Source organism: Hemitrygon akajei, unplaced genomic scaffold (genome assembly GCF_048418815.1).
Source record: "Hemitrygon akajei unplaced genomic scaffold, sHemAka1.3 Scf000134, whole genome shotgun sequence".
Taxonomy (NCBI): Eukaryota; Metazoa; Chordata; class Chondrichthyes; order Myliobatiformes; family Dasyatidae; genus Hemitrygon; species Hemitrygon akajei.
The window spans coordinates 198,184-267,144 of record NW_027332020.1 but is presented as its reverse complement, the minus strand read 5'-3'; the positions used below and the strand labels follow the sequence as shown (position 1 = coordinate 267,144).

At 45.2% G+C, this 68,961-nt stretch overlaps 2 protein-coding genes across 2 annotated transcripts; both read right to left on the bottom strand.

Moving 5' to 3' along the window:
- Positions 1-10,883: 10,883 nt before the first annotated feature.
- LOC140723768 (NACHT, LRR and PYD domains-containing protein 3-like) lies at positions 10,884-13,285 on the bottom strand. Its single transcript, XM_073038302.1, has 3 exons — positions 12,366-13,285; positions 11,213-11,299; positions 10,884-11,058 (listed from the first exon to the last, which is right to left on the bottom strand). Exons 1-3 carry the CDS (start codon positions 13,232-13,234, stop codon positions 10,884-10,886), a joined length of 1,131 nt encoding a protein of 376 aa, XP_072894403.1. The 5' UTR covers positions 13,235-13,285.
- A 30-nt stretch (positions 13,286-13,315) lies between these two features.
- LOC140723766 (NACHT, LRR and PYD domains-containing protein 12-like) lies at positions 13,316-55,154 on the bottom strand. The gene is made up of 7 exons (XM_073038301.1): positions 55,076-55,154; positions 37,379-37,541; positions 34,658-34,753; positions 29,751-29,917; positions 20,297-20,468; positions 20,133-20,198; positions 13,316-14,115 (listed from the first exon to the last, which is right to left on the bottom strand). The coding sequence occupies exons 3-7, from the start codon at positions 34,665-34,667 to the stop codon at positions 13,316-13,318; spliced, it is 1,215 nt and encodes a 404-aa protein (XP_072894402.1). The 5' UTR covers positions 34,668-34,753; positions 37,379-37,541; positions 55,076-55,154.
- Between the last annotated feature and the right edge of the window lie 13,807 nt (positions 55,155-68,961).

Here is a 68,961-nt window from a genome sequence, read left to right as displayed (position 1 = left end):
AAGTTATCCCTCTTTCACCGCGGCTCCTGGTTATTTATGAAATATGCTAAATAAAATCCTGTGTGTGCGCGTTGGTAAATGCACCTTATTCCCGTACATTGTCTGCTGTGCGTGAGAGCTATCGAGAGAAATCTCCCACTCACGAGGGGGACAGGGGCCTGCCAAGATCATAATGCTTTCGACCGGGGGAGGGAGGAGCCAGCAAAAAAAAAAAGTGCGGTGGCGTCAGGCGGAGAAACGTAACAGTGAGTGCGAGGAGTGAGGGAGAGAGAGAGAGACGGAGAGATTAACAGACAGGCAGGGGGAGAGGTCAAGAAAAGTGGGAGATCAGAGAGTGACTGAGAGAAGGTAGAGAGAAGGGGAGAGGGCAGAGCGAGAGAGATGGTGAATGAGAGTGAGATGGGTGGTGAAGTGATGGAGAGGGACAGAGTGAGTGAAAGAAAAGGAATTGTTACTGGACGATATAGGAGAGCGAGAGAGAGAGATGTGAGGGGGGAGTGGGTAGTGAGTCTGGGGAGAGGTAAGGAAAGGAGAGAGGAAAAGAAGTTTTGGAGTGAGTGAGAGATAGAGACAATGATAGAAATAGTGGGAGTGAGAGACAGTGAGATGGAGAAGGTGTGAGTGGGAGGGGGAGAGAGAAAGCAAGAGAGTGAAACAAACAGAAAGAGAAAGAGAGACAGAGGAAAGAAAGACAGAGAGCTAGAGACAGAAAGCCGGAGAAGGAGAGACAGAAAGAGAGAAAGAGCGCGAGGGAGAGAGAAGAAGAGTGAGAGGGACTTTAGTTGGGGGTGGCAAAAGTAATAAAACGTGTGATAAAAATACGATCCAGAGTGTGAGAAAAAATGACGTTTACCTCAAATCCTGGCACTTGTGCAGCCCGGGTCACAGCCGCTGGAGTCCGTCACACTGAATGTAGCAGTGATCCAGGTCGAGGTGTTTTATTGTATCACAGAACCCACTGCGGCCTGAGCCAGTCCACGATTCTGAGACTCAAGCAGGTAGTGTAAAGTGTTCAGGAGGCGCTTTTTACCTCCTTCATTCCTCGTGTTTCCACTCCGACGTTTGACCTCCTCCTTCACCCAGTTAGTCACCTGGCAGGCTGTATCGTCAGGAAATGGGCCCAGAAACTCCTTCCAGCGCCAGGCTGACCCCCGAGGAGAGACCAGCAACAAAATGGAGAAACACCTCAAACCGCCCATCTTCCTTGCTATGTGCCACAGTGAGAAGTTTCACAAGATCCCTGCGCACTGAACTCGGGAATTGTGCGAGTGCAGCTACAAACTCTTGGATGGTGAGATGTGGGAATGTGTACACCACGCTCCGATCGGAATCCTTTCTCTCCAGTAACTCCATCAGGAACCTGGACAGGAACTGGGAAGGCGGCAGATTGTAGTTAATCAAAATCAAATCTCCGTCAGTAAACACAATCTTTCTCGCGGTCACTCCTCTGAAGGCCATCTGACCAACCCTGAGTAACACAGCATGGGGTTTCTCCACCTCGTGGCTGTGGTTTTTCAGGATGTTGTAAATATAGTAGGAGTACACTTGGGTGATGGTCTTGGGAACTTGCTGCGGGTCCCTGACTCTTTGTGTGAAGAAGGGGCCCAGTGCCAGAGCGAGGATCCATCAGTAGGAGGGGTTGTAGCTCATGTTGTACAGGATCTCGTTCTCCTCCACGTGTTTGAAAACCGCTGTTGCCACTGTCTGATCATCAAAATGCCTGACGAAATATTCCTTCCATTCCTCACCAACAAATCCCAGGATTTCAGCCCAGACGCTGATCTCCGTCTTTTCCACGAAATGTAACGCAATGGGGCGTATGGTCACCAGCACTGAACACCCTGGGAGCAGCTTGCCCTGGGTGAAACTGTACACAATGTCAGATACTTAACGCCACCACTCGGGATCTGGACACTGGTGCTTGGGTTCTGTATCTCTCCAACTGTCTGCAAAATCGATGCTGTGTTTGAATTCATCCAAACCATCGAATGTAAACAATAATCCCTCTGAGTTCTTCCAGACCTTTCTGAGCAACTTCCCAAAGTAAGGATACTGAGCCAGAATCAATTCCCTCAAGCTTATTCTACCGTTAAAGGAGTTCAGTTCTCGGAATTTGAAACTGGAATTGTTGGTATATTTTCCCTGTGGCCCAGTCGTGAACAATGTTTTGAACCATTGTTGTTTTCTCAATCCCAGCCACTCCGGCCACTGCTGCAGAACTCCCAGTATTTATTCTGGGTAAAGCTGCTCTGAAACAATTGATCAGTCTGGATTTTTTCCAGTTCCGTGCGGAGATGTTTCTGTCTCCATTTTTCTTGGACCCGGCCTCTTGCCAGCAGCTCGTGTTTCACCAGTCTCCGATCTCGAACATTAGAAATGATCGGGAGCTTAGTGTATCGATCAACCAGCTGGAAAACCTTCACCTTCTCCGTCATCAGGATTGTGTTCACTCTCAGTGTTTCAGTCTGTATCCTCAGAGTCTCCTTGTGTTTCTGTTGAACATCTTCAATAGAAACGGTGAGAAAATTATCACTGCACTAGAAAACATTGAACACTCTGATTGGAACATTGTTAAACTGACAGGAAATAACTCAGTTTCTATCGATGAGAATGCGGTCAATGACTAAGGAAATCTCACATCCCATCCTGAGCGGTGAAGGTAGATTGTGCCCCACACCCCCGGTACTCCATGATACCCTGCTCGTTCACCACGCATGTTCCTTTTGAAAATACAGCGACCATTTTCTTGGCAGCACATACAATGCTGGAAAGAACTCAGCAGTTTGTATGTGTTGTTTGCGTTTCCAGTAACTGCAGATTTCCGCATGTCTATCTATCTATCTGTCTCATTACCTATTTATCTATCTATCCATTCAACTATCTATCTACCTATCTATCATCTATTTATCCATTTAACTATTTATCCATCCATTTCTTTATCCATCTACTGCTTATCTCTTTATCCATCCGTCTATCTATCTATCCATCCATTTTATCAATCTATTAATTCAACTATCTATATATCCCGGATCCCACTCAACCCCATAGACCTGCCTTCTCACCATATCTTTGGGTGTCCTGACCGATCAGCAAACGATCAACTTCCGTCTTAAATATACCCACGGACTTGGCCTTCACCACGGTCTATGGCAGAGCATTCCACAGATTCACCACTCGTTAAAATAAAAACTTTCTTACCTCTGTTTTACCCCTCAATTTTGAGGCAGTGCCCTCCAGATCTGGATGTTCCCTATCATCGGAAACACCCTCTCCACATCCACCCTAACTAGTCCTTTGAACATTCGGCAGATCTCTGTAATCCACACGTTAAACCACCTGAAATTGCATGGGACTGCAGTTTAGTAATTGGTTTGAGATGACCGCATCATCACACACCCTTCAGTTGCGAGGACAAACCACAAAAGCCTCGGGTGATACTCAAGTGCTCATAAGGATCAGGACCTGTTGACATTGTAAAGCTTTCATGAAATCATGTCTGGCAAACATGGTTAAATCTGGAACATTCAAATCTGATTTCAGGCTGAATGCATTGTTTTACCGTACCAAATTCCTGGATTTCCTGCAGTAACTTATTCAGCTTCGGTAACCCGTCCCTCATTTTCACAAAGGATTTCCATATCACCCTCCGGGCCGGAGCTTCTTTGTCCATCACTAGACTGAGAAAGAGTTTGGATCTCTCTGCTCGGTTTCCCTTCTCCATGAGCTCGGCGACTTTCTGTAAAGGAGAGCATTAAATATATTGTGTATATTTAGAGGATCGGTTCAACGGGAGGAGGGTGTGGGGGTCAGTTTTTTTAATCAGGACTCGTGGATGCCTGGCATGCGCTGCCTGTTGTGGTTGTAGAAACAAATACATTAGAGGCTTTCACCAGACGTTTGGATAGGCGCACGTTTGTAAGGAGGTTGGAGGTATATGGACATGGTGTGGGTTGGACGGATCAGGGTTTAGGTCGGCACAGCATTGTAGGCCGAATGGGCCTCTCTTGTGCTGCACTATTCTATGTTCTATGAGCGGACTGTCGGACTGCTCTGTGAGGAAACTTTCTGCTCGGTGGCCGGACGGCTGGATAGTTCTGAGCACCGGAGAAACCACTCGTCTGCCTCAACTGTAAATCTCTGAATTCAGGCATGTCAATAAATATTGTACGTTAAGGCAACTACAAGGCAGCGGTCCGGTGGCATATTTAGGGGGGCGCGGGGCGATGCACCACTGCCACGTTTCTCCGTAACTCCCTGGCCCTTGTTCACTGCGTTGGCAGTGATGGTGACGTCAGGCAGAGGTGGTCCGTGAACACGTGAATTGTGGCTGTTACAACTCTGACGTGGTCACGCAAAGCATGACGTCATCGATGCTGGGTTCTGTGCTGCCGTCCGGGTCAGGCCTGGTTCTGTCTATCCTACGTCATGGCCGATTAATTACCCCTTTAACCTCATTCTCCTGCCTTCTCGCTGTAAGCCCTGATGCCTGAACTAATCAAGACAAATTCCACAAATGCCCCAGCTGATCAATTCTTCCTCATCTCTGATCTAAAGGGATGTCCTTACATTCTGATGCTGGCCCATCAGCGCATAAACTTTCGGAATATTGGAATAACTCCACAGTCCACACTCTCCAGTCCTTTCAATATTCCATGTTGGTGCGGACTTTCCAGCGCATCTGCAGATGTGAACTGCCCACTGTTGGGGACATTTACAAAGAGTGTTGTGTAAAAAGTGCCCAAAAGGTCATTGGAGACCAGAGTCAACCCCAACCACAATCTGTTCCAGCTAGTACCAACTGGGAAACGGTACCGCAGCAGAAAAGCTGCAGGACAACTTCTTCCACCAGGCCATCAAAATCATTTCAGTTCAATGAGATTCTCCCTCAGTCTTCCAAACTCCAGGGAACAAGGGCCCAGAGCCACAAAACGATCCTCGTCTATTAAACCTTTACTTCCATGTGTCACCTCTGTCCCCTCTCCAATGCTTGCTTATCCTTTTTAAGGGACCCTCAAAGTGCAGAATATACTCCAAATACGGCCCGAGCAATGTCTCAGCATTATATCTATGTTTGTACCTTCTCACACTCTCGAGTTAATTATATGATTACATTTGCTTTTCCTGTCACCGACTCAATCTACAAGGTAACTCTTAGGTATTCCAGCACTGAAACTCCCATTTTGAACCTCCGATTTCTGAAATTGCTCTCCGTTTGAAAAATACTCCACACCTCACTTCCCTACACCTATGCCATCTGCTCATTCCCCTCTGTCCAAACACTTCTGCTTTTTCAACTTTCGCAGCCTTTCTCTTTCATCAAACCTGGCCCCAAGTCATCCAGCTCGTTAGGATATATAACGTGAACAGAAGAGGTCCCGAAACTAAGCTTTGCTGGAAAAGCTTCCAACTAGAAAAACCTAGGGTCAATTGCTTTATTTACGCATTTGGATTTTCAGAAAGTGTTTGACAGGGAGCCGCGCACGAGGATGCTGGAAAAAAAAATAGTCCCCTTAATTCCAACAATTTGTCTCCTGTCACTCAGCCAAACTTCTGTCCATGTTGCTATGTTTTTTTTTATGTAATACCATGGGATCTTGTTTTGTTTAGCATCCTCGTTTGCCGCTCCCTCTCGTGTTTTCTGAAAATCCAAGTGTGTAACACGGCAATTGACTCCCCTTTGTCTATTGTGCGAGTTAGGTCTTAGCTCAAATAAATCTGACCGATTCACCTCAAGGAAGCCAGGCTGACTTCGGCCTGTTTTATCCCGATACTTCATTCTTAACGATGGACCCCAACATCTTCCCAGCTACTGAGGTCAGGATACCTGGCCAATAATTTCCTTTCTTCTGCTGTCGTCCTGAGTAGCACAGTATTTGCAATTTACTGGACCTCCGGAATCATTCCAAATGGAAAGATCACTGTGAATATTTCCACAGTCTACTTAGCATCAAGTTACTGCGCCCTAGGCTGCAATCCATCCGTTATAGTTCCCTCCCCCTTTGTAATAGGAACTGTGCGCAGCTCTGCCCTCTGACACTCGGATTTCCAAATATGACTGGTGTCTTCCACAGTGAGGGAACATAATTATTGAACTCTCCTGCTGTTACTTTGTCTCCAATTACTACCTCTCCAGTGATCCAATATCGACTCTCTCTTCTTTTTAGCTTCCTTACATGACAATAAAAAAAAAACGTTTGGTATCCTTTTTTAATATTATTGGCCAGAATACCTTCATATTTCATCTGTCTGGAGACTTCCACAGCATATTCTGCATTTATCTTCCATTTTACATTCTCTTGTAAGAGGACATTTAAAAAGGAAAAGAAAAAGAACAAAAAAGGCATGAGGATGTCCAAGCAGACCAGGCAAAGGAGAATCGTAAGGGCATCTACAGATTTACTGAAAGCAAAGGAATATCAAAGAGAAAAATTGGTCCTCGAAGATTAGCCTTGTCATCTCTGCATGGAGCTGATGATTTTTGTTTACTTTGGAGACTGTTGCAGAGTATACAGACTGAGGCAAAAGAACAGTGAGGCAGATTAGGTATGTCATATCTAGCCAATCCTATAGAGTTGTTGAGGAGATTTCCAGGAAAACTGAAGAAGACAGCACAGTTTGACAGAATTTCGCATGCAGAGGTTAATCAAGGTTCAGTCATTTGGCATTTAGGACAAGAAAGTTGAATTGTACTTTGGCTTTGCGTAAGAAGCCAAAGACTGTAATCGACGACTTCCTCTTTGACTGGAGTCCTAGTGTGACGCAGGGATCCGTACTGGGTTTTGTTTCCTATATTAACGATCTAGATGATAGCGTTCTAAAATGGATGAGCACAATTTCGGAGGACACCGGTACTGGGTGTGTAGTGAAGAAGGCCACAATGGTTTACAGTAAATGGTCTGAAACTACAGGTGGAATTTAATGCAGATAAGAGTGAGGTGTGGCGTTTTGGGAGGACATGGCATGGCAGGGCTAACACAATGAAATGAGAGGCCAGCAGAGTGGAGGGATCTGGAATGCAGATGATATTTCCCAGAGGGATATTTAATACAGATAATAATACAAGAGGGATCTGGGACACTGCTGATGATACCCAGAAGGATCAGGAGTACAGATAGTAATTCCCAGAGGGATCCGGAAATTCAGATGTAAGCAATTATATAACTATGTTCATATTTTGTGTTTCTGGCACGTTGGCCTTCATAAATCACAGTACTGAATACAGAAGTTGGGATGTTGTGTAGTTTTAAAAAATGTTGGCGAGGCGTAATTTGGAGTATTCTCTGCAGTTCCGCAGCTATCTCCAGAATGAGCAGGGGAAAAAGACGACGATTCCCTGCTGTCTCTATCAATCAGGAAATTGGGTAGAGAATTTGCGACGGCACGTTTCAGTTTCAGATGCTGGCGAGGACACATTTCATATACAGCTTTCAGTCTTAGTCCCCCCGATGCAAGAAATATGACACTGAGCTTGAAAGAGTGCCGAGGAGGTTTAGAGGAATTTTCTGGTACTTGAGGGACTGGGTCATAGAGAACAGCTGCCCAGTTTGAGACTGTTTACACTGGTCCTTACGAAATTGGTTTTACACTGGAGCATAAAACGTGAGAGGCATCTGTAGAGTGAACACACAGTCGTTTCCCCAGGGGAAGAGAATGACAAACTAGAGGGCATAGCATTATGGTCAGGGGAAAGGGGGATTTGAGTAGGGTCCCGAGGAGAAAGGTTGTTCATACTGAGGGTGACCAGTGTATGAAATGAGCTGGAGGGAGTGGTCAAGGCAATGTATATATCAACAGCAGTTGAAAGATAACTTGATAGACACATGGACAGGATATGTTAGAGCGTTTCGAGCCACACAGAGAGAAATGGAACTAGCGTAGATGTAATCTTGATCGGTATGGTTCAATTGTGTCGACGGCCCCATTTTGGCTTATGTGAATTCAACAGCCACGGCACAATAGTCTCTTGACTGCGGGCGTTGCACTACCGTATTATTGGATCGGGATGAAGGAACCTCACGCTGGCCTTCGCACTGGCTATGGAAGAATGACAATATACAAACTTTAGCCCTGTATCTGGAATGCGGAGTGGAGTGGAGGACAGGCGTCTTTCTCCAAAGGAAAGAGTTAAACATGGACGACACAACTTTCCAGTGGATAACATTCGACAGTCACCATGATATTTCATTGAGATAAGTATTACTGATAGCGACTCATTGCCTTACATTCGCCATACCAAAAGATTGCGCTCAGCATGTTTCGAAGGCGCAATTGATCTTGAATCTGAAGGCGCAACTCCCCGCCTCTGTGGTTGCAGTCCGAGCGTTGGATAGTTGGGAGAAATTGTTCTGCGACCAACGTCACTACTGCAGCGAACAGGACCGAGACTCTAACCAGACTGACTCCTCTCTCGCACTCTGTCTCATCAGTGGAGTGTGTGATGGGATGATGTGGAGGGAGATTCACTCTGTGTCAGATCCGGTAGGTTGTGATGGAATGATGCGGAGGGAGCTTCACATTGTGTCTGATCTGGGAGTATGTGATGGACTGATGCAGAGGCAGCTTCACTCTATTTCTGATCTGGGGAGTGTGTAATGGGATTTTGTGGAGGGAGCTATAGTCTATGTCAGATCCGGGAAATGTGTGATGGGACACTATCGAAAGAGTTTCACTCTGCTACTGCTTCTGTGAGTGAGTGATGGGATGATGCGGAACGAGTTTCACGTTGTGTCTGAACCGGGGTGTCTGAGGTGAGGCGGTGTTTTGCGAGCTTCACTCTGTGTCTGATCTTGGAGTGTGTGATGGGCTGATGTGGAGAGAGCTTCACTCCAATTCTGATCTGATGAGTGTGTAATGGGATTTAGTGGAGGGAGCTACAATCTCTGTCAGATCCGCGGAGTATGTGATGAGACTCTGCCGAAGGAGCTTCACTCTACGTCTGCCCCTGTGAGAGAGTGATGGGATGATGAGGAGGGAGCTCCGCATTGTATCTGAACCGGGGTGTCTGATATGACACGGTGTTTAGCGAGCTTCGCTCTCTGTCTGATCTTGGCAGTGTGGGATTTGAGGACGATTTAAAGGGAGCTTCACTGTTTCTACCCCATGTTGAGTTTGATGGGGCGGTGTGGAGGAAGTTTCACCCTGTTCCTGAAACGGCAAGTGTGACATTGGGTGGTGCGGAGAGAGATTCTGTCAACGTCTGCCCCTGTGAGTGTGTGATGTGACGGTGGAGGGAGCCTCACTTTGTCTCTGACAGAAGAATTTTGTATTGTGACACCGGGCGTGAGATTTTCTCAATGACTGTACTTGGGATGGCATCATGGAATGGTGTGGAGAGAATTCCCTATGTTTGTCCCTGTGGGTGTGTGATAGGATGGTGTGGAGGGAGCTTCAATCTGTTAGTGATCCGGGTTGTGTGTGATGGGAAGATATGGTAGAAGCTTCACTCTGTGTCTGACCGGCAAGAGTGCGGCATGAGCTTCGGTCTCTGTCTGCTCCTGTGAGTGAGTGATAGGATCGTGCAGAGGGAGCTTCACTGTGTGTTTGAACCTGGGCATGTGTGAAGGGACGGTGTGGAGGGAGCTTCCCTCTGTGTCCGACGCTGGGAGTGTGTTTCTCCTCTAATGAGACTCAATTCTGAGACCAAGACAGGAACTTACTGCGATTTATTGATTTCATCATGACAAATATAAATTAAAGAACATGTGAGCTTCTAACTTGCGGGAATAAATAAGCTGCTCCCGATTCGCACAGTCACACACAATTAACTGACCGGCCACAGTGAGTAACAGGTTGAATAATCAATCCCGCTTTATCACCGCCACTCTGCACCGGGGAACCGTTGATAATAAAATCACACTTCAGGGACATGTCTTGGATCGCTGCAGATCCACGGTCACTGCCGAGGGATCTGTCAAATTAACATCATTATATCGGCCAGACTGCCCAATGCACCGTCCTCAGCAAAGTGAAGAAAAGCATTCTCTCCGGATAATCCCATCCAGGGACACGGCAGTCCCAGACTGAGCCCCGGTCCCGGCCTCTTCTTGTCTGTGTAATTACCCACGGTCTCACCAGGGGCAGTCTCGAAGCCGGACATCCCGCGGAAGGAAGCAGCGCCGCCAGACAACAGGCGGAAATACGTCACTGCGAGATCGCTTCCGATGTCACAGAGCGCGAGACCGGAGCCAGTTCCGTTAGAACAGTTGTGATTTAAAACCGGCGAGCGGCCATTAAAGGTAAGGGCTGCTGTTGAATGGGGGGGGGGGGGGAGGGAGTTAAAGGGGAGGGCGGGGATGTCCACACATTCAGATGTTCACACGGCCACTGCCAGTCCGCGTCTGGGTTCCTGTAGGGATTTCAGTTCCTTCCTCCCGGCCCGACTGAAATTATTGCTCCACAGGCTGAAACAGATGGAAGAATAAAGATGAATTAAACAGATTACAGAACAGTGTCAGTAACAGGGGACCAGTGGTAATATTTCAACAACATTCACAGACAACTATCACCAGAAAATCCGCAGATCCGCTGATATTTTACCAGATTGAACATTCACACAAACACTCACCTGATCCATTCCAGACTCGGGAGGGTCTTTATGACGCGGCGGAGAGCAGAGACAGATCGGTCTGTGAGCGAGTTTGAATTCAGGCTCAGCACCGTCAGTGATTGGTTTGTACTGAGAGCGGAGACGAGATCCTTAGCACTAGAATCTGTGAGACCGACACGGTACAGCCTGGAGATGAGAGAGAGTGAGGGTGAAGGACACAGAGAGACAGGGGACGGTACAACCCACCAGAGTTTATCAGTAACTAAATTACTGATCACATTAGTGTTCACTTTCAAACACTCAGTGACTGTAAACACAATCTCCCACAGTCGGGTGCTTACCATAGTGTCTGTATTTTACACTCCGGGTTCCTCAGAGCCGCAGATACCAGTTTCACTCCTGAATCTCCCAGTTCATTTTCACTCAGGTCCAGCCCCTTCAGTGATGTGTTTGTACTGAGTGCGGAGGCGAGATCCTCGGCAACAGAATCTGTGAGACTGACTCTCTGCAGCCTGGGATTGAGAGAGAGTGAAGGTGAAGGTCACAGGGAGACGGTAGACGGTACAAATCCCCAGTGTTTATCAGTAACACAATTACTGATCACATTATTGTTCCGTATCAGTCAACCAGTGAGAGTAAACACAATCTCCCACAGTCTGGTCTTACCACAGTCTCTGTATTTTACACTCTGGGTTCTTCAGAGCCGCAGACAGCAGTTTCACTCCTGAATCTCCCAGTTCATTCCCCCCGAGTCTAAACACAAACAGAAAAATTAATGAACAAAGTGATTCAAACTGCAGGTCTGAGGGAATTTCTCTCACTCGGATATTGCAGGAAACATTAAACCCTTCAGTAAATCGCCAATCGGAGTTCCCATCACTGTCAACGTCCCTCATTACCCAGCTCCAGGGCATTCACCAAATGTCAGTAATTTAGTCTGTCGGTGTGACCCTGTAAACTCCACATATTCCGTCTCATTCCCCAATGGTGAGGCAAACGTTCCTGATGTGAGATGGTCAGGAGGGGCGTGATGAAAAGTGAGAGAATGGTTTGTGACTGGGGAAATGTCGATGGGAGATGGAGGAAGAGATCCCACCTGAGGCAAAGGGATAGGGAGAGAAAACTCCCTATCTCCCTAAAGGGGAACGGGGAACAGAGATCCAAAAGTAGGGAGGGGATTGGTATGAGAGATCCCATATCAGTATACCGATGAGAAAAGTTAATCCAATGGGATGAGATGATCCAGAAATAGATCGTACACGAGAGGTGGGTCCGAACTGAGGACCACAATGGGAAATGAGATGAAGCCATGTGGTGTGGATATCTGGTAGTGAGCAAAGTCACAAAGGTGGACTGATGGTGATAGGCACACGCGGGGAACGGCAGGGGAGGACTATCACTCAATGGTATTTCTCTCCCCACTCGGACAGTCTGCTGACGGTCTCTTGTCCCTCACCGGGAAGGGGGTGTAAATCTGTGACCCACCCGCTGCAGTCAGTGTCACTATGGGTGTCAGTAACAGTGAGAAGGAACATTGTCAATGGACGTGTCAGGGGCAGCGAGAAACACGGCCATTCCTGTGATTTACTACCATTAAGCCATTGGCCGTTGTTCACGGATCTGATGAACTCTATAACAACCCTTCACAAAGAACTCCAGAACTTTCCTGTTCTTGAGGAATTACTGACCTGGGCAATGTCTGGGCATTTTTCATAACTCTTCATAATCTGATTTACTACTGTTTTACCCAAATCCCTTTACATTGAAATAAGACTATAGAGCTGTTTCACAGTTCAGAGTGAGAGATAAATCAAATTACCCCAACTCCAGGCACTTGTGCAGTCCGGGAGCCAGCCGCTGGATTCCATCACACTGAATGTGGCAGCTCTCCAGGTCGAGGTGTTTTATTGTATCGCAGAGCCCGATGACATGAGACAGGACCGTGCAGTCAATCGGGGTCAGTGTCATTCCACGGAATGAAAGTGTTTCCACAGATCCCATTGTGGCCTGAGCCAGCCCACGATTCTGAGACTCAAACAGGTAGTGCAATGTGTTCAGGAGGCTCCTTTTACCAGCTTCACTCCTTGTGTTTCCACTCTGGCGTTTAACCTCCTCCTTCAACCAGTCAATCACCCGGCAGGTTGTTTCATGAGGAAATGGACCCAGAAACTCCTCCAGGCCCCGAGCTGTTATTGGCGAGGAGAGACCAGCAAGAAAACGGAGAAATAACTCAAATCGCCCATCTGTCGTATTGCAGGCTTCAGTGAGGGATTTCAGGATATCCCCGGGATATGGATTCATAAATATTGCGAGTGCAGCTACAAACTCTTGGATAGTGAGGTGTGGGAATGTGTACACCACACAAAGGGCAGAATCCTCTCTCTCCAAAAGCTCCTCTAGGAATCCGGACAGGAACTGGGAAGGCTGCAGATTGTAGTTGATCAGATCTCCATCTGTAAACACAATCTTCTTCTCGGACACTCCTCTGAAGGCCATCTGACCAACCCTGAGGAACACATCACGGGGGTTCTCAATCTCACGGCCGTGGTTTTTCAGGATGTTGTAAATATAGTAGGAGTACACTTGGGTGATGGTCTTGGGAACTCGCTGCGGGTCCTTGACTCTTTGTGTGAAGAAGGGGCCCAGTGCCAGAGCGAGGATCCGGCAGTAGGAGGGGTTGTAGCTCATGGTGTACAGGATCTCGTTCTCCTCCACGTGTTTGAAAACAGCTGCCGTCACCGTGTCATCTTCAAAATACCTGATGAAAAATTACTTCCATTCCTCGCCAACAAATCCCAGGATTTCATCCCAGGTACAAATCTCTGCCTTTTCCAAGAAATGTAACGCAGTGGGGCGTGTGGTCACCAGCACTGAACACCCTGGGAGCAGCTTACCCTGGATTAAACTGTACACAATGTCAGACACCTTGCACCGGAATTCAGGATCTGTATACTGTGATTCTGTGTCTCTCCGACCATCAGCAAAATTGAGTCTGTCCTCGAATTCATCCAGACCATCAAATATAAAAAGCAACACCTCTGGGTGTTTCCAGACCTCTCTCAGGCAATTCAAAAAGTAAGGATACTGATGCAGTATCAGTTCCCTCAGGTTTATTCCGCAGTTAAAGTTGTTTAAATCTCGGAATTTGAAACTGAAGACAAACTGGAACTGCTGGTATATTTTTCCCCTGGCCCAGTCGTAAACAATCTTTTGTATCATTGTTGTTTTCCCGATCCCCGCGACCCCGGCCACTGCTGCGAACTTCCCGGATTTGTTTCCACAGAAAGATCTTCCCAGTTTTTTAACAAAGTGCATCTGGAAAAACTCATCCGTCCGGATTTTGTCCAGCTCTCCGTGGAGATGTTTCTCTGTCCACTCCTCGTGGTCTCTGCCTCTTGCCAGCAGCTCATGTTCCACCAGTGCCCAGTCCTGAACAGTGGAAATGACCGTGAGCTCAGCGTATCGATCAACCAGCTGGAAAACCTTCACCTTCTCCCTCATCAGGATTGTGTTCGCTCTCAATGTTTCAGTCCGTGTCCGCAGAGTCTCCATGTGTTTCCGTCGAACATCTTCGAACGGACATAAATAAGTTATCAATGCTTAATCTGATGAACAGAACAATGAACACATTTTGCAAATTTAAAAACGTAAGGGGGTTCTTTTGTAACTGCGTATGTTAATCAAAATGGCTTCTTTGTTTTGTTAAAATTAGGAATGCTTCTTTGTTATGATAAGTGCTTTCTCTCGCAGTTTGGGTTAAATTTACTCATGACGAGAATTGTATTCGTTTTCTAACCAATTGGGATTAATGTTATTCTCTCTTCTGGGTCTGTAAGCTATTGTTGGCGGGCTTTTGGGGTGTCAGTGCGAGGGGGTCAGAGATAGATGGCGCGATGCTGTAAGCTGGGTGAGGAAAGGACCCCAAGCGGGGTTCCGAGACCAGGAGTTTCGGCGTTGAGAGGAGACAAGGACAAATGGGTTTGGTTGATCACTTCGGGTGGTGCTGAGCTGCGAGTCGAGGAGGTCTGAGGGAATCGACTGGTGGCCGGAAGACTTCGTTAATTGAGCTCCAACGGTTGTGCACGAAGTGGTTTGGACTTCGATAAGTTTGGCGCCTTTTTTATTTTTTTTCCCTTCATATATACTGTATCCTTATTAATCACTTAGTTCTAGTAATATATATAAAGTGTAATCATTTAATCGCATATGTTGTACTGTCTGTTATTTGGCGGGGTTGGGGACATCACACAACATCCACTCAAGCTGATTACCCAGTTTGGCGGGGCCGAAGGCTGCTCCCCCTAGACGGAAGCGAGCTGAGCGAGCCTGAAGTGAGCCGGGGGGGTTACAAAAAATACACTTGTTAACGACATTTTTTGGGTGAAATCGGGAAATCAGAGATAAGAGTGTCAGAAAGTGAACGATCTTGCAGAAACAATTCTGATCTGATTCAGATTCGCTATTAAAGTCTCCGCTCTCCGCTCTGTTGGTAGTTTGCAGATTCCCCGGTGTTCCAGCAAGCACCAAGTGCACACGTGATTCTGGAGAGGAGAGTGTTGTGTGGAGCGGCTGGTTTCACTGCTCAGCTTCTGCTGAAATGTGCAACACTGCAGAGGGTTACAGTGGGCGGGGGGTGGGTGGAACATACTTCTCTGTTTTGCTTTTCTCACAATAGACCTTGATACTCCGTTAGGTTTAAACTCTCGGTGCTGAGCCAAAGAAAAATAACATAATTTCTGTTTCGAATTCCAGTCTGAGCTTGGCACTGTGTAACACGCTACCACACACCTGAACAGTATCCTCTGCTCCAAGGAGCTAGTACATGAACTCAGGCAATTTGCTCCCACCCCATCTCTGCAGTCCCCTCTGTTCCGAGAATCTGGTGCGTGAACTGAGGCAATTCCTGATGTTACGTGGAAGAGCAGGAAACTGAAGAGGATGTGGGCAGTAATAGGGGACTCTATAGTCATGTGCTATTCTGTGGACACAAAAAGAAGTCACAGATGGTACTTTGCCTCCCAGGTTCCTGGGCCCGATTTTTCTGGACACATTCACAATATCCTGAAAACGGAGGGCGAGCCACCGGGAGTCGTGGTAAGTATTGGTACCACCGACCTAGCAAGGGTACAGAGCATAGATTGAGGTATCAGATAAACGTGTGGCCAAAAAATTATATTAGGGGGACGGGAGTCAGATTTCCGAATAGTTGTGAGCACTTCTGGGGCAGGTGGGAACTGTACAAAAGTGATGGGTTGCGTTTGAATACGAGGGGTGCACAATATTCTTGCTGGCAGATTTATTAGAGCTGTTGCAAGTGTTTTAAACTAATAAGGCATGGTGATGGAAACCAGTATGATAGAGCTGAGGATGTGCCGCTCGGTTTAAATGCCGACTCAGCCGAGTATTAAATTGTACCACAGAGGCAACATGCGATTTTCGTCGGTATGACGTTGTGGGCGTAACTGAGTATTGGCAGAAATAAGGGCTTGATTGGGAGACTTACATCAAAGGGTATATTTTGTATCGAAAGGACAGGCAGAAAGACTTAGGCGGTGGTGTGGTTGTATTTTCGAGATGGAATTACATCTTCAGAACGAGGGGACATAGGGTCAGAGAATGTTGAATCATTGTGGGTGCAGATAATAAATTACAAGGGTAACAAGAAACATTATGGGAATCATATATAGTCCTCAAAATAGGCGCTAAGATGTGGAATTGAGATTGTAAAGGACCTGGAAAAGGCATGTACGAGTAATAGGGGTAATGATACTTTTTTTTTACTGGGGGACTTCAATGTAGAAAGGGAATAGAAAAATTAAGCCTACTTCAGTTGTCGGGTCACAGGAAAGGGTCTGTATTGTGATTGTGCTCGAGCTTACTTGGGGAAAAACGAGCTTAGATTGAGTGTTGTGTAATAACTCAGATCTTGATTTTGTGTGGCTCGGCGAGCTGGTTTGTTAGCTTGCAGATATTTCATTAACCAGCTAGGCAATATCATCAGTGCCACTTCGAATGAAATGCTGGTGATCTCTATTGATTGCCTTTTGTTTGTTGTGTGTGTGTGTGTGTGTGTGTGTGTGTGTGTGTGTGTGTGTGTGTGTGTGTGTGTGTGTGTGTGTGTGTGTGTGTGTGTGTGTGTGTGTGTGTGTGTGTGTGTGTGTGTGTGTGTGTGTGTGTGTGTGTGTGTGTGTGTGTCTGTGTGCCTAAACGGAATCAAAAGTCAGTGGGAAGCTGGATAATGGGAAAACATTTAAAAACTAACAAAAGGCAACTAAAAAGCTATAAGAAAGGTAAAGATGAAATATGACGCTAGACTAGCCAATATGTAAAGCAGGATAGCATTTGTTTTTGTTCAGTTATATAAAGAGTAAAATAGAGTTGAGAGTTGATATTGGGCCATGGGAAATAATATTGGTGAAGTCGAAATGCGGGACAAATAATTAGCAGATGAACTTTAGAGAAATAGAAAACCTATAACATAATACAGGCCCTTCGGTCCACAATGCTCTGTCGAACACGTACTTACATTAGAAGTTACCTAACGTTATCCATAGCCTTCTATTTTTCTAAGCTCATGTACCTATCCAGGAGTCTCTTAAAAGACCCTATCGAATCCGCCTCCATCACCATCGCTGGCAGCCCATTCCACGCACTCACCAATCTCTGCATAAAAACTTACACTTGACTTCTCCTCTCCAATTCCAAGCACCTTAAATCTGCGCTCCCTCGTATCAGCCGTTTCAGCCCTGGGAAAAAGCCTCTGACTATCCAGACAATCAATGCCTCTCATCATCTTATACACCTCTATCAGATCACTTCTCATCGTACGCCGCTCCAAGGAGAAAAAAGCTGAGTTCACTCAATATGTTTTGATAAGGCATGTTCCCCAATCCAGCCAACCTCCTTGTTAATCTCCACTGCACCCTTTCTAGAGTTTCCACATCCTTCCGGTGGTGGAGTGACCAGAACTGAGCAAAGTACTCCCAGTAGGGTCTGATCAGTGTCCTATGCGGCTACTGCGTACTTTGTATATGTCTTCGCTGTGGAAGACACTATCAGTGTACCAGAGTACCGTGAGTGACAGGAAGAAGCAGTGACTGTCATCACTATTACAAAGGAAAAAGTCATCTGTGGAAACCTAAAAATTTGAAGGTGAATAAGTCAACTGGGCCAGATGGACTATATTCCAGAGTCCCGAGAGAGTTTGCTGAAGAAATAACGGATGCATTGCTCATGATCTTTCAGTACTAACTTGATTCTGATATGGCCTCGAGGAACTGGAGGATTGCAAGTGTCACTCATCTCCTTAAGACGGGAGGAAGGGAAACGTGTGGAAATTATAGGCCAGTTCGCCTAACCATAGCGGTTGGGAAAATGTTCGACTCTATTATTGATGAGAACTAATGATCAAAATAAGCCAAAGTCAGCATTGATTTTGTAAAGGAAAATCTTGTGTGACAAATCTGTTGGAGTTTATCGAAGACAAAGCAGAGGCAGTGGACTTCATTTACTTGGATTTTCGGAAAACATTTGATAAGGAACCACACAGAAGACTGCTTAACAAAATAAAATCCTATGGCATTACAAGAAAGATAACGTCATGGATAGCAGAATGGCTGACAGGTGGGACGGAGTGAGTGGGAATAAAAAGGGCCTTTTCTAGTTCGTTGCTGGTGACAACTGGAGTTCCTCAGGGGAAGAGCTGCTTTTTACATTGATTGTCAATGATTTAGATAATTAAATTGATGGCTTTGTGGCAAGGTTTGTGGAAGATATGAAGAACGCTGGAGGGGTAGTTAGTAAGTACTTGAAGAAGCAATGTGAATGGAGTGTGTGTGGCATCCGTCGGTCTCCTCGAGAGACCATGGATCTGCGCCTGGGGTTTCCAGGGCGCAGGCCTGGGCAGGGTTGTATGGGAGACCGGCAGTTGCCCAAGCTACAGGCCTTCTTCTATCCACGCCACCGAAGTTGTCCAAGAGAAGGGCACTAGGACCCGTGCAGCTTGGCACCGGTGTCGTCGCAGAGCAATGTGTTGTTAAGTGTCTTGCTCAAGGACACAAACACGCTGCCTCAGCTGAGGCTCGAACCAATGACCTTCAGGTTACTAGTCTGATGCCTTGTCCACTAGGCCACGCACCAACGTGAATGGAGTAGGACTTAGGTAAATTGTAAGAAACGTCAATAAAAAAAAGTGCATATACAATACCGCGTTGGGAAATGGCTGAAATGCATTTTGGTAAAAGTAGAAATGGGGAGAAGGTTCAAATATCACAGGTGCAGAGAAACTTAGGAGTCCTAGTGCAAGGCTCCCAGAAGGTTAATTTTCAGGTTGAATCTGTGGTAAAGAAGGCAAATGCAATGTTGCCATTTATTTGAAGGGGGAACAGAATATAAACGCAATGCCATAACGCTGAGGTTTTATGGACACTAAGCAGGCCGCACTTGGTGTACTGTCAACAGTTATGGGCTCCATATCTTTGCAATTATGTGTGTCATTGGAGAAAGTCCGGAGGAGATTCATGTGGATGATTCTGGAAATGAAGTGGTTAACATATGTGGAGAGGTTTGGCAACTTTGGGTCTGTACTCACTGGAATTTAAAATAATGCAGGGTGATCTACATGAAACCTACAGAATGTTGAAAGACCAAAATATTGTGGATGTGGTGATTTCTATGGTGGATATTTCCATAGCTAGAGGCTCCAGCCTCAAAATTGAAGGGTGATCCTTTAGAACAGAAGAAGAAGAAGGAGAAGGAGAAGAAGAAGAAGGAGAAGAAGAAGAAGGAGAAGGCGCTTAACTCCGAATGGAGTAATTGGGACGCCGTCGTGACGGCGTTGTTTTTAGCAGGCTTTCTTATTTTTACGAGACCAGGTTGCTAGCTCGACGCTCTACACAGTACGGATGGAAAGCGTGTAAGGCAAACGGCTGGATTGGAACTCGGGAGCCTTTGCTTCGAACTCCGGAGCTGATGCCCCTACAAAGATGAAATCTTTTTGCCAGCGAGTAGTGATTTTATAGAATACTCAGGCACAGACTGCGCTGGAGGCCAATTTCGTGGGTATATTTAGGTCGGAAGCCGATCGTGTCCTGACAGGTCAGAACATCAAATGATATGGTGAGAATCAGATGTATGTGTTTGAGTCGGACCCGGGATCAGCCATGATGTAATGGCGGACCAGACTCGGTGAGCTGGATGACCTAGTTCTGCTCCCATGCCTTGTGGTATTATGGAGGAATAACAGCAAATCTCATCTCATCTTCAGATCCGAGGTGTGGTATTTCCCGTACCAGTGGTGGATGTTCCAATTGGAATGGTTTGGCTTCAGCTTGGTCAGATCTCGGGATATTCGGCGCTAGGGAAAGAGGGAACGCCGAGGCTTCCTCTGACTGACGGAAAAGTCTGCTTATAAATGTCACAGAGATCTCTGGGTCGCAGCCCGAGGCCCGGAACATGCGACGTGTTGTCACACATGCAATTGGTTTCCTGTCCTCCAGCTTCAGCCAAACTCTAACAATCTCCAAAGACAAGAACTCAGAGACTCAGAATGAAATAATGACTTTGAGATTTCCATTCCATCGCTTACCTTTCAGATGCTTGGGCAGTTCAGATAAACCCCGCTCAGTGTCCATGTAGGTGAACTGGCCGTCACCTGTTCAAACAGAGTAATCTGCATGAAGTCTGTTCTGTGTAATACTGTAAATTCATCAGCATTTACATCTGTAACACACAGTGTATTGTTCACCGTACCTCGTTCCCGTATTTCATTCAGTATTCTGCTCAGCTTCGGTAAATGGTGGTGTAGTTTTACAAAGGATTCCCACATCACCCTCCGGGCCCCGGAGCCCTTCTCCATCACCAGATCCAGGAGGAGTTTGGAAGCGCCCGCTCTGTTTCCCTTCTTCGCAAGCTCAGTCACGCTCTGTAATGAAAAATGGGGAATATATTGAGGAGCGGAGGGATGGGTACAAATCTACCACGAACATGGACTGAGCAAGCATATTCTGCACGCCACATATCACTAATAGGCATTGAAGTGTTCGTATTAGGAAAGAGATTTTGAAAGAAGTGAGCGGGTTCAGTCACGAATTTGTGAACGCCTCTGTTTGCGGAGCAATTATCTGCTTGCCAAGGGTTCAGTGGAGCAGACATCACGTGAGTGAGCCAGAGATAGAGTGGGAAGTTGAGATTTTAAATCAGAGAGCGTTCAGTGAGCGGAATTGGAGCTTTTCATTAGAGTTTGGGCAATTCCTTTTCTTTCTTTTTCACAGTTAGAACAGTTGGAATGCCAGGCAGGAAAGCGGAGAACTATTCCTACAGGGTGTGTCAAGGCAAAGAGACCACCGGTATCCCTGAAAACTACACCTGCAAGAAATGAATCCAGCTGCAGCCTGAGCGAAGGAAATGGAGCTGCATCCAGATGAACCCAGGGTATTCGAGGAAACTGAGAGTTTGGCTGACAGGCTACACAGTACGTAGGTAACTGGGTGGACTGTCAGGATTTGGAAATCGGAAATGCAGACACTGCAGGACATCCCTCTATAACAGGTAACTAATAACTTACTGTTTCAGTAATACTAGCAGAGCAAAGCCACAGAGATTATGCCCCTGCCACTGAGTTGGTTTTTGTGGTTCAGAAAGGGTGAAAGCAGTGAGTTGCACAGACGGGGAATACAATGGTCAGGAGAACAGATTAGAGATTCTGTTGATGAAAACAAGATTTCTGGCGGTGTTTTGCCAAGGTCAGGGATATCTCGCTTGGAATCTGAAACAGATTCAAGGGCAGGGTGAGCAGTCAGAGGTCAGGGTTCACATCAGCACCAATAGCAGGGTAGGAAATGTGAAGAAGTCCTGGAAAGGGAGTTCATGGACGTAGGTTAAAGCGCACGATATCCAGGATGGTGTTCTCAGGATTGCCACCCTCACCACCTGCTAGTGAGGCATGAAATAAGATGATAATACAGTCTAACGTATGACTTTTGAGATGGTGCACGATGGACGCTTCAGATGTTTGAATGATTGGGCTCTCTTCCAAGGTAGTTGGGACCTGGACAGACTTGATCATTTTGCACCCCAACTGGAGGGGTACTGATACCCTTGCGGGAAGGCGTGTTAACGTTGCATAGGTGTTAAACTAAAGTTGCAGGGGGATGAAGAACCAGAGTGGATAGTGGAGCAGTTGTGTGGTTAGAGGTTGTCAGTCCTGCATTCAAAGCCAGGAATCTAAAGGAAGAGCACAGTGATCCAAATGCTCAAACATGTGTACAATTTGAATACAAGGAGTATTGTAGGAAATGCAGATCAGTTTAGAGCATCGATCAGAACATTGAATGACAATATCAATATAATTTGGTTGGAGGAGGTGCAGGACTTAGAAGCTCAGACTTCAAGGGTTCCGTTGCTTTAGACACAATTTGATAGAGCAGGAGGGATTAAAGGAGATTTGTCATAACTCGTCAGGAAGAATGTGACTGCATTGCTCAGAGAGAACAAATTGGAGAGCTCATCCACTGAGGCTATATGGGTGAAACTGGGGTTTAAGAGGATCAAATTTGTTGAGAAATCACAGGCAGTTACCAGACACATAGGGTTAGGATACTAAGCTATTGTAACTTTCCATTTATTGACCGGAACACCCATACTTTAAAGGGCTGGATAGGATATTGTTGGTCAAATGGGTTCAAGGAAGTTTCTGTGATCAATACATTGAGGTCATAAGTACAGACAGTTCATTCTGGAATTCTGATAGTGTACATGACAGGACAGATGACAGAGGTGTGCGCAGGGGAACACTTTGGATCTTGGGATCATAATGCCAGTAGTTTAAAGATAATTATGTAAAAGGGTAGATCTGACCCTCTGGTTAAGAGTCTAAATTGGAGAAAGGCCAATTTTAATTGTATCAGAAAGGATCTGATGAATGTGGATTGGGACAGGTTGTTTTCGGGCAATGCTGTGCTTGGTAAGTGTGAGGCATTCAAAACTGAAATTTTGAGACTGCAGATTTCAAATGTATAAATGACCTCAAGTGAAGAGTGTAAATGTTCCTGGCAGACGAAAAGGCAAGGGTAACATGTTTAGGGAACAACAACAACACAGACAAAATGCTGGTGGAACACAGCAGGCCAGCCAGCATCTATAAGGAGAAGCAATTTCGACGTTTCGGGCCGAGACCCTTCGAGACCCTACACAGCCTCCTGGCCTGCTGTGTTCCACCAGCATTTTGTGTGTTTTGTTGTTTGAATTTCCAGCATCAGCAGATTTTCTCGTGTTTGATGTTTAGGGAACCTTGGTTTTTGACAGATATTAAGACCCTGGTGAACACAGAGTACATAGCAAGTATTGGCAGAGAATCACAAATGAGGTACTGAATGAGTATAAATAAATCAAGAGATACTAAAGGAGAAATTCAAGAGGGTATAGGTACGGCATGTTTGCTCTAGCAGATAAGGAAAAGGGGAACACCAGATCATCAAATATATTCAGAGCATAAGTATAGCAACAGACAAAATTGGTCCTCTTGAAGTTCAGAATGGGCATTTATGCATGAAGCTGAAGTAGGTTGGAGAGATCTAAATTAGTTTTGCAGTTATATTTACTCAGGACACATACAGTGAGGCAAAACAGCAGTGACATCATGGACTGTAAATAGATTACAGAGGAAGCAGTGTTTGCTATCTAAAGGCAGATCAGGCAGGATAAATCCCCAAGGTTTTCCTTCATGCCTTCTTTGAGGCTAGTTCAAAAATCGCAGGAGCCCCAGCAAAGTTATTTAAAATAAGAGATACTAGATGATTGGAAGATAGCTAATGTTGTCCTGCTGTTCGAAAAGGCTGTACGAGTAAATCACCGAAGTAGAGGTTGGTACGTTTAACACTGGCGGTGGTAAACTTATTGACAGTTATTCTAAGGGACTGGGTAGGAGTATTTGGATGGACAAGGATTGATTAGGGGTAGTCAACACTGATTCGTGTGCGCAGATACTGTCTAACCCATCTTATAGTTTCTCGAGGAAGTTCCCAAGAAAATACAAGGCAGTGGATGTTCCCAAGAAAATACAAGGCAGTGGATGTTGTTTGCCTGGACTTCAGCAAGTCCCACATGGAAGCCTAGTCAAGAAAATTCAGTTGATTGACATTTATGGCACGCTAAGTAAATTCTTTAGATATTGGATTCATGGGAGAAGCATGGTAGTAAATGCTTGACTCTCTGGCTGGAGGTCTATGACTAATGGTGTGACGCAGGGATCAGTGCTGGGTCTGGTGTTGTTTCTCAAATATATGGACCCTCTGGAAGATAATGTGGAAAACAGGATCAGCAAACTCGTGGATGACACCAAGGCAGCGGTTAACGAAGAAGTTAATGAAAGCAGTGAGACCTGTAGCAGGAAAAAGTAGAATTAAAATAGTAGATGGTATTTAATGAGGATAAGGTGTTACGTTTTGGAGGACAAACCACAAAATAAAAGCAGATGGTGAGTGGTAAGCCATCGCAAGGTGTACTAGAACCATGGTATCAGGAAGCACAGATGCATAATCTTTTGGAAGTGTCGATGGTAGATAGGGTTGTAAAGTGAGAACATAAGGTAATAAGTAATAAGAGCAGGAGTAAGCCATCCGGCCCATCGAGCCAGCTGTGCCATTCAATAAGATCATGACTGATCTGTCCGTATTCTCCATCTACCTGCCTTTTGCCCATAATCCTTAATCCCCTTGCTATGTAAAAACCTATCTAACTGTTCCTTAAATATATTTAGTGAGGAAACCTGAAGTGCTTTCCCGGGCAGAGAATTCTACAGATTCACCACTCTCTGGGCAAAACAGTTTATGCTCATCTCCGTCCTAAATTTTCTCCCCTGAATCTTGAGACAATGTCCTCTAGTTCTAGTCTCAGCTGCCTATGGAAATAACTTTCCTACTTCTATCTCATCTATCCCTTTCAAATTCTGTATGTTTCTATAAGATCCCCTCTCATTCTTCTGAACTCCAGAGAATATATTCCCAGGCGACTCAATCTCTCCTTGTGCATTAACCCATTCATCCCTGGAATTAACCTAGTAAACCTCCTCTGCACTGCAGCATGACCTCCCTGCTCTTGAATTCAGTCCCTCTAGCAATGAAGGCCAACATTCCGATCGCCTTCTTAATAACCTGCTGAAGATGCAAGACAACTTCTGGCGATTCATGAACAAACATTCCCAGATCCCTCTGCACAACAGCATGCTGCAAACTTTCACCACTGAAATAATAATGTGGTCTTCTATTATTCCTTCCAAAGTGGATGATCTCGCATTTCCAACGTTATATTCCATCTGCCAGACCTTGACCCACTCACATAACCTATCTATAATCCCTCTGCAGACTCTCCACATGCTCTTTAGAATTTGCTTTTCCACTCAGTTTAGTGTCATCAGCAAAACTTGCTGTGATACACTTAGTCTCCTCTTCCAAATCATCAATGTAAATGGTAAACATGTGCCGGCCCAGCACCGAAACCTGCAGCACTCCATTCACCACTGACTGCCAACCAGAGAAACACACACTTGTACCAACTGCCTGTCTTCTATCGGTTTACCAATACACTATCCATGCCAATGCACTTCCTCCTACTCCATGAATCCGTATCATATTTATAAATCTCTAGTGCGGCACCTTATCGAACAACTTCTGGAAATCCAAGTATGCGACATCCAACTGCCCCCCCCCCCCATCCATTGAACTCATTATGTCCTCAAAGAACTCCGATAAGTTTGTCGAACAGGGCCTGCCCTTTCTGAATCTATGCTGCGTCTGTCTGATGGAACCACTCTTTTCTAAATGTTTCGCTACCTCTTCATTCATGACAGCTTCAAGCATTTTCCCGACTACAGCTGTTCTGCTAACTGGCGTATAGTTGTCTGTCGTTTTCCCACATCCTTTTTCTTAAAAGTGGCCTGACATTTGTTGGATTCCAAGCTGGCACCTGCCCGGAGTCTAGAGAGTTTTGATAAATTATTACCAACGCGTCTACCATAACGTCAACACCCTGGGATGCATCCCATCAGGAGCAGGGAACGTATCTACCTTCAGGCCCTCTGGTTTTCTCATTACTATCTATTTAGTGACATTCATTTTCTCGCGGTTCTCACCTCCCATTTCGTCGATAACATCCTTCTTCGGCATATTTAGTCATTTCCTCTGCCATGAAGACCGACACAAAATAGTCGTTCAATGCCTCAGCAATGTCCTTTTCATCTAATAACGATTTCCCCTTTTTGGCTTCGAAGGGACCTAGGCAGACTTTAGCTATCTTCTTCCACTTTATATATTTACAAAAAATGTTGCTAGCTATTTTTATATTTTGTGCTAATTTACTTTAGTACTCTATCTTCCCTTTCCTTATTTCTTGTTTAGTTGTTCTCTGCAACGCATAGAAAATGCTGGTGGAACATAGCAGGCCAGGCAGCATCTATAGGAAGAAGTACTGTCGACTTTCGGGCCGAGACCCTTCGTCAGTTTTTCTCTGCAGTTTTTTTTTTAAGTTTCCCCAATCCTCCGGTCTCCCACAACCCTTTGCAACTCTGTACACATGAGCTTTTAATTTGATACTGTCTTTTATTTCCTTCGTTATCCAAGGCTGACTCTCCCCATACTTACTGTCTCTACGTTTGACTGGAATTTACTTTTGTTGAGCACTGTGAAAAACCTCTCTGATATTAATCTACTGTTCCTCAACTGTCCTACCAAATAGCTTGTGCTGCCAATCCACATTAGCCAACTCCACCCTCATCTCGTTGTAGTCTCCCTTGTTCAAGCATAATACATTAGTTTTAGATCTATTTCTGAATGCGAAATTCAATTATACTACGATCACTCTTTCTAAGAGGATCACTGACTACAAGATCGTTAATCTCATCTGCCTCATTGCACAGGACTAGATCTAAAGTAGTATTTTCCCTTATATACTCACTAACATGCTGCTCAATAAAGCCATCACGGATGCATTCTGTGAAGTCCTCCTTAAGACATCCTTAACCTACCCGATTCCCCCAATCTGTGCGGAAGTTAAAAACCCCTTTCACAACTGCCGTTCCCTTCTTACAAGCCTCAGTTATTTCTTGGTTAATCGTCTCTGCTACTGCAATACTTTTATTAGGTGGCCTGTAGACAACATCCAACAGTGATATTTACAGATATATTTTTCCCTTTACTATTCTTAATCTCTACCCAGATAGACTCAATATTCTGCTCCGTAGATTTTATATCATGTCTCACATTCGCCCTTATCTCATTCTTAATCACGAGTGCAACCCCACCTCCTTTGCCTTCCTGCCTATCTTTCCATGTTACCTGATACCCTTGGATCTTTAATTCCCAGTCATCTCCGCCTTGCAGCCAGGTTTCTGTAACGGCCAATAAATCATATGCCTTGGTACACATCTGTGCCACAATTTCACTAACCTTGTCTCCAATGCTATGGGCATTTAGATAAAGTGCCCTTATATTCATTCTCCTTTTAGGATCTAGTGACCTAAGCGATTTTTGTATTTTTTTTTACTTTAATGCACTGCACTCTTACTTTTTTCTTCACTAACTGTAGCTTCAGTCTCTGCATCATTTCTTTCTTCTTTCCTGTGTGGGTTCCCAAACCCCTGCCATATTAGTTTAAAGCCTCCCCAACAGCACCAGCAAAAAAAATCTCCCTAGGACATTGATCCTGGCTCCGCCCAGATGTAGACCGTCCGGTCGGTACTGTTCCCACCTCCCTCAGAAGCGGTTCCATTGCCCCAAGAATCGGAAACCCTCCCTCCTCCAACTCCACCGGTCAAGCCACATATTAATTTTAGCTATCCTGCTATCCCAACTCTGGCTCGCACGTGGCACTGGTAAAAATCCTGAGATGATTACCTTTGAGGTCCTACTCTTTAATTTATCTCCTGGCTCCCTAACTTCAGTGTGTAGGACCGCATCCCGCTTTTGTCCTATATCTTTAGTACCTACATGCACCACGACAGCTGGCTGCTCACCGTCCACTTTCAGAGTGCCCTGCAGCCTCTCCACGACATCTCTGGCACTTGCACGCGAGAGGCAACACTCCATACAGGAGTCCCGTTTTCGGCCACTCTATTCCCCCTTACCATTGAAACCCCTACCACAACAGCTCTGCCACTCTTTTTCTTGCCCTCTTGCGTAGTCCACCCATGGTGCCATGATCCTGGCTACTGCTGCTTTCACCTGATGAGCCATCTTCCCCAACAGACTCAAAAGTGGTATACCTGCTTTGGAGGGTGATGACCGCAGGAGACTCTTGTATGACCTTCTGCTACTACTTAGGACTTAGGATTCCATATATCATATTATTGGCTGCCGAAGTTGGAATATTATGTTGAAATTGAATAAGATATTGCTGTGGTATAATTTGGAGTATTGTGTGTACCGACCTATAGGTAAAATTGAAAGAGTGCAGAATAAATTGACAAGGATGTCCCCAGGACTTGCGAACGTGAGAGATAGAGGAAGTCTGAATAGGTTAGAACATTATTACCTAGAGTGTCGGAGAATCAAGAGACATTTGTAAGAGTAAGTATGGTGGTGAAAACTCTGCATTTGCAGAATGTTGATTGCTTGCTGCTAGGGGCCCCTGTTTGGAACATTCGGTTTAGTATGTGTGTCAAAGGTGATTAACGCCTTACTTCCGCAGAGCAACGTTCTTACGAGAACTGCAGCAGCTTAGTTAAAACCGCAGGCTAAGACGTGACATACGATGTGATTACTTTCTTGTCCGTTAAACCGTTTCATCTATCTGTATAAAGGTCAACTCGCATACGCGTCTGGTCAGAGTCAGTCTCTCCACCGTGAGGGGTGACTCTCCGTGATCATCACGACAATAAAGGTTCTCGCTGCGAACTGAGCCCAGAGAGTCTCTGTCTTCTATTTTAAGTAAAGTGTTAAAACTCTGCTACAACAGAAAGAGAAGTATAAAAGTTTTTAAAATGTATAGTACTGATAAATGCAAATAAGCATTTGCTAGTGATGTTGGGTGTGAATGGAGTTGGATGTCATCGATTAAAGGTGAAAGGTGAAAGGGAATATGAGGGGTACTTCTTCACTTAGAGGTTACCACCTGAAGTTGTTGTTCTGCATTTAAGGGCAATTTGTGTAAGTACATGGATGGGAGGAGTACGACATTTCCAGACTGGTTGCAGTTCGATGGGGCTAAGCAGGTTGCTGGGTCAGTGTGGAATAGTTGGGCCGAAGTGCCCGTTGCTGTACTGTGGAGATCGGACGATAGCAGGGTATCGATTTCGGCTGCGGTAAATCCCTGGTGAACTGCAGCAATTTCACAATTCACTCTTGGGATCCGTGAGGGTCCAGTGTCAGCCGACAGCTGGGAACTGACAGTGAATCGCAGGACCTTTGTGCATGTATGTGAGGCCAAATCTAACTGGTAGCAATGTAGAGAAGGAAGTTTGAAGTGAAACAGTCAGCTGTCTGATGGAAAATGTAGTGGACAGTTACAATTAATGTATCTTTGCTAAAATTCAGTCTGGTTGGCAGCAAGTAAATGTGCCGAGGTTAGCTGTGGATATTTGGAATATTTTCAGTTACTCTAATTATGCAATTCTCAGTGCTGACATCACATGCTGTAGTAATTGCTACTTCAAACTGACACTGTCACAAGGAACTGAATGTAACTGGACAATAAGGCATGATAGGATATATGATCAAAAGAGACAGCGTCAGTAGTTCAAAGGAGAGACACTAGTCCAGTTCTGTCTGTTCAACTGATTCCGTGGGATCGAATGACAAGTGAATGCAGAGCTCAGACATGGGTGGAGAAAGACAGTACAATCATTATGGATTGTGGGATCCCAGAAGTCTTCAAGGCAACACTGTTGCATGGTCGGCCGGGTCAATCATTGGTCAAATCTTGGGAAGTTGGACAGATTAATATAAAACCTTTCTCTGATCGTTGAAACTACCCATCACATGTCACAACACTAACAATCACCCTTCAATCATTGACTGTATCCTAACCCGACTAAAAACGAATGTGTTCAGGTAATTGGAGAGACTCCTGTCACATCTTGTATCTGCCAAATAAAGGCTCAGCATGGCTGCACCCCTAGTCTGCCCTGTTGACCACACAGACCTGTTTGTTTACATCTGTTCTGCCAGGCTGTTGAACCAGCGACACTCAATCTGTTGGTGTCCTTTCCACTTACATGATACTCTCGTGCCGTGAAGCGATCCTTGCCGGTTAACATGAGGCCGAGATTCTCCACACCCTCTTCTATAGCCTGCTGCAGTCGCTCCATGTAGAATATCGTCAACCAGAACAGTTGGTGATCCTCACAGTTTGACAAGAACTTGGAGATAGCGGAATTCAGATCTGTGAACAGGCATATAGAAATTGGAACAGTACAGCACAGAACATCCCCTTCTTGACAGCCCATCTGTGTCGACCACGAGGCGAAGGTGAAACAATCCTGTCTACATGCTCATGGTCTATATACCTCCAGTCCCTGCCTGTCCATGTGCCGGTTTGACTGTGTTTGAAACACTGCAGTCGTATCTCTACCGTTAGCTCCTTGGCAGCGTGTTCCAGGCTCTGATCACTCTCAATGGAAAACGAGCATTGCAATTCTCCTTTGCACAATCCCCTCACAAAACCTCATGCCCACTGGATTTGATATGTCCTTCCTGAGTAAGTGGCCGACTGCCTATGCAATATATGCCTCTCTGCTTTATACACCCCAGTATCAAACCCTGAGAATGTAAAGAAAGAAATACAAGCTTGTCCAATGTCTCCTTATATCTGATACTCTGTAATCCATACAGCATTGTTCTGCACTTTGTCGGGAGACCCCACAACCAGAACTGGACACAATCTGCAATTGGGCCCTGATCAAAGTTTCCAACAGCTATATCAAGACTTTTCTATGTTAGTACTCAATCCTCGACCAATGCTGTAAAGCGCCATAATATTTCCAAACGGTTCCACTGAATCTGATGATTAACGCTTTGAGTATTCCAGTGATAACAGAGAGGACGTAGTCCCTAACACACTGAGTATGTGTCCATAGGCTCCCGTACCTCCTTGTTGATGGAAGGAGAAGAGTGTGACGGGAGTTCCTAATAACGGAGACTGTTTTTTTTTTAATTATTGCCTTTTGATGTCGTCCCCAATGCTGGAAAGGTGTCCTCCAAGATGGAAATGGCTGAGTTTGCGACTTTCTGCAGCTTTTCTCTGATCCTATACAGTGGCCCTTCCATAACAGATGTTGATGCAGACAATTAGTAGGCTCGCTATGATACATCTATAGAAATTTGGTTAGGTCTGGAATCCAAAGAAAAGTGGAGAGCGAAGGACTCAAACTCTCCGCTTCTTTTTGGATTCCAGACATAACCAGAACGCCCATAAAACCACTTTCTTCTGTCTAGCGGAATTGGTACTTTCTATTTTTTTTCTTTGCATTTCTTGCTTCCTCCGAACTAAACGTGTAGCCATGGGCACCCGTATGGGCCCAGCACTGGGGCTATGGCTGTCTTTTTGTTGGCTTTGTGGAACAGTCCATGTTGCAAGCGTATACTAATATCCGTCCCCCACTTATCATTCGCTACATCGACGACTGCTTTGGCGCTGCCTCCTGCACGCAAGTTGAGCTCATTGACTTCATTAACGTTGCCTCGAACTTTCATCCTGCTCTCCAATTTACCTGCTCCATTTCCGACACATCCCTCACCTTTCTGGATCTTTCTGTCTCTACCTCTGGAGACAGCTTATCCACTGATGTCTATTATAAACCTACAGACTCTCATAGCTACCTGGATTATTTCTCTTCCCACACTGTCTCTTGCAAAAATGCTATCCCCTTCTCACAATTCCTCCGTCTCCGCTGCATCTGCTCTCAGGATGAAGCTTTTCATTCCAGGACGAAGGAGATGTCTTCCGTTTTTAAAGAAAGGGGGTTCAGTTCCTCCACCATCAACTCTGCTTTCAAACGCCTCTCTCTCATTTCCCGCACATCTGTTCTCACCCCATCCTCCCGCCACCCCATTCAGGATAGGGTTCCCCTTGTCCTCATCTACCACCCCAACATCCTCCGCGTCCAACATATAATTCTCCGTAACTTCCGCCACCTCCAAAAGGAAGCATATCTTTCCCTCCGCCCGCCCCCTTCTGCTTTCCGCAGGGATCGCTCCCTACGCGGCTCCCTCGTCCATTCGTCTCCAACACCCATTCCCACCAATCTCCCTCCAGGCACTTATCCTTTTAAGCGGTACAAGTGTAACACTTGCCCTTATATTTCCTCCCGCACCTCCATTCAGTGCCCCAGACAGTCCGTCCAGGTGAGGCGACACTTCACTTGTGAGTCGGCTGGTGTGGTATACTGCGTCTGGTGCTCCCGGTGCGGCCTTCTATATATTGGTGAGACCCGACGCAGACTGGGAGACCGTTTTGCTGAAAAACTATGCTCTGTCCGCCAGAGAAAGCAGGATCTCCCAATGGCCACACATATTAATTTCACGCCCCATTCCCATTCTGGTATGTCTATCCATGGCCTACTCTGTTGTCAAGATGAATCCACACTCAGGTTGTCGGAACAACACCTTATATTCCATCTGGGTATCCTCCAACCTGACGGCATGAACACTGATTTCTCTAACTTCCGTTAATGCAGCTCCTCCCCTTCTTACCGTATTCCTTACTTATATTTACCTTTTGTTTTTGTATTTATTTTTACTTTTCCCCCTTTTCTTTGTTTCACTTTTTTCTTCTCTCTCCATCTCTCACAATCACGCCTTGCCTGCTGTCCAACTTCCTTTGGATTCACTCCCTCCTTCTTTCTCAGTACGCCTCCCGTCGCATGATCCTCCCCATTCTGCAACTTTTGATCCCGTTTGCCAATCAACTTTCCTGCTCAGCTTCTTCCCTCCCCCTGCTGTCTGCTCCTATCATTTTGGATCTCCCCCTCCCCCTCCCACTTTCAAATCTATTACTACCTCTCCTTTCAGTTCGTCCTGACGAAGGGTCTCGGCTCGAAACGTTGACTGTACTTCTTCCTATAGATGCTGCCCGGCCTGCTGCGACCCATCGGCATTTTGTGTGTCCTTGAATTTCTAGCATCTGCAGTTTTTCTCATGCGCAAAGTCAGCATGGTTTGCCTGACAAATATGTTGTAATTGTTTAAAGAAACAACACGCAGGGTGGACAAAGGAAAATCAGTGGATGCTGCTTACTTGGATTTTCAGAAGATCTTTGAGGCTGCTAAGCAATGTACGTGTCCATGGTATTATAGGAACGATATTGGCATGCACAGAGTACAGGGTGATTGTCAGGAGGCACAGAATGGGAACAAATGGAGCCTTTTCCTGTTGGCTGCCGGTGTTCCACTGGGGTCTGTGTTGGGACCTCTTCTGTTTACACATCAATGATGGAATTGTTGGCTGTGCAGCCGCGTTCACAGACATTACAAAGATAGGTAAAATGGCAGGTTGTATTGAGGAAGCAGAGGGGCAGGAGGTGGACCTACTCTGGAGAGATTAGGAGAATAGTGAGTGAACTGGCAGACAATACAGAGTTGGAAATGTGTATGGTTATGCACTTAGAAGGAGCACAAGTACAGGCGATTTTCTAAACGGGCAGAGTTTATGAAAGTTTAAATCCCCTGGTTCACCCACAGCTTTTGATTGGGTATTTATGAAATGTTCTCGAAGGAACCCACTCATCCACATTGGTCTTAATGAAGTCGGGGACAACTGTGCCGTATTCATTCAGATTCAAAGATTCCTGAATATTGTCCCGTACAGCCTCTTATTCCTCTGCCTCCCTGGAGGATACTCTTCTTGGTTCTCGCCACTTGCGCTGCATTCTTTAGTCTATGACTATACACCGGGCTGTGACTAAGTCCGTAAAGCCGGTTTCACGGACTTTCAAAACTGTTGAGACCCTTCATGAGAGCCGACCTTCCTTGGCCAGTCCTGAAGAAGGACTTTGGCCCAAAACGTAGATTCTTTGTTATTTCCATGGATGCTGCCTGACCTGCTGAATTCCTCCCGCATTGCGCATGTGTGTTTAATCTGGATTTGTAGCATCAGTAGAATTTCATGCTCATTGGTGCATTAAAGTGTGATAACACACAGTAAATTTGTAAGAGTGACTCATTTACAATGAGCTGATCCCTAAGCTATTCCACCCATTGTAAACATTCTCCAACTCAGCCACAGAAAACGGACTCCAGGAAGCTCCCCACATCTCCACTGTGCAAAAATATCAAAAACCTACAGGTAATCGCCCTTCCACAAGCCGAAATGTACTCATGTCGCTCAATCCCAGAACTCCTGAGATCGACTAGGCTTATACTCACTGGAATTTGGAAGATTGAGGGGGGATCTTATTGAAACGTATAAAATTCTAAAGTGATTGGACAGACTAGATACAGGAAGACTGTTTCCGTTGTTGGGGAAGTCCAGAACGAGGGGTCATAGTTTAAGGATAAAGGGGAAGACTTCCAGGACCGAGATGAGGAGAAACATCTTCACACAGAGAGTGGTGAATCTGTGGAATTCTCTGCCACAGGAAACAGTTGAGGCCGGTTCATTGGCTATATTTAAGAGGAAGATAGATATGGCCCTTGTGGCTAAAGGGATCAGGGGGTATGGAGTGAAAACAGGTACAGGGTTCTGAGTTGGATGATCAGCCATGATCATACTGAATGGCGATGCAGGCTCGAAAGGCCGAATGGCCTACTCCTGCACCTATGTTCTATGTTTCTATGTTTCCTGGACATGCTCCAATTATCTGGCACCAGATTTAAGAGATGAAAGTTGGAAACATCTTCCATATCAGGGCCTGTCTGGAGGTGAAACAGACCCTTTCTCTTCTCTGGACTGTAACGTCAACCACAGGACCACTGTCACATTCCTGACTGTGTTTCGCTCACAACCACTTTATTCACGACTTTCTGCTGCTTTCACTCAGGTGACGTTTTGCATGGTGAGCGGAATGATTGGACCGTTACCGGTGTTTGATGAAACTTTTCTGTGCCCTGTTTGCATTTGTTTAAGATTCATCATCTGAACTATTGTGCACCAATATAATAGATTATATAGATTCCACTGATCATACCTGTGTCCATTCTGCTTCTGACTGGTGATTGTTGATTGTCTCTTCTTGTTTACACAATGGTCCTGGTGCAGGAAAGCTCCACCTGCTGGTGATGTTCTGAATTACATGAAAAGGTCAGAAGGAGAGCGATCACTTTGTGAATATGACAGTACCTCCAGCCCCTGTATCAGAGCAGCACTTTGCTCAGGGACTAAACATTCCCAATACCATCAACTTCCACACCACATCTGTATGTCTGTCCAATAATATCTGGCGCATCCTGCTGATAGAGTCCCAGAGCTACAGAGCACAGACACAGACCCTTCAGCCCAACGAGAAAATGCTAAAAACAGTGCCCACAGAGATGGTCCTAATTTCCTGTGTCGGGCCTATTCCAACGGGGCTGAGCGGCAGTTCGGTGTGAAGGTCCTACAACCCCACTTGCTGCTCAACAGTCTGCCAGTGTTTGTCCAACAAAGTAGTGAATATCTCTGCTCGCCACCACCGTGGGCTTAGGAATTTCCATAGACGAACCACTCATGTCTCTTCCTGACTGTTAATGGGCTCCTTCCCCATCCGGCTCCTTGATCCCCCACCAGGCCAAACATCCTTTCAGACTCCATCCTGCCCACCTCCTGTCACACCACCTTTATCCTCTCAGTAAAATCCCTCCCCCTCATCTTTCTGCTGGATCACTCCCTCCGCAGGGAGCCTGCATCAAGCCAATGGACCGACGGTCTCCTCCTGCCTGTCAGAGATACATTATACTCCAGCCGCAGAAATCACTTTACAAACGCTCCCTACTTCCCGTGGAGGGAAATGGAAATAAATCAAAAAGTGCGACATTAACTTTGGGAATTGTTCCCATTCAATTGGAAGTTTCGGTGCGGGAGCGGAAGATGTATCAGCAGGGGTAACACCCACACGGCTAGTCCGCCTCGGCTATTAAGTGTAAACAGTGATTGACATCGTTTTGCACCAATGGGAAGAGTGTAACTACTCTGTTGAATCTATGGTGGGGTAGGGTGGGTCAGGTAGTTGTTACCTTAGCCAGTAAAGTTCAACCATCTCACCGCCTAGGTAACATAAGGAACTACATACTCGACGTCAGATCCTGGTGTGGGGAACCCACATATGACATCAGTCATGTGGGGGCGCAGAGTGACGTCAAGATCCCCGTGTGGGAAACCCACACGTATCATCAGGCAGGTAGGGGTGCAGAGTGAAGTCACATGCGAGTGACAGCTTGTTTTGAAAAGCTGTTCAACAGACGTTTTTAATGATTTCAGGGGAACAACAAGGGAAACCTAACAGGTGTCATCCACTGGTTCTTCAGTTCAGGCGGCGGGGAAGAAGAGGCTGATCCCAGATTTGTGTAAATCGAGCGTTTGTTGCGGTGAAAGTGGTTCCAGGACCGAGCCGGATGGCTGGAGAGTCCAGGCTGTCTGGTCTTGCAGCTCTCGTTCTAGTTTCGTGCCCGAGCCGAGACTGTGGGATCAGTTACTTGTGGTTCCCTAAGCTGGGAGGGAGAATGTGGATAAGTCTACATGTGCGGGTGTGGGGTAAATTGTGGAAAGGGTGTAGGGCCATTGGCAGGATGGAGGGAGGATGTGGAAGATGTGGATCAGTCTTAGTGTGCGGGTGTGGTGTAAAGGGTAGAAAGGGTTTGGCGCCATAGATGGGGTAGAGGGAGGTTTGGGGATATGGGTCGTCAGATGCAGTGTGACCCAGAAGATGGGTCCCAGGACAAATTAAGTCGTAAACAAGGGAGGAGTTAGTCCATTGAATCAGACAGGATACGTGACCTTTCAGGAAGCAACTATTCTTTTTTCACGGTAATTACTGTCCAATCTTCCTGTTAACATTATGTTTGTGACAGCCCCAGAGTCTGAGAACAGCTGAATGACAGGAAACAGAAGGTGATACTGAGAGACTCTTTCTTGGAATCGAGGCCAGTGCCTAGTGATGTTCCCCGTGTTTACACCTATTGTTACTTGTCACCTATATCAATAACCTAGTGATGGAACATAGAAATCTGCAGCACATTACAGGTCCTTCAGCTCACAATGTTCTGCCGACCATGTAACCTATTCTAGAAACTGTGTAGAATTATCCAAATGTATAAAATTATTTTTCTAAGCTCCATGTACCCATCTAAGACTCTTTTAAAAGACCCTATTGTATCCGTCTCCGCTACAGTCGTCGGCGTTGCATTCCACACACACCCCTACTCCCCTGAAATCCCCTCTCCATCTAATCCCAAGCACTTTAAAACTATGCCCCCTCATATTAGTCATTTCAGCCCTGGGAAAATATCTCTGGCTATCCGCACGATCAATGCCTCTCATCATCTTATCCACCTTTATCAGCTCAGCTCCAATCCTCTATCGCTCCAAGGAGAAAAGGTCAAGCAAGTTTGTAGCAAGTTCAAACAATTATTTTATTTGAAAGATATTATTTATGAACTCTCCACTTTGTTTCCATCTCCCCACTCAGAAATGAACAAATCCTATTTCACAAGATGCAAGTCCTTGAAATGAGCAAACACTGGGAGCATGAGTGTGACTTTAAAGAGCTGGAATACGGACAGCACATCATCAGACCTGTAGTGATTGTAACTGGATCTGACAGAGGCATAACTGGTATTTCTGGGCAGATTTGGTCTCACTCCAACTATTTCCTACCCTCCTTTGTGTAGGTATGTAGTATGTAAAGACCAGTGCTTGAGTAACTGAGACTCACTAGTCTTTCTCCTGACGAAATCAAAGGAAACCCTGAGTCAGACGCGTTCTCTTCAGCTGATGCTCTCAGCCCTGGTTCACCTGCTGCTGTTCTTTTATTTTCAGTTGTGGTTCGCTTCCAGTTGTGGGGTTTTCTTCCAATAAATCTCTCAACACAGGTCAAACTTTAACCAGAGAGATAATAAACCACGTTACCAATACAAAGGAGAACATTTCTGCTCAATGTTCCAAAAAAACTGAAATTTAAACATTTAAGATAAATATAATGATCGTAGTGAACAAATCTGTAATTGTCCCTGGCACGGTACTAAAGCTGGTATGGGTGATGAAGGAGTCATCATTCAGTCATGGTGGGACATGAGCCAAAAGAACAGAATTACTGATTTAGTCCATCGAGTCTGCTCTACAATTCAATCCATGGCTGAGTTTTATTCCAACACCATATTCCTCCTGTAACCCCGAAGCTACCTTCAAATCACAAATATATTAACCTCTGCCATAAATATGCCTAAATGGCAGCCTCAGCCACACTCTGTGACACCAAATTACATTTATCTGCCACCCTTTAATTAAGATATTCTCCTCATCTCAATTTTAAAGGTAAGCTTCCTTATACTGAGAATGTGATGTGAGACCCAAGACTCTCGGTCTAATGAAAGCATACTCTTCATTTTCACCTGATAATCCTCTGACTGAGCCAGATATTAGGCTGGAAAACATGGGCGTGGATCTCCAGCAGGCATGAATACGTTTCGCATTGTCTCCAGCATCTAAACTGAACACATTTTATCATTCTCTTATTGTTAAACGAGATTTTGCCCAGCACAGTTGGCCGTCACATTTCCTGTAGGCTAACAGGAACGAAACGTGTTTAATATAAAATTGAAAGTAAATTGCTGGTAACTCCATACATCAGATCGTATCTGTGAAAAGAAAAACTGGTGAAGACCCAGCATCAGAACTGGGACTGTTCAAGATGCTGCCCGATCAGCTGAACACGTCCAGCATTTTCTCTTTTTACTTTAAAAGATGCACAACTATTAACTGTTTACAAGATGTTTGTGATGGCCTGGAAAAAGTTGCACAAATGTTATGCCCACATTCATTAGCTTTCTCCTCATTCCAACACAGGGTCGATGCAACCGATACGGTCAATGCTCACATCTTCCTCCCCACCCCACTATTAATCTGTTACATCTGCTCCCAGAGAAATTAACTCTCCAAAAATGACCAAAACAGTACATAACAGACTCAACTTTAAATGGAGTGTCACCTGTTGACAAAGATTAACACAGAGGCCATTTGGTAACTTTGAAACTAAAATTGTGGTTACTGTCTTTATCCTTCCTCATTCTGCATTAAATAAATCCTCTGGTAGTTACAAGTAATAAACACCGATTACGGAAGTAACTTAGTGAGGCAAAATACATCACGATGAAGACAATGGCGGAGAAATATTGTTGATAGCTAATTATGGGTGGGCACAGGTTGGACAGAAATTGTATAAGATGTTTGATAGATATCATTGAGTTGGTGGGACACAGACTGGACAAAGGTTGAAAAAGTTTGTTAGGCTATCACTGCAGTGATATAATCACTACAGCAGGAAACAACTGTGGCGTCTTCTAGAGGGAGGAAATTGTCAGGCATTTTGAAATTATTCTGACTTAACACAGACAAGCAAGGAAACATCAGAAGTGGTATGTTTGAAATGAGCAACCAATATGAGAGAATGTGCGTGGCTTCACAGAGCTGATGCTGGCAGCAGATCTGGGATGATTGCAACTGGCATAACTGGTACTTCTAGATTTATTCAGTCTCACTCCAGGTATTTTCTATTTTCCTTGCTACAGAAATGTAATGTCTAAAGGACCAGTGCTAGCGTAAATGAGACTCACCAAACTTTCTCTTGACTGAATGAATGGAAACTCGGAGTCAGAAGCCTGACATTGGATACACAAGAACACATGCACAAAATGCTGGAGGAACTGATCAGGCCAGGCAGCATCTGTTTGTCGACTCTACTCTCTTCCATAGATGCTACCTTGCCTGCTGAGTTCCTCCAGAATTTAGTGTGTTGCTTGGATTTCCAGCATTTGAAAATGTTCTCTTGTTTGTGATGGGATACAAAGAAGTCATCGTTCAGTCATGATATAAGATACAAGTATACATAGGAGTAGAATCATGTGATTCGGTCAATCTATTCTGCTTCATAATCAATCATGGAGGATTTTTTTCCAACACCGTATTCTTGCTTCCCTGTTATAATACTCAACCTATTTAGCAATCCAGAATATAAATATACCCAACGATATCCTCCACCACCCTCTGTGGTAACAAATTCCACATCTCACCCAACATTTTTCTGAAGTAATTTCTCACATCTCAGATTTAAAGTGATGCTTCTTTATTCTAAGGCAGTAGTTTCAGATCCCAGACTCCGTGGCTAGTCAAGACACACTCTCCATTCTCACTGCATCCAGACTTGCTATTATTCAATTGGTGTAAATAATCACCCCTCACCAAACACTCCACCCCACAAGCCTCAAACACCATACCTCTGAAATCCAATGAACACAGTCCCAGAGCCATCAAATGCTCCTCATGAATAATGCTTACCATTCCTCAAATTATTCTGGTGAACCTTGTTAGCAACAGCTGTACTGAATACATTTCCGGGAAAAAACATGACAATTGTTACCAGGATAATGGAGTGGGAAAAGCTATGGTTTCTTTACTCTTCTATCAACTCTGACAAAACGAGCGCTGGTACACTGGTCCATTCGCAGGAGATTTCAAATGTTCTAGGGTGAATGTAATAAAGAGAAACTGGAATCACTAGAAACGCTGAACAGGTAAGGGACAGCTGTGGGGAGAGGAAAAAAGTCAGCGATTCGTTTTCCTGACCTTTCGTCAGAATGGATTCAAACATCATCCAGTTTTTAATGGGAAATCTTGGATTTTTCTCCATGGGGCGGTGCGGACTGAGGGAAGATCTGATACAGGTTTTTCAGATTATGAAAGACATCACCAGAGTAGACAGGGAGTATCATTTTGCTGGTTAGAAATGTCTAATACCAGAGGACATGAAATGAAGGTATGAAGGAGTAGATGCAAAGGAAATTTGAGGGTAAGTTGTTCTACTCAGAGAGGTGTGGATTCCTGGAATGCGCTGTCTGTTAGGGTGGTGGAAGCAAATACGCTGGAGGCTTTTAAAATAAATTTAGATAGACACAGGGGTGCGAGGAAGATTGTGAGTATACGGACATTGTGTAGGTAGGAGTCATTAGCTTTTTTTTGGGGAGGTTGATTTACTTTTCAGCTGGTTTGCACATCATTGTAGCTGAATGGTCTGTTCCTGTGATGTACTGTTCAACGTTCTGTTCTATCTTCAGCATCTTGAATTTCTGTTTGACTCCCACTGGCAGGTAGACAGGTGACAGTGGGGGGGGGGGGAATTTCCAAATGTGAATTGAATTCTGAAACCCCAGTCTTTTTCTACTGGTGCAAACATAAAACAGTGCATTTAATCACAGCCTCTCCCTGTGATGGAAGGATTGGGAACTTATTCTCTGCTTTACTTCCAAAGGAACCAAACATCTGAGCACAGAACAGAAATACTCGCTCAGTAGCTCATAAACCCGGACAACTTGACACCTGATTCATTTTATCTGGGTCAAAACATGTGTGGTATCCCAGGAACCAACTTCAGAGGGTCACAGCCCACACCGAGAGCCTCACACATCTTTTCCACATCTCACACTGGGTGTTCCTACATCCCACACTGAGAGATTCGCGCTACCAATATCCAGTCACCGGAGACGTCTGCTTCATTATGGAAGGAGGAACGTCCAGCCGCATCTGTAAAAGCACCAACGTAGACCGAAGCCCAAACTCTGACAGTTTCATATTCTTGGAGCCAAATCCCAAGATTGTATAGCAAGCATCAAAACGTACACACCCAGATCAAACCATGACAGAAATGGAGCCTGATGATCTTTTGTCTGGACGGAGCGCAGTTGGGAAACATGGGCATTTGGTCACAAAGAGGGTGCTGATACACTTCAAATTGTCTCCCAGTTACATTGAGTACATTTGTTCATTATTTTATTGTTGAGTGCGGTGTAGCCCAGGTCAATTAGCAGCCACTTTCCCCGTCGTGTAACAGGAACAAAATGTGTTAAATATAACTTTGAAAATATAGCACTGGAAACTCAGTAGAGGAGATTTTTTTATATTTTATTGATGCAGAAACAATGGACTGGCTGCAAGATGATTGATACCCTGAAAGGAATTGCATAAATACAATCCCTACAATACATTCCATCTCGTACAGTAAATGCTCAAAGAATCCTCTTATCTCAGTCCACTCTCTCTCCACTGAGAGTCAGCAACCAGAGAGCGAGAAACATGTTCAACATCCTTCCAAATTCCAGTGCTTGTTTTTACCCTTTCGAGGTGCATTCAGTAAACCTCATGGTAATTCCAGCTCTACTGAACTCTCAGCAGTGCAGATGCTGGTCCGAAATAAAAACACATTGTTGGATACGACACGTCTGCAACAAATGTCGATTATGTGTAGAAGTTTCAATTCAGATTCATAGAACAATGACAGGACAAACACAAGCCTGTTAGCCCATCCGGTCCGTGCCGTGTCCAGTGTGGTCCTATCGCCCTGCACTCAGACCATAGCCCTCTAGATCTCGCTCATCCATATACCCAACCAAACATCTCTCAGATCCTACTATTGAACCTTCATCTATTACCTCTGCTGAGAGTTGTTTCCGCATTCGCACACCCTCTGAGTGAAGTAGTTCCCCCTCAGATTCCCCGTAAATGTACGATCCCCCTAGATCGATGATCTGATCCAACCTGAGGGGAAAATGCCCACCCGCATTTACCCTATTTATACCATCATATATTGCAGGGGTTCTCAACCAGGGGTCACTGGACCCTCCCTTTAATTGTAGGGCAAATGGCATAGAAAAATTGAAAAACTTCTAGTGTACCCCCTCATTCCCCTGCATTCCAGGTAATCAAGTTCTATCCAGTTCTACCTGTCACTATAATTATTTCCTGAGTTACCAGCAATGTCCGTGTAATTTTCCCTGTACACTTCCACGCCTATCGATATCTTTCCTCCAAGCAGCTGAAAAGAACTACACACAGTTCTGCATATTTGGGAATCACGGTGTCTTTTACAACTTTATCATTATTATCCCAACCCCCTGTTATGGTCCGGTCCTGAGCCGCGTTCCGGGTCTTGATCCGGTCCGCGTACTCCGGACTCCGGGTCTTGCAGCCGTCCCTCCTGTCACCTTTAAGCCAAACAGGATCACCTTGGCTTAAGAAGGTGCACCTGTTGCCTATCAGCTGGCAGGGGGATATAAGGGACTCTGAGACCGAGCCGAGTTGGGGTGGTCGTCTTACTCTGACCTGTTTTGTCCTGTTCACTGGTTGTCGTGTACGAGCTCGTTTGCCATGTTCCGAGGTGTTTCGTCCGATCGGCTCTGTTCGCTCCGGACGTCCCGGCTTGCAGGGCTCATGTCTTCAACCTCAAGTTCCGTGAATCAGCCTTGGAGTCACCCCGGACCAAGTTCCCCTCGGATACCTTGCCTCCGTCAGGTAGCAGGCCGGACTGCCTTTGCCCGGCGGAGGGGTTCTTTCCCCTTCCTACACCTCACCTCTGATGGGTTGTGTCCGCTACCTGCCAAGGGGTCCTTCGTTTTGCCCGGGCCTTCGTGTTCCCGTCTGGGAGGCGAACCTGCCCAGAAGTATGCGGCCCACCCTGAGGTCTCTGCCCTTTCCTACCCCTTGCCCTCTACGGATTGTGCCCGCACCTGCCCAGGTGTTCCGCGTCCTGCCCGGGCCTCCGTGTTCCGGCCAGGGAGGCGGCCCTGCCCAGGAATTATGCGGCCGCCCAGGGGGCTCTCCAGCCTTGCCACGGAACTCAAAGACCCGGCCTAGCCACGGAACTCACTCCAAGACCCGGCCTAGCCACGGAACTCACTCCAAGACCCGGCCTAGCCACGGAACTCCAAGACCCGGCCTAGCCACGGAACTCCAAGACCCGGCCTAGCCACGGAAAACTCCAAGCACCCTGCCAAGCCACGGTCTCCGGGATCCAGCCTAGCCACGAACTCTCTCTGAACCCCAGGATTACCTGGCAGGCCCTTTCTCTTTCGCACGCCCTGGTCTCCCCATCTGGTTCTATCCTTTAGTTATTCCTGTCCCGCCACTTGTACATCAGTGCCTGCGTCCTGCACTTGGTTCCAGCCTCCTGTCCCCAAGTGACACCCCTCTTAATAGCCTATGTTATAAAGGTCAATATGCCCAAATCTCCCTTTACGGCCCTGGTGCTACCTTGAAGGAATTGTGGATCTGTAACACGCATGCCAGGACAATCTGGCTCAAAACAGTTACTTTCTCCAAACAGTAAGCCTGATCAACACCTGCACTCACTAACCCACTCTCCACACCACACCTACTACTAATTTAACATTTCTTGTTAGTTCTGGGCACTCCTGTGCCTAACGTCACTTTATGGACACAGAATCAATGTCAGTCTCATATGTCCAGACACTCCTGTGTCTAACGTCACTGTAGGGATATACGATCAATATTTTTAAGTTGTCATACTTAATGTATATTTTGTTTATTCTTGTGATCGCTATAATTTTGTTTTTTTAAAAAATTCTGTTGCTTTGGATCCTTTTTTGTTCTCATTTGCACTTACACTTCTCATTTACACTCTTAATATTATGATACCCAACAATGTCATCTTCTTTCTCCCCTGGAATAAAGATCCAGCTCGACAAACCTCTTCCTATGACTCGGCTCTGGAGTCCAGGCAACATCTTCAGATTTCTCGTCAGCAACCTCTCCAGAATGATAATGACTTTTCTACAGTAGGGTGAACACAACTGTACATAATACTGTGTAGCCGCACCAACAATACAATACCCATAATCCAGAACTCAGTGCTCTAACTGAAGAAGGCCAGCATGATTAAAGCCTTCTTCTTCAACCTCTATACTTGCACGCCCACTTTCAGTGAACTGTACACGTGTACTCCAAGATCGCTCTGTTCCTCAACACTCGATGCCCTCCCATTCACTATTACAGTCCGACCTAGTTTGACTGTCCAAAATGAACCACCTCTCACTTGTCTAAGTTGAAAACCATTTGCCATTCCTCAGCCCATCTCTATAACTGACCAAGATGTCTTTGAAATTCATTGTCACCTGTTGCCTTATCAACCAGTCTCCCGAATTTACTCTCCCTGTATTACCATGACTGTGTGGTCACCCACAGCACCAATCTGATAATTCAATTTGTCGACGACACTGCATTGATTTGTCTCCTCTCAAACAGTACTGGGGTGGCCTACAAGGAAGAAGTCATCTCCCTGACACAGTGGTGGCAAAATAACAACCTGTCCCTCAATGTCGCAAAAACAAAGGAGCTGATTGTGGATTACAGGAGGAATGGAGACGGGCTAACCCCTATTGAAATCAGTGGATCAGGGGCTGAGAGGGCAAACAGCTTTAAGTTCGTCGGCATCCACATCACCGAGGACATCACGTGGACTGTTCACAGCAGTTGTATGATGAAAAAGGCACAAGCGCCTCTTTTACCTCAGACGGTTGAGTAAGTTCAGAATTGGCCCCCAAATCCTAATAACTTTCTATAGAAGCACAATCGAGAGCATTCTGTCTGGCTGCATTACTGCCTGGCATGGGACCTCCCATGATTCAGGACATTTACAAGGACAGGTGTGTAGAAAGCGCCCTGAGGATCATTGGAGACCAGTGTCATCACAATCACAATCTATTCCAGCTGCTACCATCCGCGAGACAGCACAACAACATAAAAGCCAGGACAAACAAGTTCCTAGACAGCTTCCTCCATCAGGTCATCAGACTAATTAACTCACGCTGATTTGAGTTAACTCTATATCACATGATCTATTCAATGTATTATAAATTAATATACATTACTTTGATTACACATTGACACATTTGGACCGAGACGTAACGTAAAGACTTTTACTCCTGGTGTATGTGAAAGATGTAAGAAATCAATTCAGTTTAATTCAATTCAAACTTATTAATCGTGACATGTACGTTCATATACAAATCAATGGCATGAATAAAGAATGATAGAGGTCTCGACACTGGCACACACATCGCCCTCATCACAAGCCTCTATTTGCAAAAGTCATCTTCAATAATCTCCCTCTGCTTCTTGTTCTCGAGCCCGGTGTGAATCCACCGCGCCAGCTCATCGTGAATCCCACGTGACCGAACCTTCCAGATCAGCTGCCATGCGGGATCTTGTTAGAGACTGTACCAAAGTCCATCTTGACAACATCACTCCCCAACTTCACCTAACTCCCTAGTTAACTCTTAAATAATCTCCCAAATACTTGACAGAAAGTATGTCCCATTGGGCAGTGTAGGTAGTGATTTCCCCATAACCAATGCCCAAATATCAGCTTCACTGCAGGCTGAGAAAATTCCGATCCCAGCTGTCGAATTACCAACCAGGATTGAAGCCCTGGAAACTGCCATTTCCATATCCTCAGAGTCACATGCGCAATATTATAACCAATACAAAGACGCTTTGGTGCCGGCGATTTGCCTTCGTGTTCCTGCCATTTCCGATTCACAAACTAAGGTGGAACTGGAACCTAATGACCCTCTGCCGGGGCCGATGCTATGTAGAGGATGCGGTTACACTTCAGCCTCTCCCCAGCAGCTAAACCAAGCACATCTGATCATAATCACTTGCTGTGTAGGATCTTGCCCAGCACAGTTGGTTGCCATATTTCCTGCAGTGTAGCAGGAACAAAACGTAAAAGTATAAAGTAGAAAATGTTGGGAACTCAGTACATCAGACTACATCTCTGAAAGGAGAAATGGTGGAAGACCCAGTTCCAGAACTGAGACTGTCCGAGATGTTGCCGATCTGCTGAGCATCTCCGGTATTTTCTCCTCCTTAACTTAAATTTCCTGCAATAGTATTTTTCCCTCTTTACTTTAATGCACGGATAATAACTGATTGCTACCCTAAACTGTAAATGCCACCCCAGCCCAAGCAATTTGTTAGTTCGGAGTTCATTCTGAACCTTGTGTAATACATAACACACAGTTAATACTCACAGCATCCCTTCCTTCCACTGTCGTTCTGTTACATTTGCTCCTGTGGACACTGTGTCTACGCTGAGAGGCGGTGACCACAGAACACTAAAATGGGCAACACTTGCTGCAGCTCCGATGGGCTGTTACCCTGGAAACACAGGAAGTGGCTCACCGAAAATAACCGAAAAACATCAGATGCTATGAGTTCCATTTTGACAAAGATTAACACTGCAGCCATTTTGTAAAGGGGAAACTAAACAGGGTTGTTTTCATCCTGCCGTGTGCTGTGTTCAGTTACACCACTGGTAGTCCTAGCTGTCAAAAGACCAGTCCCGGAAAAGATGCAAAACAAAACATCAGAATGAAGACAAAGTTTGAAAGAGAGTTTGCTGAAATATATTATTGCAGCAATGTGATACAGGCTGGTCAGTTTGAACAAGGTGGTTGATATATATCATTGAGGTGATGGGATACAGGCTGGACAGAGGTTGAACACGATGGGCAGGGGATGAGCAGATGGAGCCAGATGGGAGAAGGGAATGAAGGACGATCCTTGATAGCCCTCCAGCAATACACAGATCCTGAAATAATAGTAAGCACTAGTAGATAACAGATTCCAATATAACAAAGCCAGAATAAATAATAAGAACTTTGGTATATGCACTCTTCTTCTCTACAAGCTTTTTCAATACACCACAGAAATTATCCCATCTTCATACTTTACATCTTCATACGGTTACTGCTCTTCCTTTAACTGAATGAAATAGTGGAGAACTGTGGGCACAGCTGAGTACAACATAGAAACTAACGTCCCCTCCATGGAATCTATCTATACTTCCCCAGTGCCTCAATAAAGCAGACAACATAATGAAAGATCCCCACAACTCTGAACATTCTCACTTCTCACCCTCCCATAGGGGCGAAGATAAAATAAAACAGACATGCCACCGGGTCAAGGACGGTGTCCATTCTGCTGTTAGAAGCGAACAGCGTGACGAGTGGACTCCTGACCTCACAGTCTAAATCGATGTGACCTTGCACCACATATCTACCTGCACTGCACTTTCTCTGTACCCAGAAGGATTCGTTACACTCTGGTATTGTTTTATCTCAATGTACTGCTGCAATGTATTATCTGTGTGGATAACACTAAAGACACGATTTTCACTCTAACTCTGTACATTTTAAACAAAATAAAGCTTCCCCATTTCAATCGTGTGGAAATATAGACATCCTGGGTTGCTCATTTGGAAATTCCAGAGTGAGTGTACACATTTCCGAGAATCCCAGATAAATGAACAAGACTTAATTCTCACATTAATAGGGCCAGATATCGGGGACACTGTCAGCATTTCGGCAAGTCGGAGACATGGAAATAAGATGGAAATAAAGTTCCCAGTCTCCCGAAAGGACGTGAGAGATCTGGATCTCACTGTCCTGTCCGAACGGGGGAAATTAAAACTACTCATATACGTGGAACAGTGTCCCGAGGGTGCGATTACTCTGTTTAACCCCTGTGTCTGCAAGAACACAACGGGCCGAACGGCCGCTTCCAGCGTGCTGGGAGCATGTAAAACAGTTATTGATCCAGGTGGAGTTTGGATCCTATACCGGGCCGTGTGATGGAGGTAGATTTTCCCAGGTGCATCTTAATGGATGGGTTCAGTCTCGGCATCACCACCTCATCGAGATGCGGAAAAACGTTTTCACCCAGAGAGTGGTGGATATGTGAAGTGTTCTACCCCAAAAGGCCGTGGAGGCCAAGTCTCTGGATGCATTCAAGAGAGAGTTAGATAGAGCTCTTATAGATAGCGGGGTCAAGGGATATGGGGAGAGGGCAGGAACGAAGTACTGATTGTGTATGATCAGCCATGATCACAGTGAATGGGGGTGCTGGCTAGCAGGGCCGAATGACCTACTCCTGCACCTACGGTCTATTGTGTATTGTCTATTATCCCGCTCCTGGGACCAGACCAGGGACTGAGCGGCGGCTCATCTCAGGCGGTTCGGTGTGAACCCGGACCGACCGCGACAGGTTGTATCCAAGAAGTGGGAAGAGGCCGCCAGGTCGAGGACTCTTTGCCCAACATCAGGTTCCCCACACCCGGGATCGGGTTCAGTACTCACCGATGGGAAATTACCGGTCGCGTTCACCCCGAGTGACGGGCCTCAACACTGACCGATGAGAACCCGACCAACTTGTCCCGCAGACAGCGATCAGCCCACCTGCTCACAGCCGACGATACGTTTCAGCAGCGAACAGAAAGAAAACCACCGCCATTCCAGAGACTGTGAGAGCGGGGGCTAGCCGCGGAAGCAGATGCTGCTGATCTGCGTTGAAATGGGAGCGAGAAACTGGATCTGGTGACGTGTGGATGGTCTCCCACCTGAACCGGTGACGCTGCTCCTCGCCCCTCACATACTGCCCGACCAACCTGCCGCACTTTTGCAAGTTACTTCATACGTTTTATATATATATATTCCCTCCCCCCCCCCGCCCCCCCCCCCGTATCCTCGGCGTCCCCATCGCTCCACCTCTCGGTTCGATTACGGGTTTGATTCCTATCCCAGTCCGATACACAAGTCAGACCCGAAAAGATTTCATGCAAATCAGTTCTGTGTTTATAAATACTAATTTCTATTCAGATTCCCCCGAGGACTCATAGGACAGGAAAACTGAAAAGTTAAATGAGAAGCAGCAGGAGGTGAGCATTCAGCCCGTCAAACCATCAACAAGATGGCGGCGGCTCTCTCATCTCAGCCATATGTTTCTGCCTGATCCGCATTTCCTCGCACCATTCGGTCTCCACACATCTGCCGACCTCTGTTTTATGTAAAGACGATCACGGATCATCATCGTCCTCCAAGAATCAGACTTGTAAATCTCTAACACATATAGTCTCTAACCTCTTTGTTAATCCTTCATGGAATAAAATTCTATTTCTGCAGCCCCGTGTTGCCCCAACCACTCACCACCACCGTCTGTCACTATTTCCAACTTACCACCTCCCCCTCACCCGGATCCACCTCTTACTCTCCAGCTCTTGCACCGTCCCACCCCGCAACTCTTTTCTCTGACTATTTCCTGGAGGGTCTCAGCCCGAAATGTTGACGGTCCATTTCCCTACACAGATGCTGCCCGACCTACTGAGTTCCTCTGGCAAGTTGTGCTTTGGTCTATATAACCCGTGTTAGTCTGGGGATCAGGAGTTTACACCACATCCAAGATACAATCTGAACAAGGCACAAGTAACTAGTATGGTAAGTACCTCACTTAAAGACGTGAAAGCTTGCAAATGCTGGAAATCCAAAGCAACATCATAAAATGCTGGAGGAAATCACTAAATCTGGCTGTATCTACGGAAAAGAGTAAACAGGCGACATTTTGGACAAAGAGCCTTCTTCACTACGGAGGAGGGAGGGGGAAGATATGTGAATAAAAAGGTCGGGGAGGAGGAAGAGGCAAGCTGGAAGGTGACAGGTGAAGTCAAGCGTTGGACGGGTCAAGGGCTGAGAAGAAAAAATCGGAAAGCTGTCAATAGGAGAAAGGGAAGAAGGGGACACAGGGGAAGTAATAGGTTGGTGAGGAGAAATTAAATTTCAGAGTGGGGAATTGAGAAGTTTGTGGGGGTGGGGTATTTATTTACTGGAAGGAGAATTCAATATTCATACAATCAGGTTGGAGGGTAACCAGATGGAATACAAGGTGCTGCTCTTCCACCCAGAGGGTGGTCTCATCTTGGCACAAGAGAAAGCCATTGGTCGAGACGTATCGGAATGGGAATCAGAATTAAAATGTTTGGCCACTGCGATGTCCCTCTTGTGCCAAATGATAAAGAGATACTCGACAAAACGGTATGTGGGTCCCACCAATGTAAATGAGACCTCAGCGGTAGCACGGGATACAAGAAGTGACCCCAGCAGATCCGTAGGTGAAGTGTTGCCGCATCTGGAAGGACTGTTTCGGGCTCCGAATACAGGTGAGGGAGGAGGTGTACAGGTAGGTATAACACTTAGGCCACTTGCACGTCAAGTGACTTCCGGGAGATTAGTGAGGAGGAATGAAAGGACAAGGTAATTGAGGAGGGAGAGATCCCTGTTAAAAGAAGAGGGCGGGGTGGGAGCGAGGAAGGTAAAGATACTTTTAGTTGTAAGACTTTGGATATGGTGGAAGTGGCAGAGGCTGAAGGGGAGGTAGATAAGGACAAGAGGAACTCTATTATTCTCTGCTTCCTGTCATTGAGCCCGGTGTGAATCCACCTTGCAAGCTCCCCGTGAATCCCACGTGACCAAAACTTCCAGATCAGCTGCCATGCGGGATCGTTGGGCTTTACCAAAGTCCTTATACAGAACATCACTTCCCATCTTCACCTATCTCCATAGTTATTCTTCACACATCTCCAGAAAACGTGAGAAGTATGATGTCCCAACGGGTGGTGTAGTCGCTAACCATCTGAGACTTCAGCCTCACTGCAGACTGAGGAAATTCCGATCCCAGACTGAAGCACGTACAGTGTCAGTTGCATATTCTGAGAGACTCCATCCTAATATGACACACAAACGCTTTGAACTCGGCGATTTGTCGTGGTGTTCCTGCCACTTTAGATTTACAAACTAAGGTGGAACTGGAACCTAATGACCCTGTGCTGTGCCGGGTCATTCGGGTGACTAAGGTGGAACTGGAACCTAATGACCCTGTGCTGTGCCGGGTCATTCGGGTGACTAAGGTGGAACTGGAACCTAATGACCCTGTGCTGAGCCGGGTCATTCGGGTGACTAAGGTGGAACTGGAACCTAATGACCCTGTGCTGCGCCGGGTCATTCGGGTGATTAACCAGGCTATCGCTTGAGAGAGGACACGGATGCAACTTCTGTTTGTCTCCAGCAGCTCAACTGAGCACATTTGATCAATATCTTATTACTGGGAGGGATCCTGCCCTACATGATTGGCTGCATGTTTCCTTCAGTAGCAGAAATGTAAAATTATAAAATAGAAAATGCTGGTAATTCAGTACATCAGGCTACATCCATGAAAGGAGAAAAGGTGGAAGTTTCAGAAATGGAACCGTCCAAGATGCTGCCGGTCTGCTGACCGTTTCCACTATTCTCTTTTCTCTTACTTTAAACGTTCAGGCAAAAACAGTTTGTATTTATTTTTATTGCACAGATAGTAGCTGATTTCAAAATTTTTCGAACAACCCAAAATGTCATCCCCACCCCTCCAATTGGTCAGTTCTCTGTTTATTCCGACCCCGGTGTAATACATCCCGTACAGTCAGTGCTCACAGCATACTTCCTTCATACTGTCATTCTGTTGCATTTGCTCCTGGGGCAACTGTCTCTACCCTGAGAGGCCGTGACCACAGAGCGATAAAATGTGCCACACCTGTTGCAGCTCTGGCGGGCCGTTACCATGGAAACAGAGGAAGTGGGTCAGCAAAAGTTACTGAGAAAGGAAATAACAAACTCAATAAAACATGCTATGTTTCATTATGAGAACGATCAACACTGCAGCTATTTCATAACGGTGAAACTAAAATTGTAATGCCTGCTTTTACTCTGCCTCGTGCTGTACTCAATTCGACCCCTGGTCGTCCTAGCTAACAAAAGAAAAAAAAAACAACAAAAAACACAAAATAGAAAACAAATAAAACAACTATTCCTAGAAAATTCAATGAAGGAAACGGTGAAAGAGATCACTTCACGATGAAGATGTAGGTCAGAAGACAGTTTGCTGATACTTATGACAAAGCTACAACAAACAATAAGAAATTCGGCATGATCTTTGAATTTGAAATTTGAAATTTGGCTTATTACCAAGCATCAATTCGTCAAGGAAGATATCCCATAGGGATACTTCCCGCCTTCATACGGATACTGCTCTGCCCATGACAAGTTGAAACAGCAGAGAACTGTGGACACTGCTGAGCACAACATAGAAACAGGCCGCCTCTCCATAGACTGTGCCTACATTTCCCGCTGCAATGCAGGCAGTATAGTTTAAGTTTCCCACAAACCCAGACATGATCACCTCTCACCCTCCCACCTGATCGAAGACTTTTTTTAAAAAACGGAAAACATGCCACTAGGCTCAAACGTGGCTTCCATTTTGCTGTTACGGTAGCATGCAAAGGTTTGGGCACCCCTGATCAAAATTTTTGTTACTGTGAATAAAGTGAGTAGAAGATGAACTGATCTCCAAAAATCAAAACGTTAAAGATGAAACATTCTTTTCAACATTTTAAGAAAGATTATTGTAGTATATTTGTTTTGTACAATTTTAAAATGAAAAAAGGAAAGTAGCAACATGCAAAAGTTTGGGCACCCCATGGGATTTGAGCTCTCAGATAGCTTTTACCAAGATTTCAGAACTTAACAAACTTTTTAAGGCTATGGCTTGTTCACAGTCATGGTTAGGAAAGGCCACACATTTCAAAGTTTTATAAATACCCTGACTCCCCAAAACTTGTCTCAACAATCAGCAGCATGGGCCCGTCTAAGCAGCTGCCCAGCACTCTGAAAAGTAAAATAAATGATGCCCGCAAAGCAGGAGAAGGCTATAAGACAGCAAAGCGTTTTCAGGTAGCCGTTGCCTCAATTCGTAATGTAAGTAAGAAATGGCAGTAAATGGCAGTAAACGGTGGAGGTGAAGTTGAGATCTGGAAGACCAAGAAAACTTTCCCAGAGATCTGCTCGTGGGATTGCTAGAAAGGCAAATCAAAAGCCCCGTTTGACTGCAAGAGTTCTTCAGGAAGATTTAACAGACTCTGGAGTGGAGGCACACTGTTCCACTGTGCAGTGACACCTGCACAAATATGACCTTCATGGAAGAGTCATCAGAAGAAAACATTTCCTGCGTCCTCACCACAAAATTCAGCGTCAGAAGTTTGCAAAGGAACATCTAAACAAGCATAATGCCTTTCGGAAACCTGTGGACTGATGAAGTTAAAATAGAATGTTTTGGCCGCAATGAACTAATGTATGTTTGGAGAAAAAAAAGCGCAGATTTTCATGAAAAGAACACCTTTCCAACTGTTAAGCACTGGGGTGGATCGATCATGCATTGGTTTTGTGATGCAGCCAGTGGCATGGGGAACATTTCACTCGAGAAGGATGAATTCAATTAAATACTACCAAATTCTGGAAGCAAACATCGCACCATCTGAAAAAAAGTTGAAGATGAGAAGAGTATGTTTTCTACAACAGGATAATGATCCTAAACACACCTCAACATCAAGAGGCGCAAGCTAAAGGTTTTGCCATGGCCCTTACTGTCCCCCAACCTAAATATCATCGAAAATCTGTGGATAGACCTCAAAAGACAGTGCATACAAGACGACCCAAGAATCTCACAGAACTAGAAGTCTTTTAGAAGGACGAATGGGCGAAAAGCCACCAAACAAGAATTGAGAGACTCTTAGCTGACTAGAGAAAGCGTTTACAAGCTGTGATACTTGCCAAGGGGGTTGTTACTGACCATCCAGGGTTCCCAAACTGTTGCCTCGGGCCCTTTTCCTTTTTTGTTATTTTGAAACTGTAAAATATGGAAATAATAATGTAATATTGCTTAAATATTAAAGAAATGTGTCATCTTGAACTTCATGCGTTTTGGAATCAGGTCATCTTTTACTCGCTTAGCTATTCACAGTAACAGGAATTTTGACCAGGAGTGCCCAAACTTTTGCATGCCGCTCTATATCAAATTGAATGTCTCCAGTATAAGACACAGCTTAATAATCTGGACTCTGGACCTCACTATCTAACTCCATGAGATAATAATTTTTATATTCTGCTATTGTTTTACCTTCTCTCACCTCAATGTACTGTTGTAATATGTTGATCTCGATGGATGGTATGCAAGACAAGTTTTTCAATGTACCTCCGTAAGTGACAATAATAAACGACTCCCACTTTCATTGTGCTGAAATATGAGACAGACTGAGCTTCTGCTCTGGAACATCTGGAGGGAGACTTGCCGAATGTGTACAAACCTCTGAGGAACACGCATATATGGAATACGCTTAATTCTCGCATTAATAGGGTCATATACCCGGAAACACTGGCTGCACTTCGGCAAGACGTAACAAGGGAATGGAATTAGGAAAAAAATGTCCGGACAAAATAAGGGGACGTCAGAAATGTGGATCTCACTGCTTTGTCTGAACAGGAGTAAGGTTAAACTGCTCATACACATGGGGTAGTACCTCAAAGGTGGGACTACTGCCTCTAGCCTTCTGTGTCTGCAAGAACACAGCATAATCGAATGGCCAATTATCGATCCAGGTGACGTTTGGATCCGCTACCGGGCCGGGTGATGGAGGTAAAGTTCACCAGCAACAACTCCACAGATGGGAGCAGTCCCGACACCCTGCCTCATCCCGCTCCTGGGACTAGAGCAGCAGAGTTGAGGGTAGGCTCATTTCAGGCGTTCGGTGTGAAGGTCCAAAACCCGAATCGACCCCGGCATGTTTTGTCCAGCAACCTGTTCTGGTGAGTTAACGGGTCTCTTTACATTTCATCAGGCTTCCCCGCTCAGGACAGTCCTCAATACTCACCGAAAGGAGCTTTTCCTGCAGACCGTAAATCTTCCCCCCGCTGCCCGCCGGCGATCAGCATCAACACGCAACGGAAAAGGACACACCAGCTATCCAGAGACTGAGCATGCGCAATATGAGCTCCCCCTCCAGAGCTGAGGTGGGCGGGGTGGGCGGAAACCAACCCGCAGATGCTGCAGCTCCACAGTAGAGAGGCTCACATGACCGATTTGTGACTCCCCCATGTCAATTAAACAAACTGGGTTGCTGAATTGAAAGATCTGGAGGAAGGAGTAACTAAACTGCCCAATTTTTTGAAATGAATTGTATTGAATTGACTTTGTTTCTTCCATCCTTCACATACGTGGGGAGTAAACACCTTTACGTTACATCTCCATCCAAATGTGAAATGTGCAATCATAGTAATTTAAAATAATTTATTATAAATAGGGCAGTCAATGTAATATAGAGTACACTCAAGTCCGCGTGAGTTCATTAATCTGATGGCCTGGTGGAAGAAGCGGTCCCGGAGCCTGTAAGTCCTGGCTTTTATGCTGCTGTACCGCTTCCCGGATGGCGGCAGCTGGAATAGATTCTGGTTGGGATGGCTTGGGTCCCCGATGATCCTATTAACCCTTGCTACACACCCATCCTTGTAACTGTCCTGAATGATGGGAAGTTCACATCTACAGATGCGCTGGGCTGTCCGCACCACTCTCTGCAGAGTCCTGCGATTGAGGGAGGTACAGTTTGCATACCAGGCAGTAATGCAGCCCGTCAGGATGCTCTCAATTATGCCCCTGTAGGAAGTTCTTATGATATAAAGGCCATACCATACTGCCTCAACTGTCTGAGGTTGAGGAGGCGCTGTTGTGCCTTTTTCACCACACATCTGGTCTGTACAGACCACGTGATGTCCTCAGTGATGTGGATGACGAGGAACTTGAAGCTGTTTCCCTCTCAAGCTGAGATTCATTGATGTCAATAGGGGTTCGCCCGTCTCCATTTCTCCTGTAATCCACAACCAGTTCCTTTGCTTTTGCGTCATTGGGGTGAGGTTGTTTTCTTGACACCACTGTGTCAGAGAGATTTCCTCTTCTCTGTTGGCCACCTCGTTATTATTTGAGATAAGACCAATCAATGAAGTGTCGTCGGCAAATTTAGTTAGCAGATTGGAGCTGTGGGTGGCGATACAGTCATGGGTATACAGCGAGTAAAGGAGAGGACTCAGTACGTAGCCCTGAGGGTCCCCTCTATTGAGATTCAGAGGGGCAGAGGTGATGGAGCCTACTCTTACAGCCTGCTGGGGATCTGACAGGAAGTCCAGGATCCAGCTGGACAAGGCAAGGTCAGGGCCGAGGTTTCTGAGCTTCTTGTCGATCCTGGATGGAACTACTGTGTTGCATGTTGTACTGTAGTTCAAGAACAACATTCTCACATAGGCATCCTTCTTCTCCAGATGTGTAAGCACAGATGAATGGAGGAGATTCAATTCTCCCATAAATAGGATCATATATCGGGAAACATTGGCTACACATCGTCAGGTCATAACAGTGGAATGGAGTGAGAAACGAATGCATCCCCATAATGGGTGGCCGTGTCTGATCTGGATCCCACCGCCTTGTCTGAGCGAGTGATAGATGAAAGATGGGTCTCATCCCGGCATCACCGCCTCATTCTTCCCCGCCCCGGTTAATCTCAGGCAGTTCGCAGTGAACGTCCCACAACCCGGTCAGACGCCATAAGACCATATGTTATAGGAGCAGAAGTAGGCCATTCGGTGCACGAGTCTACTCCGTCATTCAATCTTGGGCTGTTCCAATTCTTCAACTCATCCCGACTCCGCTGCCGTTATCCCATACCGTGTGACGCCAGCAGGTTTTGTGTGGGAAACTAAACGAGACTGCCAATTCTGGGAGGTTAACGGGACTTACTGCCCAACATAAGACCTGCCCTCCTGGGGCCGGCCTCATTACTCACCGATGTAAAGTTGATGTCTTCACGCCGCAGTCAGTGATCGCTCCCTCGGCTCAGTAAATAAATGCGGCGGGCGGGGCATGGGAATCATACCCGCAACTGTTTCAGATATCCAGTAAAGTGTGAACACGTGACCGGTGGGGGACTCCCCTGACAACTTCCGAATCAGGGTTAACATCACTGTTATAGTTCAGGAAATGTATTGTCTTTATGGCAGCTGTACAATGTAAATCAGCATAAACTGAATTTATGATATATATTGTCACGTACACACACCGCTGGGGAAAGTACTGGTTATATGCACGCAATACTAAAAGAATCAGCAGCAGTGGAACAAACCTGCAGTCTTGTTAACAAAACACTAGTTTATTAGTAATTACGCCATATGGTAACGTAAACCAGGTAAATCAAGAGTTAACGGTGTTATGCATATATAGTTGTAAGTATATAAACCCCCAAATTTCTTGAAGCTTAGGTGGTAAGTAAATCTCAGGACGGCATGTAAGAAAGTTCAGTTCCATCCTCAGGGGAATTGACCCGAGATATTTGTAATCCAAAGGCGAATGTTGTGATTAGGTCGATATTTCACAGATTCCACGACAGCAATACAAAATAACAATAGCAGTAGTTTTTTTTTAATCTCCGAAGTAGTTCCACTCCACACTCACGGACAGTGACCTTGAACGAATCTCCTTTCGACACAAGTGGTACTACACCCGAATTCAACTATGGGACATCCCAAACCGAATCCACAAATGGATTATCACGAACTATAGCGTATCAGAAAGAGGACATCCTTCAAGTGAACCACCACCCAGGCAAAGGTCGACACACCGGTAGATTCCACAAGGTTACCACAACCACACAACGTGATAGCCACTCATCCGGTTCCACGACATACGAAATAATTGCAATATTGATTTGCCACAGGTGTGACTTTATGGGCTACTTCGAGAGAGTCGAAACTTTGACTTTTGTGTCACTAAGTTTCTTCTGTTTCAAATTTTCCTCTCCCCTCCTCTCTGCCAATTTCTTCTAGTTGCTGCACTTGTGAGAGTGGATTATTAATACTCTGGATCAATCTTGTTACGTATTCAGGCAACAATAAATATATATGAGTTAGGCAAGAGTTTTTATAACAAATAACACGTTTATTAAACACTGAAAACAACCCCCCCAAAAGTAAACAAACACTAACGTAATCGGAAAACAGCTGCTGTGCGGCAGCTTCACAGTTCTTAAAGCGATGCAGCAAAAACAGTTGTTTAAAGCGATATCGGCAAAAGTTCAAAATGCTTAGTCCATTTAAAAGGAGAGACTTTTTTTAAGGCGATTTAAATTCTCTTCCACGTCGTTTTCCTTCAATCCCCGGCGTCGAACTCTTCCCACGTAGAATTTTATGAAACGCAACGGTTTAAATGCACTGACCTTTCCTCCCACACTCTGTCCTCAATCACCTGCTATCTCGCAGAGATTAACACGAGAACAGTCAACGAAATCCTTCCGAATGAGGATCACACAAGGTCGAACCCAATCCACCGTCGAAAATCGATTCTCCTCGATCTTTAACTTCCGAACTCCGATATTCACTCTCCACTAGCAGTATTGTAAAGAAACTGCTGGCAATGACCTATTAAACTTTAGGCATTAGATAAAACTTCATCTTTCAACTAAAGTGCGTCATCACATTAAATCACGCAGTGGCATGAAGTCAACATGGCAAATCAAGCCACGAACTGCCCCTCCCCACAGGGTGGGTCTTCCTTTTATAACCTGTAAAAAAAAACTGTCACATGACATCTACTGGCGGGAAAATGACGTCACTCCACCATCACAAGACCATTACCTCAAGTCCAGTATAACTTCAACCCCAGTCACGTGACAAGGGTACCACTATCACGTGTCACGGGTACGTAACAATCTCTACTCACCCCTTTTGGGCTACTGGAAGTTTAAACCAGCGACCGACTCACTGGTGTCTTCCATTGACAGAATCCATCTTGATTCTCAGCCTGTGTCTCTGCATATCTGCCTGTACGAGGATCATCCGACCTTGCTTATTAAAAACAAGCCTCGAAGTTGTATAAACTAAACATTCATTGTACATTATGTAACTGCTCTTCTCTCACCATATTAACCAAGCAATGTTGTAGTCAGTAGAAATACAAAAGTGTCCAAAAGTCTCATTCTCTCGGCGTTTTAAAGGTGTGTGTGTGTGTGTGCGTGTGTGTGTGTGTGTGTGTGCGCGCGCACGCGCGCGCGCGTGTGTGTGTGTGTTAAAATAAACGAGTGCAAAATTTAAATGGAAGAGTAATAATCCGATTGGCCATTTTAATTGTGTGTAAATATTAGACAGCCTGGGTTGCTTACTAAGATCATCTGCAGGGAGCTTTACATGTACTGTGCACATTTTTATGAAGCCTAGATAAATGAAAAAGTTCTAAATCTTGGAAAGATACGGTCATATACTGCGGAATGTTGGTCACATTTCGGCAAATGAGTGAGGGGAAATGTGCCCACATACAAGAAGAGAACGTGACAGATCTGGATCTCAATGCTTTGTCTGAACGTACGACAGATTAAACCAGACGTAGACGAGAAACAAGTCCGCAGATGCTACAAATCTGCGGTAAAATTGTAGCGGGAAGCCGGATCACGTGACCGATTTACGGACTTCCACGTAACCCAGTGACTCTTCTCCTCGACCTTCATGCGCTGCCCTGCCCACCTGCAGCATTTTCTACATTATTTCATATTTACAACAACTACATTTTTATTTTCTCTTCCGTATCTTCCCCCAACTCACCTCCTCAGTTTCACACAGTCACGGGATTTATCCCCATACCATTCCGCCATACAATTTGCATCCAAAACCGAAATGTGTCATTTAATTCACTTCAGTGTTTACAATCATTGATTTCCATTCGCATTTCTCCGGCCTCACTGGACAGTAACTCATACACATCACCAATTGAGAAACAGCAGGAGGTGGCCACTCCGCCTCTCCAACCATCAACAAGATGGCGGCTGTTGCCCCACCTAATTTATATGTTTCTTCCCGATGCTCATTTACTCCATTCCTTCGGTAGCCACGCATTTGCCGAACTCTGTTTTATGTGAGGACGATCAGTGAGTCCTCACCGTCCTCTGTGAGTGGGATTTACAGACATTCCCCACCCTCGGAGTGGAGACATTCCCCCTCATCTTAGACTCGGATAGTCCACGTGATGTTTGCTCTGGGATACCTTGCTGTGCACCTGGGGGCTTTGGGTGCACATGGATTTCAGTATGCGCACGAATTTAGGGTTATGGTCTCAAACTGAAATTTGGAATACACTGGAATTTAGAAGGATGAGAGGGGATCTGATTGAAGCATATAAGATTATTAAGGGATTGGACACGCTGGAGGCAGGAAGCATGTACCTGCTGATGGGTGAGTCCAAAACTAGAGGCCACAGTTTAAGAATAAGGGGTAGGCCATTTAGAACAGAGATGCGGAAAAAATCTTTCACCAAACAACGGTGGATATGTGGAATGCTCTTCCCCAGAAGACAGTGGAGGCCAAGTGTCTGGATGCTCTCGAGAGAGTTAGATAGAGCTCTTATAGATAGCGTGGTCAAGGGATATCGGGAGATGGCAGGAACGGGGTACTGATTGTGTATGATCAGTGATGATCACAGTGAACGGTGGTGCTGGCTAGAAGGGCCGAATGAACTTCTTCTGCACCTAAGGTCTATTGTCTATTGAAAATATTCGGGTGCGCACTAACTTGGGGATTGCGCAGATTTTGAGGCTCTTTTGGATTATGGGGGTGCAGACGGATTTCGGGTCAAACGCAGAGTCGAGTCTGACGGCCGATCTACATTTGCTATCGGAATTCGGAATTTGGGAAACAATTTTAACGTCTGTACTGTTTGAAGTGATTTCTGATTTGGAGTCATCTGTTATGTATGTGGGGTGTCAGCGTGTTTGGGTACGCATTAATTTGCTGAAGTACACAGATTAGAGGGTGCACGCTCAATTGGCGATTGTGTGCAGATTTGAGGTTGCGTTTTTAAATTGGCCGTGCACACAGATCTGGGGATACATACACGTTTGGGTGTGTTGGCGGAACAAGGTTTGCACACGAATTTGTTGATTGCGGATTATTAATGTCGAGTCTACCAATTTCTCAACTGTTTTCGAATGTATCTTGCTCGGGAAAATCTCATGGGGGTGTGGGGGCGTCAGCGGGTGTAGGGTGCGCGTTGCATTGGGGATTGCACAGAAATTAGGCGTGTCAGCGAAAATGGGTTGCACAGAGTCTCGGGGTGCACATGGATGCAAACGGGATTTTGGGTTTTTTCTTGAATCTATGGGTGCGCACGTTTTTGGGGATAGCCTATATAGGGGAATGTCGGCGAAGATGGAGTCGCCACGTTTCTGAGGGTGCATCTGGAAGTTGATGAGGATTTGGGTTGACCTGTATGTGTCGCCGGATTTGGTGATGTGCTCACGAACTTTGCGATGTGTGTGGCTTTTACTGTCAAGGTAGCTATTTTGTGCTTGAAAGGATTCTTCGTCCGGGTAATCGATAGTGCGGGTTCGGGTATACATACATTTTGGGGTGCGCTCTTACTTGGGGATGTGTGTAGATTTAGGGGTTCACACGGATTTTCGAGATACGTGCGTGCTGTTCAGTATGAGGGTGCACAGGAATTTGAGTTGACAAGCAAATCTGGATGAGTCTGCCGATCTGCAAATAGATTTTGGGGCACGTGAGGATTTTTAATGTCGAGACAACCCTTTTCTAAATAACTTGAAATGGTTCATGCTCTGCATCTGGGGGTATCAGTAGGTTTGTAGTGCACTTTGGTTTGTGTGTGCAAACTTATGATGTGCGCATATTTCTGGGTACACGTGTTTGGGCGTGCACACGGATTTAGGCATGCGCGCAGTTTTAGGGGTGAGCTCTGGAATATGGGAGCGTACATGGATTAGTAGTTGAGCACAGATTCGTGTATATCGGCTTAATTATGGTTGGACACGAATTTGGGCGTGCAAGCGGATTCAAGATGACTGTGTATTACCGACTTATTTGCGGTATCTGCTGTTAAGAGTGATGAACAGACCTAATGGACAATGGGGTACAGAGTTACCCATTCCCCTCCCTGAGAAACATGAACTATTACTGTTGCTATGCTGCTTATGAGAGGGAGAGGTGGGACACAGGCAAAACATCTGCGACAGGTAAAAGAGAGAGAGAGACTGTTGATTTATTGTATTGTGACTCTTCCTGGATTATTTATCATTACGCTGCAAGGACATTATTTTGCTTGTTAAAATTCCTCGGGGGACTGCAGGTGTGGCCTGATTTGATGGACACAATCATTCAGAATTGACTGATAGCTGAGACCCCGTTAGTAGGGATAAAATGCAGGTCTGGAGAGACACCCTTCAGACACACCAGTGGACATTGACTGAGGGTTGTGAACACATAAGGAAGGTGGGGCTTCGGAGACCGAATCAGGATATTGGTCAATAAAGCTCTCAGTGTAACAGCAGGGCCGGTGGGGACTTGTGTGTGTGTCTACTCATGCCAGAGTGACGAGTCCACCACAGAATAACAGTCTAGCTGAAGGACGGAAGGGACCACCACAACGGTACGACGGATTAAGAAAGTAATATAAGTTTTGCCTGCTGCAGCTGTTCCATCTTTCTCTCTCTCTCGCTCTCTCTCTCTCTCTCTCTCTCTCTCTCTCTCTCTCTCTCTCTCTCTCTCTCTCTCTCTCTCTCTCTCTCTCTCTCTCTCTCTCTCTCTCTCTCTCTCTCTCTCTCTCTCTCTCTCTCTCCAACGATTACAACACAACAACCATAACTACCTCAGCGCTCGTGAACTGAACTGAACTTTATACTTTTCTATGACAATTTATTTACCCCTAGACATCGATAGAACTTGTTTGTTATTGCTTATTATTATTCCTACATTTTTAGGTTTATTACTGCTAACGTGTTATATGTATATTTGCATTATTGGTATTGTTTTGCTTATTATACTAATAAACACTTTTGAATATAGTACCACCAGACTCCAACGGATACTTTTCTCTCTGCTGGTCTGACGCCCAGTTACGGGGTATGTGACACTTCAGGTTTGGAAGTATAACGAAGCTCGAGGCTGTTTCATTAAAGAAACTATTTTGTGAGAACTCCGAAATGATTCTTGCTCAGGAATAACCTAAAGTGAATGACGACGGGTTTGGGGCGGGGAATTTGCGGCTGCATGTCGATTTAGGAGAGAACACGCTTTCAGTTTTCTGTGGATTTGGGTGTGCACGGTGATGTGGGGGTTTCTTGCAGATTTGGAGGTGCACACAATCTTAGGGTGGGGTTAAAGTTCCAATTGGTGCACACGGAAGTAGGGATGCGCATAGACTTGAGAAAGTGTCGGCCAATTTGGGCTGCACCGTAATTTCGTGCTACACAAAGATGTAGGGTTATGTATCCCAAATATGGGCTGCACGCAGGTTTGGGAATGTGCATAGATTCCAGGGTGTTTTGTCGAATATTCTGATGCCCTTGGATTGGGCGTGCGTGCAGATTAGTGTACATCAGCGGTGCTGTCTGTTATGGCAGGCTAAAGGTTGGATGAATCTGCACAGTATCGAAAGAAACTGAAGAGGATTGTCAATTTAGTTGGTTCTATCTTGTGTACCACCCTACAAAGTAACTAGGACATCTTCAAGGATCCGTGGATCAGAATGTCAGCGTCCATTATTAAAGACCTGCCGCGGCCAGCGCATGCCATTTTCTCACTGCTACTATCAGGTAGGAGGTACAGAAGCCTGAAGAGACATACTCAGCGATTCAGGGACAGCTTCTTCCCCTCCGACATCAGACTCCGAAATGGACATTGCATCCTTCGACTATTATTAATGTTTTATACACGATTTTCCAATCTATTCAATATAGGTATACTGTAATTGATTTACTTATGTATTTATTATTATTGTTGTTTTGTTTTTCTTTATATATTGCATTTAAATGTTGCTGGTAAGTTAACAAATTTCACGACACATGCTGTTGATAATAAACTTGATTCTGATTCAGTGGGAATGTTTCTTTGCAATCCACAGCTCCTCCATTTTTCCTATCATCTTCGCTCTTGCTAACCGGTGTGTCCACATTTTACTACAAGTCTTTTAGATACACTCAGTTTGGCCACATTATCAGGCATTTCACGTCACCGATGAAAGGACTACAGAGTATATTATAAATTCATGGCATTCTTCTGCTCGGGCGCATCCTCTTTAAATTTAGATGTGTACTCTATTCAGAGATGCTCTCCATCCCAACACTGCTACAACATATAGTTATTTTAGTTAGTATTTCCTTGCTGTGCGCTTCAAGCAGTCTGGCCAGTCTCTTCTGATCTCTCTCATTAATAAGACATCTTCGCCTACAGAACTGCCATTCACTAGGGTTTTGTTCGTAAGTATTTCCAACCTAGAAACTGTTGTGAATAAAACTCCCAAGAGATCAGCTGTTCCTGAGATATTCAAATCACTTAAAGTCAACGTCACATAAATTACTTTTTTTTTCCACATGCACAACGAAACAACCTCACCACATCTCCAGTCGTTATGCATTCAGTTCTGTCTACGGGATTGGCTGGGTTGATATTTGCACTATGTGCGCCTGGGCAGGCTCTGGAGATTTAGTGGCCTTTATTTTAAGATATCAAGCACCATATCATGTACCTTGATATATTTCTCTGCTGTTATAATCTAAGAAAAAATATTCACACTGAAGACCGTGCCCACCCGCGGTGGCCCCATGCATAAACGATCACAGATGTTTGAGGGATTTTTCCCCCTCAGCTAATTATTCCAGAACACACTTATGATTTACCTTTAATCGACAAAGGTAAAGATTACATCATCCATTATGCAAATCATATTTCTATCTTGAGAAAGCAGCAGCATCTGCGTTCAGTGTTTCCCTTTATCCCAGCTGCCTGTAACTGACCTTGGGATCCGCAATGTTTTTTTTTTCTGGCTTCGACCTCAATAAATCGTGCCATCTGATGTTTCCCGCGGAATCCACAGCAGCCTATCCCAATCACGTAGTTAAAACTAACGGTGCGTCCCCCTTTCCAATCTCTCGAGATTAAATTTTGATTTGGTACTCATTGCAATTTATAAATTTCGTCCTGGAGGCTTATTCCACACCAGCTAGGAATTGGAGTTTTGTCAAGTGCAGTAGTTTACAGATCTCTATGTCTCGGTACTAACATATAGTAGTAATATTCAGTCGTTGTGTCATCAGATGTTGTCGACTCTGCAATGGGTAAGGTGCACTCAGTAGGAATATTCCAATGCTAATCTCATACTTCCCTAAATTCAGCTCTTATCCTTCCAGCTTCAGTCCGAGGAGATCTAGCGATTCCATTTGTTTCTCTCTCACGTTGTCTCTGATGTGTCCGGGGCTATTAAAATAAATGTTTTGCATAACTGTCTCCTTCTGCTTCTGAATATGAGGTGAACTATCCTTAGCTTCCAGATGGAGCTTGCTCAAACCACTGAAGCTGCTCTGGAATGTTCCTTCCTTCTCATTATCCTCAAATGCTTTAAAAATATGAGAACTTCATCGTCTCCACCCAGAAAATCATATGTTTTATGGACCACAGTTACGAGAGGTGATTAACATTCTCTGAAGCCTTTCAGTTTGATTAATATGACATCAACCTAAAATATTATAAGCAATCTGAATCGTATAGGCTGACGGACTGGCCCTGTCAACAACATCATCTGGTCCTACAAATCTCGGAGGTATAAACAGACATGGCTGATGTACTGAGATGAGAACATTTCTTGTACTATTTTCCACCTCTTAGGTTCTTTTCGCACGATAAACACACTTTGTTTTGCAGTTTCCTCGGTCTGATGCTATGGGCGGCGAAACAAATTAGCTTTGTTAACAGTGCGAGTGAATTCCTGTACCCTTCGTCTTTTACAATAGCATCATTCTCAGACTCAGATAAATGCAGCCAATCAGCAAACACATTTCTCCCCTGGTAATCAATTTAAAAATTACAAATCCTATTGAAGAAGTTTTGTTGGTCCGGTTTAGCAGAATGACATAAGGTGGGGCAGTAACCCATGTGATTCACTGCTGTTCAGCCATTTGAACTAGCATTTTCTTCAATGTTCCGTTTGTGTGTTCAACCATTCCACTGCATTGGGGTTCACAAGGAATGCGGAACCGTGTTTCATAACTTACAAAACCTTTGCAATGAGGTGCAGACGTTGATCTGAAAATAGACCCGTTTAGCTATTTTAAAGTGTAAAACATTTCTCTTGCAGATTCCTGGCTGTAAGGGTATCGGTGTCATTAGCAGTTCCAGAAGCCCCTAACATCTCGGCGAAAGTATGCTCTACCACTAGGATAGTGAGGATAGTGAGTTCAGCTGAGAAGATCATTGAGGTCTCTCTTCCCGCCATTACGGACATTTCCACTACACGCTGCATCCGCAAAGGAAACAGCATCATGAAAGACCCCACGCACCCCTCAGATACAAACTCTTCTCCCTCCGAAGCATTCGGGCTCTCACGATCAGTCTATGTAACAGTTTCTTCCCCCAAGCTATGAGACTCCTCAAAAGCCAGAGCCTGGTCTGACACCTTACTGCTCTATTGTCTTGTTTATTATTTATTGTAATGCTTGCACTGTTTTGTGCACTTTATGAAGTCCTGGTTAGGTCTGTAGTCTAGTTTAGTATTTTCTTTTTCTGTGTTGTTTTTTTTTTTACGTAGTTCTGTCTGGTTTTTGTACTGTGTCATGTAACGCCATGGACGTTATCTCGTTTTTACTATGTACTGTACCAGCAGTTATGGTCGAAATGACAATAAAATGTGACTTGACTTGACTTGACCTGATATTCCAGTACACTAGGGGATGGAAGCAAACGTTTATCCGCAGACGATCTGCAGTTAAAACATTTCACTTCTACAGGGCGCCTATGTTTTCAAACTGAGTTTTGCATCCGATTTATCTGTATTGAACTTGGCACAGAGCAAACAATTCCGATAGTAATATTTCATCTGCTCGTCTGATTAGAAGAGACGTTTTACCCAACCTGCATACGTGTTTCTAGATACTCATGAATTTTATCTCTTAGAACACCGTCCAATTGCTTGTCCATTACTTAGGTAAGACGCACAGGCCTGTAATTAACAAGACAGTCCATATTACATCTCTTGAGCAAAGCAACAACATTTCCCATGCTCCAGTCACCTCGAACTACTCCTGTGACCAGCGAGGACGCAAATGTCATGTACAAAAGCGTAGTGATATCATCGCTCGTTTTATGTAATTAACAACAGACATTTATTTTTAATGTTTTACGTTTCCAGCATATCTGCCTTTTATGCTGTATCCACATTCATCAAGGTCGCACTCACTGGTGAATAAGGAGCTTCACTGCCTCCTTGCACCAGTCTCATTCTTCCTCTTTCATCGCTGATCTGTCCCAACCTCTCTCTGGTAATCCTTCTGTTCTTCACCTACTTTAATGCGGCTCTCCAGGGCCTTCTCATGTCTCCTTCTAAATCTTCTAAGTCTATTGTTAAATCCCTCCTGGCTACATTGTGAATTTCCATAGTTCTGCCTTAACTTTTCTTCCTAAATCCTTAAGTATTTGTCTTTCTTCCTATTGCCGAGGTGTTCCATATCCTTTGTCCACCTGGTTACTTGATGCGACCATGCGTTCCCAGCCTCAATGAGACAATCCTGTACTGACTCCAAATCAAATGTTCTATTACCAATCTCCAGATTTTGTTGCGCATTTCAAGGAGCACACCATATACCAGATTCGGCTCCCGAGTTCCTACCTAATAGCACCAATTAAGTACATTCCATAGTGTTGCTCCGGTCCCAGCGCAAGGTTACAGTAAATGTAGGGAAATTGTGCTCTATCGTTCTGAAACGCTTTGCCGTGGCGAGATCTGTCACCTGATCTGTTTCGTTTTCTAGTACAAGATCCAACATGGACTGTTCCCCAGTCCGAATGCCCGCAAATTGTACGAGGACTCCTTCCTGCACACAACAGAGAAATTACGTCATGTCTAAACCTTTTAACCTGAGGAAATGCCAATGAATATCCGGGGAGATTAAGCTATCCGTGACAACAACCATGTTAATATGGCACTTGGCCAAAGGTCTATCTCCCAAAGAGTCCGAGCTGTCAGTTTTCTTTTTGCTGTTGGTTTCGGGCAGGTCTGGTCTACACAGAATACGCGCATGCTTGTGATTGTTCCATTTCTTTTTCTGAGCTACACTCAAAGTCTATCAATAGGCAGTTTTTCCACTGTGACTTCGCTTTCTGCACCTGTGATACTATCATACTCTCCCTGTGTTTCAAGGACACTTCCTTTACCATCTTTTACCCCACTCTGTACATCTTGAAACATCTGATCCCGGGTATGACCAGAGACCATTCCTGTTCTTCTGATTGTCATGTCTCTGCAATAGTTGGGAGTGATTCAACCAATGTAACAATCACGCCAGCGCATTGAAGATTTGGCCAGTCTCCTTCCTCAATCTTCCTTTGTTTTTGCGATTTCAGGATGACCAGGCAAATAATTGTTTGAATTTATGACAAGTCTTCTCAATTTTAAAACTGTTTCATTAGAAAACTTTCCTGATTTGCAATTGGACGTGGGCATTATCTACACAGACGGCCATTTAATGTGAACACATAAGCGATTCCATTCTTCAGCTCTTTTCTGAATTTCCTCTGTGTCAGTGTATAGATACAAGTATTGGTGCACATACTGAGCATTTGCAATATATACCCAAATTGTTGTAGTATGTACACCGGGGAACTCAAATATCTATCCAGATAAAAATAGTTTTGCGGTTGCCATTTCAGGGAATGAGCTACAGAGGGC

Excerpts from the sequence above, each read along its gene's own strand:
- LOC140723766 (XM_073038301.1), bottom strand. Across the intron at positions 20,469-29,750 it reads TCACGGCACGAGAGTATCAT|AGCGTGACTGAGCTTGCGAA; the intron begins GTAAGTGGAAAG and ends TTTTCATTACAG. Across the intron at positions 20,199-20,296 it reads GAATGAAATACGGGAACGAG|GTGACGGCCAGTTCACCTAC; the intron begins GTACGGTGAACA and ends CTGTTTGAACAG.
- LOC140723768 (XM_073038302.1), bottom strand. The coding sequence starts at position 13,234 with ATGAGCTACAACCCCTCCTACTGCCGGATCCTCGCTCTGGCACTGGGC. Across the intron at positions 11,300-12,365 it reads CACAAGTGCCTGGAGTTGGG|ACTCGGGGGGAATGAACTGG; the intron begins GTAATTTGATTT and ends GTTTGTGTTTAG. Across the intron at positions 11,059-11,212 it reads TGTAAAATACAGAGACTGTG|GCTGCAGAGAGTCAGTCTCA; the intron begins GTAAGACCAGAC and ends TCTCAATCCCAG.